Source organism: Chaetodon trifascialis, chromosome 11 (genome assembly GCF_039877785.1).
Source record: "Chaetodon trifascialis isolate fChaTrf1 chromosome 11, fChaTrf1.hap1, whole genome shotgun sequence".
Lineage (NCBI taxonomy): Eukaryota > Metazoa > Chordata > Actinopteri > Chaetodontiformes > Chaetodontidae > Chaetodon > Chaetodon trifascialis.
This window is the reverse complement of record NC_092066.1, coordinates 17,833,813-17,894,760: the sequence shown is the minus strand read 5'-3', so window position 1 is coordinate 17,894,760 and position 60,948 is coordinate 17,833,813. Positions and strand designations below refer to the sequence as shown.

Below are 60,948 nucleotides of genomic sequence, written 5' to 3'. Positions count from 1 at the left end.
TAGTCATTTCTGGGGTTCAGGAAGAGAGAATCTGATTGCATCCCCTGACACTTAGTCTCCCATTAGAGAATGAATAGCCTGAGTAGTGCTTTTCTGTATGAGTGTACAAGATCCACACCCACATCAGTCATTGCTAATGTAGTACTTTGTTAATACAATAAGTTTCAGCTGGATACCTGAACAAAAACTAGACTTGCAAACTCTTGAATCAGTCAACATACAAGTTTGTACTCACAAGGCAACACACAGGAGATAGTGGCTTTACCTCTGGTTGGAATAACTTTTATTTGATCTGTCTGTAAACAACAGGTCTCATCAATTCATGGCATTTGAAATAGCAGATTTTGTGGCAGAAGGAATTTCCAACTAAAAGAAAGAAAGAAAGAAAGAAAGAAAGAAAGAAAGAAAGAAAGAAAGAAAGAAAGAAAGAAAACATTGCAAACTTATTTTTCTGTCATTTAATTCTGTACATATTCCACAAAGTCTGGAGATTACTGATGCCAAAATATCCCTTAGGAAAGTGCCATTAAAAGTTACTTCTTGCTGGGGCAGCAGTTAAAAATCCAACTCGTAGTAGCAACAGATCAGATCGATTTTATGGCACAGAACACACAGTTATTCTCAGAAAATTTTCACAAGACAACTTACAAATGTTCTTATTCCAACCAACACCATTTTCAGTATGTTTAGTGTACACAGCATCTTTTTTTTCTTTTAAATATACTTCTAAGTACCGTACTATGACAATTTGTGAATACACCTTTGATGACTAAAGCACAAGGCAAATAATTCCAAGGTGTTGGAGCCCAACAGCCTGGGTTTACAGTCAAAATGCATTCATACTGTAGTAAAATGACATTTCCATTTCATCGGTTAATGGATATGAAGTTAGCAACAAATCAATTAGTGATGAAAAGTTTAGTGTTGAAGCCTAAGGAAGCAGTTAAATGTTTTACAGTCATCTGAAGTAGTCTTTAATGTATTACAGTCCACAGGTGATGCCAACAATCATCATTCAGAATAAGGTGAAGTAATTCTGAGAATCCTCTTATACTGACAATTGGTCCATCGGGGAGGGAGAAAAGTAAATCTTCACATACATGAGCAGGTAGTGATTTACAGAAAAATTTGCACATAGCAGAAGCTGACTGACAAATGATTGAGCTGTCACAGAGGTGGAATGTCCACTGAGACTCCTGGATGGGGTGAAATATCATGACAATATCTTGAGACCTCAGCAATGCTGACCGTACATTACACTCAAACAACAGCCCAACACCACATCATTAACTTCTAAGACCACATTCAGGTACAACAGCAAAAGCATGTGATGGAGGGGAAAAGAAGCTGTGCTCGATGGTGACGAGTTGATACATACAGGACTCTGTCAGAGGGAACTGTCGTTTCTTTAATGGAGGCTTGAAGACTCAAAGATGGAGGCAGATGAGAAGATGATTTTGGCTGGAATATTACGCTGGGAGAGGGAGGGGGTGGGGCTGGGATCTGTATGCTAAAGAGGGTATGCATGCAACTTTTAAATGCCCACATGCTGATGAAAAGACGAAGAAACAAAACAAAACTGGCATCTTTTAGTAATGCTCACAAAGCATAACAATGCAAACTGTCGGCACCATTACATGTGTACTTCCCCTTGGAATATCAGCCAGTTTCTATGTAAATGTTACACAAAGCGAGTCCAGATTCGTGTTACTTTTATGACAATTTACAATCATTTTTTCCCCACTCTTTTGGTTAATAAACATTTCAATGAACATGCTGTTACTGTAGTGCCACAAACATGAGAGTATGATGTTTAAGTGGGGAAGGTCAAAAAAAAAAGGGGGGGGGGTGTAGGGGGAGTTGGGAAAACAAAAGGCTGCGTATAAAAAGGAGACCAGGGAGGAAGCAACATTGTATGCCATCTAATCCTGGAAGTAGTGTCAACACAATGCGGTGAGTGGGAGTGAGCTGATGGATGGGTGGAGAGGTTGCTCAATATCCAGACTTCCTCAGGTATTCAGCCATTACATGTGCTTTCTTGTTAAGATTTCCACCATGGACCGCCTCCTTTCCCATGACTAAAACCAATACTGGAGCACACAAGGAAAAAAAGAGAAATGAACAAAATTGAAGAGTCTCCCCCCCTACAGGATGAAGGGGGGAACAAAGGTGACACAGTATCTTACCACTCTTCATTGCTATTAAAAGTTTCCAAGACATTTGACTGCTTGCAGGAGAAATCTTAACAGCAATATTTCTTTTCTCTTCTTTTTGTCCCTCAATTTTATCTAAGTGAGCTTGAAAACATTAAAACCCTGAATCCCTCAAGTATTTTGCCATTGAGTAAGCCTTCTTATTCAGTCCGCCTCCATGGACCCCTTCTTTGCCCATTACAAGAACCAAAACTGAAAGAGAAGAGATAGAAAAAAAAGGGACAGTTAAGAAAAGGAAAAGGAAAAGCATTCCAGGTAAGAAGTATTGTCACCAGAAGTGTGTTGTCCAGGGATATTCAACTGCGTGTCATACAGGGCTAAGTGTCTGCAGGGTTTCTGTGTTACTATACACTCCAGTAGGCGATTTCACCACTTGACACAATGTGGTGTCAATTGGTAGAATTCATTCATGTCCAAAAAATGCAATTTATCACCCACTTGTGTTTCTTAAATAGGGAATTATCAATGAATGAACAAATGAGCAGTTTGTGGGCCCCACACAGCCCTGACCATAACATGTGGTTGAATATGACCACTGCAGCCTTTTTTTAATGCAACAATTATAAACTGCAGTGAGATCAGTGCACTGATTGGTCAGGACAGCTCCTGCTGGCCTCTGCATTTAACAGCAAACCAGATGGAAAACACAAATAAGCCAATGGAAACTAAAGAAAACATTTATTGTAAGAGGGTATGGCACTGAAGGAGGGACAGGCTCCTTCTGCCAAATACACAAGTCAGGGGCTAATTAAGGTGCACGTCTTCTATACAGTTATGTGTAAAGACTGTAGCATCTCACTGCACTTGTCAGTGCAAATTAAATATGCGTAACACTTCTTTTGTGCTCTTTTGACTATTCTTCAGTATGTCCAACATGCAAAGCAGGAAGATGACAGGTGGAAGTCTCAATAGAAAAGAAGGCAGTGTTGGGAAAACAAAAGAAAACAGATCTTGGTCTGGATTGCAAATCAGTGTTTCCCACACAAAAATGTGGTGGCGCACTCAGGTTTTTTGTTTGTTTGTTTTAAATACAATGCAATTTGTAGCCAATTACCAAAAGTCTTAAGACTAAAAACCTGAGAAAATTCTCAACCACTGGAGCAATATCAGACAATGAGGACCACAAAGGCAAACAGACTGCAGTAGGCAAACCCTGGTTTAGATGAGGTTTACAGTTCAGGCTATTAACTAAACGCATGTAATATTTTATCTTTACAAGTCTGCATTTAAAAGTTTTGCCTGAGAACATAATTTTTGTGACTCTGGGCCCTGACTCACAAAAGCCATTTGTGAGCACCTCTTACATGCACATTGTAAATTGTAGCAAGTCAATAGAAAATGCTCTGGCAATAAGGCTGCAACTAACAATTATCATCATCTATTACATTGCAGATTTATTTTCTGAATCCTGTTAATATAATGTTATAAAATGGTGAAAAATGCCTTGCATAATTTACAACAACTCAGAGTGATGTCTTCAAATGTCAAATGTCTAAAGTTAGTCATGCATGGAACCAGCAAATGTTTCGTCAGGATGGGCCCCTGATTTTCAGTGTCCATGAATCATAAAACTCATGTGAGATAGCTCTCATGACAGAAACATGATGGTGTATTAACCCACTAAGGCAGCATTTTAATATTTGCAATCAAGTGAAACTACACTTTTACCTTTTCCGGCTCTCCCCACAGAGATATTGTATGTAGGCTCTCCTCCTTGGCTCTTTGTCCTGATGTCCATTGTCCAGTCCCCATCATCCTGGAGGCTGTCTCTGAGAACTGAGCACTTCTTTGAGCCCAGAGTGAGACCGCTGGTGTAAAAGGTCTCCCTGTCCTTACCGATAAGGACATCAATTTCTTGAGACTGAAAAACACACACAAGCACAGGATTGGGGCAGAGTCAGTCAGATCATCAGACAGATTACCAGTTACAATGAGTAGCTTAATTCTTCCAAGTATGAAAATGTTAAGTCACATATTAAATCTAACAGTGTTAAGTGTTAATTTTGTGAAAAAATGTGTGGATCTAATGTAACAGGTGCAGGTGCTCCAGATGCACAGGTAGGCAACGTGGCATTAAACTGTAGCCATTAAAACAAAGGCTTTTTTTTTTTTTTTTTTTTTTTTTTTTTTACTTTTATACTGTAACAAATCAGTGCCTTTTGACTTTGTGTGGAATTAATTTCCTTTCTGACTTGATTACTCAATCAAATGACAGAAAATTTACAATCAATTTCAGTTATACATCAACCAATAATTCAAGCCATTTGTTGATTCTCTTTGTCATACTATTAAAAAGAACAGCCAAGTGAATATGTTGAGCTTTAACCAGTGTAATACACAACCTCAGTCTGTGAGGAGTCCTACTGACACTGTTTCACTCTTTTCTGACATACTATAGAGAACAATCGATAATGAAATTTATGTTAGTTGCAGCCCTATTCGAAACATTAATGGATACTGAACTGTAACACTAGGAATCCAAGCCTCATATGAAGAGAGAGGAAGCTTGTGGACAGAAGTTGCAAAGCTGGAAATGTATTGATATTTGTACCAGTTTCCCGTCCCTTGCCTGCAGTGAGTGGCGGAAGTAAAGTGACGTATATTCACCGAACTGGCTCTCATGCCGTCCCTCTCAATGAATTAAGAAAGAAAAACCACATTGTCATTCCCATCAAAAAATATGAATATGCAGCAACATTGGCCGCGTCCGCAATGAGGAGGGTTCATAGCAGGCTGACCGAGCGTTCGCCAATTTGCCTTTTTACCCACAGGTCGCCGGTAAAGCAGCAGCTTAACGTTAGCTAATCAAAGCGGCCGTGCACACAAAAGCATGCACGCTTTCTGAAGTCAGACACCCGTCTACTCGCTGGTTTCAAATCAGCGTTGGGCTGATTTAAGCTGCGTCTTGATATTTTGATCAGCGCTCGTTCGTGGCAATTAATCACTTCATGACTTCATGGTACGTGCGAGCCACAATGAGTGAAGTCTTATCTGATCCACACGAGGTCTAATCCCACAGCGTTTCCTTAGCAGGAAATAGCCGAGACAGGCCACTGATGAACTAGCTAGCCCGCTGAGCTAGCACGATACTGTTAGCTTGCTAGTCATTTAGACCCTGCGAGGGGAACGGTTTTAGCGCTATTCAGTCTGCTGAGCGTCTGCGTGGGTGATACATAACAACAATGTCCAACTGAACCACGCTTTCACTCTAATTACACCATTTTGACTTCTTACCGTGATATTGTTGAAAGTACCACCGGCATGTGCTGCCCAAACATATTTGGCGTCCGTATACCCAACAATGGCGCTATCCTGACAGCTGCCATCGGCCATCAGGTTTTCCACGTAGCTTTGCCAAGACATATTCAAGAAATTGATGCTATGTTAAAAATCCCTACAGCTTTGGTGGTGAGCTTATCAAACAACAGACAGCCAAATCGGAAGAAATCCTACAGACGAATTTAGAGTCTCCAATCTAACCCACACTTCGACGTTAACCAACGTCAAGGCTGGGGCAGCAAAGAAAGCCAGGGCACTGAGGCAGCGGCTGGGTGTAGTCCGTATCAGATCACTCCGCACAATGAGCTCCCGGCGCTTTTATGGCAGCAGGCGGCGGAATAAAGAGGGACTTAACAGCTCAGCCAAGAGTCAACTGTCTGAGGGAATGCCGGGGTGCACAGACCGGCGAATGCGGCTTTGCTGACTGAATCGTTTAGTTTTTCATACTTTCATTCATTGAATGCGTTTTCATGTTGAGACAGTTGAGTTTGAGGAGGGATAGCAGTCACCATCAGCGCATACAGGAAGCAAAGTGCCCCGAGGTGCATGTGGATGATGAACTCAACCCAAATCATCTTCTCACTCTCATAAAAATACAACCTGAACAGTGTTTTTTAAATGGGAGGAGTTCCCCACTCACTAAAAAGCCAATTTCTCCCGCTAAATTTGAATTCTCATGAGTATTTGGGATACACTACATGTCACTCATGTAATCATGTAATGTAATGTAACTCATGTAATGACTCTGTTGTTCTGTTTGTGATTCAAACAGCAAATGCTCACTCAGCATTGTGTTATTAGCTTAATACTTTCCCTTATAGGAGAACTGCAGACAAACAGGATGTTTCAGCAGTCGGCTACAGAAAATTACACATCAGTTCTGTTTGAGGTCCGACTGACCCAAAGCTCCACACTGTAGTGTAATAACAACGCTGTCTGCTCATTCATCTAAAACAAATGTGCAGACCAGATTGTTGCAAATGGTTACCACTTAGTGCTTTCTAGATATTCTAACAAAATACAAGGGTTAAATAAAAGTTTGTCTTGTTCCAGTTCATCTTGTGCAACAGTGGAGTGTTGCAGTGCTGGTGGCTTGTTCAAGAGCACTCTCTGAGCCTATCCTGTCAAAACCAGGGATCAAACCAATGATTTCCATTATCTCACACACAAGTGTGTAGGATCCCTCCAATTACTTAAAAAGACAAGTGGTTGCATCATGTCTTCTGTTCAGTTCAGATTAAGTCATAAAAACAAATGGTCATTTTCCTATAATCCCAAACCAAAGAGATTCTGCCATTAGTGTAGATCTGTCATTGTGCTTGGACTTAGTGAAGTATCTTGCAAGCTAGAGCTAATGCACACAAAGTCCTGCAGTTATTATTATTAATGCTACTTGTATATGTTAGATGGCTCAATAATACCAGAAACACCCCTACTAGCTGGATTTGTGTGGCTAAGTATATGTTTAAAATTATTAAACCGAGAAACAAATACTCCCCTCATGCACATATTGAGAGAAAACTACTTGAGAAAACTCTTAATTTAACATCTGCTACATTAAGTGTTCAAGCTTTCCCAATGTGTAATGTCTCAAGTACAGTAAATAATCAGTGCAAATAACATTATAATCATGTAAAGAAAACATGTTTCATTGTTTCAGGCTATGCAACTTACATCGATTTAAAAATTCGAATTGTAGAAGAGATTTGAAGCACAAGGTAAATGACGCAGATGGTGTAAGCAATGCATCTGCAGAAGTAAATCATTCAGGTCTAATCAGTCAGTCAATAACGTGATGGAATTATATGACATAAGTTGATGTATATAAAATGCATGATGTTATTTCTAATAAGAATACATTATGGTACTTTTTGACCACATTGTTGGGTCAGTCATTTTGTTTCTTCATATCTAGATTGGCTCTCTGCTTGAATTTGCATTTGCTGTTAATATACTGGAATAAAACAACAGCATTAAGGTATACAAAGCAGTTTAGATGGCGGAGAGTTCAATGTTCATCCATAATAACCAAAAAAGGAAAACCAAGTATTCACTCTCGGCCACCAGGGGCAGTGTTCGCTATGGTTTGTGGATACTCCTACTGCTCCATTGAGTACTGTATTTCTCTGGTGCAGAGGTATGAAAAACATGTCTTGAAAACAGGTACTTAACCCTTTGTTGATTTACAGAGACATGTTGTACATTTGCTTTTAAAATAAAAGCACAAAGCTGACGCCAACATTCTGGCTGACTGATTGCTACAGCATTTAAAATTTTATGTACATCTACTCATATACTTGCTTAAGTTCCTCACATTGTAAATAGGCCTAAGTATTGATTTGGTTTTCCTTTGACTATTAGATAACAACAAAAAAATGCATACAAAGTTGACTTTTTCAGCTCACCAAATGCTGCAGCTGTAGTGCAGTGCTACGACTTATTCATGCATGATGCATGCTGTTCCTCCAACCACAAGCTTGGTAAATCAATTCCCTCAGAACATGCTGCTTTCTGTGACATGCTTCAAACAATTTTATTCAGCTTGACCAACTGGTAAACATTGCAATAGTGTGGTGTTCACAGGAGGTACTTGAGGACCTCTGTCATATACTGGCTGTAATAATACCCAGTATAAATTAATCAGAAATTCCAATTTAAATAATAAAAAGGTTACAGTAACCTGTGTTGAAGGTCAATACATAAACTGACCTATGCTTCATTGTGACTAATAGCTTTGCATCAACAATCTTGAAACTCTAAATAAAAGAGAACTATAAATCAGTTTCCCTGCAGTATGCATGTTGAATCATCTTCAATATTACACTGCTTTACACATACTCTGCTATACATGGCTACCTGACGGATACTCTTTTAGACAAATTGTTGGCATATTGAGCAATGTTCATGACTTAAAAAGTGCATATCAGAATGCATTGTACATATTATATGTGCACCTGGTCAATAGTCTTATGATTCATTCCATGATCCTATAGAGGTGCAGGTAGTATGCGCACAATTTTTAAACAAATCACCCTCACAAAACAAGAACTATAGGACCCTGTGATATTTTTATGAGACAGTCCAAGAAATGCTTCTGTAGGAATGCTCTGATAATATCAGCTGGTATATGCTGTAGTAACACTGCAGCAAATACCTGGAGAGAGAGAGAGGGAGGGTGAGAGAGATGATGCCTTCAGGTACCCTCCAATAAAGTCTGCCCTTCACTAGAAAAAAGAATTTAGTAATAGATAGGTTACAGAAACAAGAGAATAGCCAAATTAAATGGATGCTGTGCACTAAACCTAGTATTCTGACAGTTGTTGTTTTATAATTAAAGCAACCCAGAGCTTCTTTGAGCTGTAGTACAGAGAAAATATGCAGTGTCTTGTAAAAAATATATGACAACTCAACATCAAAGAACTGGGAAAATTTCTCTGTTCAATGGCCCTGTCTTGAATAGGGTCCCTGGAAAAAAAATCGGTTTTAAGACCGTCATTATGTTGGTTACATGCTTCTCTGTTGCATATTACTAAATTAATATTCTTAATCAAATCACCACACAGCAAATCTGGTGTTATGTAGAGTGGAGAGTAACAGTGAGGTGACAGAGGCCAGCAGTTATGGCTGCTACAAGCATACACACAACTATACATACCTTGATTAATCAATGAATTATTTGACCTATAGAATGTCAGATACTTATGAGATCATAGTCAGATAATGTCTGTTACAATTTCCCTGAATCCAAGGTCAATTTGCTTATTTTGTGTGACATACAGCACAAAACTCACATTGGAGAAGCTGGAACCAGATAATATAAAAGTGACATCAATGATTAACGATCATCATCATAAAATTCTGATTAAAACAATCAAAATTACTGATGATTCATTTTTTGTTGTCCACTCACTGAATTTATTTTATTTTATGTTTTTCGGCAATTCCAGCACTTCTCTTTTTTTTGGCCCCAGAGCCCCAGACACTAAACCACCATTATAAATAAAGACTTCATTGAGACTGAGTAGGGTGAAAACTTGTATACTAGTGGTGGTGGTGGTGTCAAAGAACTGACACCCACTGTCTCAGAAAATTTCATTTTAGTGGGCGCGTCGCAGTTTAAATTTTTCCGACGGTACCATGAAGGCAGCATGAGGGGGGATTCTCAAACGTCTCGTACGTAAACATCCTTGCGCACACAACCTACCCACGATGCAGCGCGGTTGCATACAACATAGCCATCTTGTCAAGAGTGACTGAGTGAGGGAGGTAACTGTGGGCGCTGTTTAGATTCTCGTTTGTTTTAAAGCGTTGAATTTAAGAGCGTTTTCCTCCCTCGACCGTTCAGTAAGCGTCGCCACCGAATGACTTTAAGCTGGTGAAGTGAGCGGGTACAAAGGACTGCTTTCGGGAAGATGTCTCACATACTTGTTCCGACGTAGGGGGAGTGTGCAGCAGCCAGTTGGCTTGACTTGCTAGCTAGCTCGGTGAGTGGAGGGCTGCGGGCCCTCCTCAGCCTAAAGTAGCTCCTGCTGCTGGGCAACACACCCTGCGACAACGGCCGCTTGACAACTGCACAAGCGGGACATTAGCAGGCCGGTCCGGACTGACCGAAAGCTCTGGAGCAACCACCGTAAAGTCTGTTGGTATCAGGGTCTAAAGCCGCATTGCTGGACAAGACAAGACGAAGTGTGGCGTTGCGTTAGGAGCCCATGACACGCAACAGGAGACCGAGAGAGGAAGAGAGATGGCGTAGATTCATCTTGATCACAGATAGCTAGGCTAAGTTAAATAGATTCAAGTGTGCTGTTAAATATGATCTGAGCTTTTGGGAGCTGCAACCAGCTCGTCTCTTTCTGACGGAGGATAAACATAGCCATACGGGACTTGGAATCAGGCTGTCAATATGTCGAAAATGCCGGCCAAGAAAAAGAGCTGTTTCCAGATCACAAGTGTGACTCAGGCCCAGGTGGCGGCTATAGGTGCCACCGACGACACGGAGAGTCTGGAGGACCCAGACGAGTCACGGACTGAAGATGTGTCGTCCGAAATATACGACATGTCGCGGGCTGAGTACGAGCCTGTGTGCGACAGAAGTTCATCTGAAGAGGCCCTGAATAACGTTGGAGAGTCAGAGGCAATCAGTGTTATGGCACCATCACACATACCTCAACCCGGTCAGTTGTCTGCGCTGTCAAGCAGTTCCACTGGGGAGTTTCGAAAAGTGTCGGGCTCCACTCAAGGTGGTCAGCAGCCACCGGGGATCGGCATGACACCTGGTTTAACCCCGATCACCCAGCCCGGGGCAATGCAGCAACAGTCTGCGCCAGCAGCCAGCGCTGGGCCAGCCGGGGTGTCAGTAAGTACATCCCAATCTGCAGGAGTGACTGGTTCTGCTCCTCCTCCTGCCACCTCCACGGTGAGTTGCACTTCACGCTTCAGGGTCATTAAACTCGATCATGGTACTGGAGAACCCTTTCGACGAGGCAGGTGGATGTGTACAGAATTTTATGAGAAGGACTCTGAGGGCTCTGCTGTTAGTAGGACTTTAGATAGCATAAGGCATGCCAGTGCAACACTGGACCCTGCTGCAGACAGAGACAGTGGGCTCGGGCAGACGGGAGGATCTGTGGTGGCCCCGGCAGCGCACTCAGCTCAGGGCTTGGGCTCCGTGGCGGATGCTTCTCTCTTGTCGTCCCGCATGCATTCAGTGGAGACACTACCGCAGCAGCAACAAATCCACCTTCAAAACTACAGCGCCCGGCAGCAGGGTGTCAGTGGGTCGACTGCACAGAGTGCTTTCTCCGGCAGCAAGCCCACAGCTGTCCCGGCTCAGACACCAGTGGGAGGTCCCCAGCCTTCTGCTGCCCAGAGCACGCTGCCTGTTGGACAAAATGGCCTGCCTCAGTCTGGTCTCCACATACAGAAGTCCCCCATCATGCCTCCCTTGGCCCAGCCCATTGCATACCCTCCCCAGCATCAGCAACAGCAGCTTCCCGTGGGCCACCACCTGACCAGTCAGCCGGAATACTATCAGCAGCAACAGCCCACTTCCATGCAGCCAGGGCTCGCCACTGGCCAGTCCCTTCCAGTGTCCAGCCTCTCTGCAGGGCCACAGCCCGTGGGACAGGGACCCGCGTCAGTTTTGCCGGCAACCTCTGGAGGGGCTTCTGGGCCAAGTCAGGTTGGAGATGTTACAGGAACAGGAGGGGGATCTGTACCGACCGGACAGCCAGCCCCTGGCCTCTTGCAGCAGCCAACTGGAGGAATGGGAGGTGTCGGAGGCTCCGGACTGACTGGTGGACCCACTTTGCAGCAGCAGGCTGTGAGTCAGTATGCAGCTGCTGGACAGCCTCAACCCCACGGCCTCCACCCTGCATCCTCTGGTGTACAAAATGTGCCTGCCATCGCAGTGAGCTCCAGTGTGCCCGCCACTGTGCCCACTGCTGTGCTCAGTGCCTCCAGTGCAGCCATGCCAAATGTGACAACCTCCAGTTTGCCTACAGGTCAGATACCCCACAGCAAGACTCCAGTGGCTTTGGGTGTGCAGGGCCTCCCAGCAACTGGATTTGGACACGTGGAAGGTGGTGGTGGAGGGAAGTCAGAGGGCCTTGTCAACACACAGTCTCCTGTCGCCTCTGGGAAGGAACCGGTGAAGCCCCTCATGCCTGAGAGCCTGCAGCTTGCCACTCCCACCGTCAACAGCCTGTTTGGAATCCACATACCTGTCGACGGGGATGTGGACAGGTAACTGTTCTAAAATCTTAATGTTATGCGTTAGGAAATTCTCATCCTTGTTGAGCATCATCAGCATGCCTGTGCAACATTACCTGCACAATTTGAACACATACAGATAGTGTAAGGCTTAAGTGTGCCTGTTTGAGTGGGAGATGCTTGTTATAGCAGGCATGTTTGGCCCTTTGCTGTGATCACAGGAAGGTCGACGGCCATAGCAAAGGCACAGTGTGCTGTAGTGTTGGGTATTAAGTTTGTCAGATGAACAAACAAGGCTTTCCGATTAGTTTCAGGGAGGGATGGAGGGAGGGGAGTGTGGAGAAAGAAGAGAGAAGTGGCACACAGGAAGGAAATGTAAAATTAGTTGTTTCTCATTAGGCCCTAAGGAGTGGAGTGGTGGAGTGTAGCAAACATAAGGAGGACACCCTGGCTTACACTGCACAGGCAGGAACACGTTAAACATACACAGCTCCTGTAATGCTCTGAGTGTGGGTGTGTATTTGAGTAATTGGTGTGGAAGCATTTTATTCCAGATCTAGTGTCTCTAACCTGCTGTCCTCACCGGGTATTGGCCTTTCTTGCAAACACCAAAGATGTGTTGCTAGTTGCTACTGTGCATAGTTAGTTCAGCTCTCTATCACTGCTGGCCACTTTGTAAATGTGCTGCATGCCTGACCTTTTAATAAAAGTCAGTTCTGTCTCCGGAAAAGCCTTTCCAGTACAAACATAGTGAAGAGTGTTTGATTTTGTGTTGCCACATTTATGATATCATCGTTTCCACTCTCAGCCCCATCAAACTCCCCTCAGCGGGTGTTCACAGAGGAGCATTGGCTGAAATAACTCTTTACCTTTTTACTGCAGATACTTTGTTGCAGAATGAGTCTTGAGGTTGTGCAGACTCGAGTGCAAGACGCAAAACCGCAATGATCCTCAGGCAATTTCTGGAGTTAGAATAAGCGTCTTTTTCTCTCTGATTTCTAAGCAGATTTATGGATGTTTATTTGCGATGGACATTGGAAGTAATGAGATTCACCAAAACTCACACTGAATCTGAAAAAATCATACAGATAAATATAACCCACAGCAGCTTTCACAGTAGAAGTTTAAGAACTGGCTTATTCTTTAAGGATAATGAAGTGTATCAGATTGTTGTTTCATTTTGTCTGTTAACAGTAAAATATGACTAAATTTGTGTACATGTAGAAATAATGTTATCATTCTTATTATGAGTTATTATGGGCCATGGCATTTGCCTCCTTTCCAAAAGTAAACTTTTTCTCAGTTCCTGAGTTCAGCACTTTGTTTCGCTTGTAGTAAATGGCACACATGAGCGGAAATGATACAGTGCCTGAAATCTCTCCGTGGTTTCCATTTACAGTGTTACAGATATAGCAGAATGTAGACCAGACAGGGTGTGCAGACTGCAGAGCACTGGCACTACTTTTTGTCTTCACATGTGGGTGGACGACCTCTTAAACAATGTTTTGAATATGTAATGCACTTTAGGGAAGCGTACACTTATCAGTCTCTGATCTCAACTTCTTTGTTTTTTTCTTTTCTGTGCCATCAACCCACAAACCTCAATTGTTAAGTGACTTTACGTACATCTAGTATGCTGTGATAGTGGTGTGAGGACCAAGGTATTTGTTTATGTAGTTGTGTATATTTTGGCAAATTGGCACCATTGCAGGTCTGCTGAATTAGCCGTTAGCAGGTCTTGTTTGCAGTGTACCAATGGATGTACGGGCAATTTTCACTGGAAAAATAGTCTTTTCTGATTTCCAAGTGGATTTATGTATGCTATTCCATGTGTTCAGATTTGATTGATTCAGTTATGGCTTTGAGAGGGAGTGTGATTTTTTTTTTTTTTTTTTTTTTTTTTGTTACGCAAATTGTGGCAATCGAGTGCCGAGGGGTTTTAAGTACCTTAATTGCCTACATGAGATGTGCGTCACAGCCACTGCTGTAGCTCCAGCTGTTGAATTAATGGCCCAAATACAATAACTAAAATCCACATCCACCTTTCCTTTTTACCTCACACGGTATCTTTGCCTCACCTCCTCCCCTCTTTGCCCACCCTTAAACTCTCACAAGCCTCCCTCACAGTATGAATATCTCTGATTAAGACTGAGAGTCTATTTTATTCTTTTAAAACCGCCGAAGTTGTTCTTCAGGCTGTATTTACATAAATAACTGTTCAAGCACTTCATTCAGACAACTGAAACCTTTTTAAATTCACATGATTGCTCACATGATCTCAGTCGATTTGTAATAGCAACATGCCAAATTAGGATAGATATACTTCTGTGATAGCTGTGCCATTTTAAACAGTTTGGTTTGTGACAATGCAGCTGACCTCCCGCAGTGTGTTTTGGAGTACCTATGTATTGCTTGTGAGACGGCCCAGCTCCCAGGCTGATAAGAGCTGGGGTGTCTTATGACAGCTGAGTCCTATCAGACATTGAGCAGTAGTCTTTCTGCTGTGCCCCTATTCTGCCGATAAGAGACCTGACAGTGGGGTGTGTCAACCAACTGTGCTTGTTGTCACGTCGTGCCGTTTTTCTTTTGCAACACATGGGCTAAATTACTGTATATTCTGCTCAGGGCCTTTGGACGTGGTTAAACACACATCCCAATGTGTTGGAGGCATGCACACCCTTCCTGTATGAGCTGTGGCCATGTCACAGCCGTGTTTTTACAGCATCAGAGCATTCGGTGCTTTGTACCTACCACCCTGCCGACTCACTGACAGACATGGCATGACAGTTGTCGTTGTGCAGATGAAGTGCTGAATGACATTCTTTTGCAGCAGCAACTGTAGTACGCTCAGGAAACTGCAGAGCGAAACTTGTGTCTCACGTCAGCAGGCATTTTAGCTATGCTCAATACACCCCCACCCCTCCCTCCCCCAGCTTTTTTTGTCTCTTGCTTAATTTCTACATTTCCACTGCAGTGTTTGTTTTGCCTCTCACTGCCCCACACAACAAAACCACTTCTCCTCAAATGGACTGCTTCAGCAGCTAATATCTATAATCTCTACTGCACAGAGATATTGTATGTACATGCACGCACACAGCTTGTATAACATGGAAAACCTCTCCTGGCCATTTGATAATGTTCGTCCCCATCTTCCTTCACCCTGTACTTTACCCTGCAAGCAAAGCAGTGGAGATATAGACTTCAGGATGAAGATGTTGTTCTCATACTTAGAATATGATTCGCTCTGCTTAATGTTTCCCAGATGGCTTCAACAACTGAAGGCGTAAAATAACATTGGTTGATTGTCATAATGTCTTTGTTGCACTCGCAGAGGAGTTGCTTCTATTTTGCGGGGTCATTTGCATAAATGTATTGCGTCTGTAGTCTGTGTAATTGAGCCCATGCTGGGGAGGTATGGTTTATTGTCCTCCATAATGGGAGCTTATGTAAAATCGGACTCCTTAGGAGGCAGGAGAGGGGAGGGGAGTCCTGGCCTGCGACGTAGTGGAGCAGTTACTGCCACAGTGAATCGAGAGACTGTGCCTGTGTGGGTGGATGAGGGGTGTGTCTTTTAAGAGGGGATGGATTGACTCAGTCCATGTTGGGGGTGGGGGCCACTCGCTGAGGAACTGAGCCATTTCTTTTGGACAAATTCACCATAGACATGAACACTGCGTAGTCATTTTTAGTCATGGTGGATGTGTGGGTGAATGTGTGAGAGAGTGACACAAGGAGACAACATGTACCACGGGGTCTTTCCCTTCCCCCTGTGACCTCTGGTTTACTGCTGTATCCTGTTTTCAGTCAGAGTCCCTCACTGCTCTCCACCTTCTATTCATTTAATATTCCTTAGCTCTCTCCCTGCTTCCGCACTGGGGCTCTCTGCTCATATCATATGACATTTGGTGGGCACATTTTATCCAGAGTGCCTCACAGAGGTAGAAGTACACACTTTTTTTCCTTTTTTTGTCTTTGGCCTCAGACCTCTAAACCTGGCTGCCACCATTCATGCTGTGATACTTTTTGAGTCGTACAGCACCACATCTAGTATCTGCAAAGGATCAATGCAGCTACCTGTAACAGTACAAATTTCTCTCTTCTCTGTATAATACAGTGTAATTTACCAGTTACACAACCTACAGCTTCAAAAATGAAAGGTTGGATTTAGTGTTGTTGTATTAGACTGCATTAGTCTTAGTTCAGTGTACCTAATGAAGTGGCAACAGAGTATGTTTCGCAATAGTGTTATAATTAATGTTCAGCTAGCGCTGCAAACTCTTAAACCATTGCCCATGTGTGTGTGTGTATACTTGTCAAGTTGTTCATCTTGTGTGTCCGCTGCCTCCTCTCAGCCTTCGAGCTGTTTTCTAACAGAAAGATGTATTGTTCAGGCTCGGCCGGCGCTACTCGTCTGTATGTCTGTAGGCTTTGCTTCAGTCGTCACCTCCACCCCAGGTATGGAGGCCCTCCATTGTTCTGACAAGCAAACGTCACCAGCTCAGTCCAAGGTTTTAATGGCTCGTTTAACTGAGGATGTGTTGTCCTGTGCTGTAGATAAGCTTAGCTGAGGTTATGCTTGTTATCTTGTTTTTGGAAAGTGGTACTTAAGTGACTTGAAACATTACCAAGTCTCTCTTCAGCTGTTTTCTTCTTCTGGCTTTTCACCAGCCGAGCAGAAACTAATAATTACCTTAAATGATATGTTGTTTTAAATTATTTATTGTATATAACTTTTCATTAGATAACTATTTTCCTATAAAGAAATAAGTACACATTTGTGCAGGGGGCAAAATTAGCATCAGCCACCTGCCAAATGCTGGTAAAATACACAGGTGGCTGATAGATTTGTTTCACTCACCAGCCAAAAAAACAGTTGTAATCTACTGAGTGGCTGGTAAAATCTGAACAATAGTCATTTGTCCAGTGAACAACAAAGTTGATTTTGCAGTCTTCATGTGTGTCTTCAGATTCCTCTGTCACATTTGGAGACCAATAAGGCTTTGGAAAAAATATTCTCAGTAACAAAACTCAGGAGCTAAAAGTTTCTTTGACACAGTGGTGCATTTTACTCGCAACTTGTGAAAAATTAGGCAAATTAGGCAAAAAAAAAAGATCAAATTAAACTGCAAATTTTTGCATGTGATGAGACAACACAACCAACACAGTCATTGTGTTTTTCTTTATAACTTGAAGGTGCTGTGCGACTGTAATGTTTGAATCAATGGATGCATCCCAAGTGTCTTAAATTGCATCAAAGCTTCCGCGCTTATGTCTTTTCTGTGCATCTTAGTCCCACAGAGGATGCATGGAGAGCCGTAGGGAACCATATGAGGAGAGAAGAGACGAGGAAATATGTTTCTAGAGCAGGGAGACGTCATTTCTGCTCACTGTGTCCCAGCTGCATCAGGTGCCAGTCAGCTTTAACAGCTGTAGAGACTTTTGATGAATTTGTACCATCATCAGTGCCAGAGCAGCAGCGCTCTCTCTCTGTAGCCTGTTACCTGTTTTTGCTTATTATAGACATATTCTGAACGTCAAACCCAGAATATGACTATGGTGTCTCTTGAACACCGCAAATCAATATTTCAGGCAAATTGAAATGATGTAACTCATATCAAACCCGATGCTCATCAATCTCACGCATGAATGAAAATGCAGTAAATGGTGTAAAAAGTGTTCCTTGCTGACTGACAGACTCTTCTACTCGCTGACTTTAATCGTATCCAAATTGAAAGTTAATGGATCATGAAAAGAAAACTGTTTCTCATAAATGAAGTTGTTTTTTGTCCTTTAGTTGTTCAGAACGACAATTAACACAGATTTGTGACCAGATGGTGAATCAGACAACTAATAACATGTCAAACTCGGGGTGATTCACTTGAGTTTAATCTGTTATCTGTTTTCACTCTGGTGTGAAACTCCATATGCATCAGAACTGTCCGATCAGCTGCGGCGTCCAATCAGTAACTGATATCCAATAAGGGGGCTCGTCGACCGGTAAGACTTTCGTGAAGGCTGTTCTTGCTTGCCAATGTTGCAAAGGAGGCATGCAGTGCAAAAAATGCAAGATGCCCGTCTCCAAACTAACAAATATATACTGTCTCCTTCAAAAGAGTCCTCCACTGATTCAGCATTACGCTCTGACTACAAACACTGTCAGAGTCATGACGGACAGTTTGAAACGCAGCATGAAAATCAATGCTGCGGCCGTGATAAGCCAGGATCAGTTAACATAGCCTCGAGTTGTTCACCTCAAGCAGAGACCAAACTTAAATCTAAAGTCTTCTTTTAGTTTCGTGCACCCTCTGCCCTGTTCACCCAGTTCCTCTCATTATCTAGTTTGTACGTTCTGGGAAGTTGGCTGCATAACTGTTATTCATTTATAAGTTCAGAAACTTTCCCGGCTTTGATATTTTGATACTACAGACAGTGCTGGCTTGTACCTTGAGCACGCTCTGTACGTTAGAGTGGTCCTTGTGTTTGACTAGTATCCCCACCCCACCCCCGATGGTTCTTGGAAGTGCTTTGTAAGTACAAGCATTTCAGCAGTGTGAGATTTTTTTTGGTACAATAATCATCTCAGAAAATATCATGGTTTCATGGTTTATGATATTACACAGTTATTATTTCTATCATCAGTTACAGTGACAGTAAAACACAAGGGTTTCTAATGCTTTGTCATGATTTATGTCCTGGCAGACATGAAACCTGAAATATTTTTAACAGCACTAGTACGATATAATTAAATACTGTGGATAAGCAAATGTACATGGTATGTCGATCATCAGTTTTCACTGCTACCACGGAAGAAGAGACTCTCTGGGGAATTATGGCCCTCAAACAAAAAGCTGAACTTGGTTTTTGTGGGAATCAAGGGCATAAAGTTTCTTTGTGTCCTGTCACTAATCTATGCTTGTGGGATGTTAGCATCCAAGCTCCCACTCTCCTTTGGTGGCCGTTCTGTAATCGTACAGTGGCTCTGGATCCTCCCCGTGTTCCATCTCCCTCGCCTACAACCCAGAACCCGCTGAAAGAAACTCCCATAGGGCAGCTGAAATCTAAGTAGTTTTGACCTACTTCTCCTGTGTGGCAGATGGATGGATGTTACAGAGAACCTGAAGCCTCGTGAGCACCAGCAGTGAGAGCTTTCAGCACCCTCCTTTTAACCTCCCCCTTTGCACCCCAAGACTCCTGATACACTACCTTGTCAGGCTACTGCTGCTGTGACTTTGCCCCAACACACTAAAGCAATCACTTTGTTGAATCGAGTAGAATGCTAGGGTTTGCACTGGTAGTGGCTCTACTAGCTCACTATCAAGTGCTCCACTGTCACTGGAATCATAGGAGAAAACAAAAGCAGCCCACGTTGACCAATCGCAGCACTGGTATCTCTGTAGCGTGCATATCCCAAACCTGTAGTTTTGGTTGGAGCTCTGGTGGAGCCAATGCATGAAGCCTCCACGACACCTGAATGCAGAAGTCTGTTCTAACACTTTTTTCCTCTTGCTCTTTGCTCTCTCTTTCTCTCTCCCATTTTCTCTTGCACTTTCACTCGCACTTCCTTCCTCATCACTTAAGGCTGCTCTGGGTCTTTTTGTGCGCAGTGAGCGGGCGAGGTTATTAAGAGGTTCAACACCGTGAAAACGAACCTTTGACGCTGCTGCACACACTGAAGGAAAAACCCTATGTCATGCTCCAGTTACATGTATGACATCAACCAGCAAGAATGCAGCAAAAGGTTATTTCCATCTGCTGCCAGGTCATACGTTTGCTTTGGGCAGCGTCGGGCAGAGCCTGAGCATGTGCAGCTGTCATTTTTGTGTCCAGTTAGCTCACATGCTTTTAGAGAGAGGGGAAGAAAAGTAAAAGGGGATTTTGCTCCTGTGTGCACATATCTGGTGAGTTACTCCATTGTCCTTTCTGTCCTCCTCGGACACCACACTCTGGATTTATGAGGAAGACGGCACTTTCACCACTGCCGAACACATCGACTACATGGTTTACAAAGAGGGGCTTTCAGAAATGGATATTGACATGTTACATTTTAGAGTTACAAAGACAGCCATTGAGAGGCGAGTGTTTGCTACTCGAAAACAGGGAGTGATGACTCCTCCAGTTTTTACCTCATTCATGAAGAGGTTGCTGGACTCCAAGTCATCTGACCTCGATGATTTCAGCCCGTGGCTGGCTTGGACAGAGCTCTGAGTTTTAACTGTGAAAAAGAGAGCTTTTTATGTGGAGGTGTGCGCCTGCCACACTTGTGTGTATGTGTTTTTCTCGCGCCATACACTGCAAAGTAAAATCAAGCAGAGGCATAGGAGGAGGTTTGTGAGAGTGTTTAGTCATGAGGTAATGTGACAAAGGGAGTTTGTGCCAGTGATTTCTAGGAAAAGAGACTTGGCTGCTATGATATTCACACACATGCTGTAAATCAACTCCTCATTCCTCTCTGCTGTGTATGCGTGCGCGTGTGCGTGTGCATAACTCTGCCTGCATTAGCTTGCTCCTCTGTGTGTGCTTTTGTGAATGTGTGCATATACTCATGTCATTTTAAAAGATACGCTTTTTCTGCATTTCTGCTTTATTATTATGAGAGTGATAGCTGGAGAGAGACAGGACAGAGAGCGAGAGAGCTGTGGTAGGGACTCAGACTTAATACATGGGACACACGCTGCCAGGTGAGCTGCTGGGTCGCCCCATGAGCATTCGATTTGACAGAGAAGCAGTCCGTTTTGAAAGGCAGGCGCCCATAATAAATTAAGTGTGTGTGTGTGTGTGTGTGTGTGTGTGTGTGTGTGTGTGTGTGTGTGTGTGTGTGTGTGTGTGTGTGTGTGTGTGTGTGTGTGTGTGTGTGTGTGTGTGTGTGCAGGGGTCAGTCTGGGGATTTCCTTTCCCCTTCCCGTATATACCTCCCTTGGCACAGAACACTGTGTACTTGTACTTCACCGGGAACATAGGAGGTAATGTTAGATTCCATAACATGACAGTTTTTGAACCAAAAAAACTCAAATTTAACCTTTAACACTGTGACTGAAGCAGTACTTCCTCAGGTGAGAAGAATTCCAGTTTCTGAGCTGAAATCCAGAGGTCATGGCTGGTTTTCGTCACCCGATTTTCAGGCCTTGTGGAAAACAACCTAAGCATGAGTGATGGCCAACATACTGTTAGGTGAATGACCTGAGGGAGGCCCTTGAAGTTTATGAAGCTGTCCCCACCTTTGAACATACCACTCCTGTGCTGAGGTCAAGACTCTTTCCTCGGCCTCTTCGCTTTACTGTGTTTGAATGTCTCATGTTTTATTGAAAAAGCCGTCTCTCCACCAAAGTTAACTGCACAATCAGAGCGAAGGAGTTTTTCTGAGGGGAAATGAAGTTGTGTAAGGAAACATTTCTAGGAAACTTTAGTCTGTTTTCACTGTTTCACCTCTTCTGTATCTGTGTCTCCTCTCTCTTTCCTTGAATGTGGTTGACGCAGGAACCCCTCCAAGGCTTTCTACCAGGCCTTCCAGTCTGGCAGCAGATTAAGGGACTCAAAGGCCCACAGTGATAGGTACAGTACTATACTGGATTGGACTGGACAGGCCTGCAGGAGTGTAACAACATGTGTGCAGTGTTCAGTAGCAGTGAGCTTTGCTTTTCTCCACGTGCATGGATTGAGTTTGGAAACAAAGCCTGGCAGCAAGCGCAGGATTGGCCAATAGACTTCTGAACAACATCCCTGTCTCTCTGCAATTTTTTCTCAGCTTCTGCGTCTGGTGCATTCTTTGACACTCTCTAGCTCAACGTGTATATATTGTCTGTGCCATTTAAAAATTGTGGTTTGTTTACTGCTGGAGTGTTATTTTCAGAAGTTTGGCCACCGTCTCTATTGTCTTATGTGCCAGCTTAATTGCTGAGATCTTTGGCCAAAGAGACAAACAATAGAACAGATTCAAACAGGGAAAGCAACGCGAGCAGTCAGACCGTTCAGCGGATTATAAACAACTTAAACACAAAGACAGCTGCAACTCGGTCAGATATTTTCTCAATTACTCAATTAATCATTCAGTCCATAAAATGTTTATTGAAATGTCTATAAAAAGTTAGAAATGTCTTGTTTTTTTTGTTTTTTTTCCGACCAACAGTCCAAAACCAAAAGGTACTCAGTTTCTGATCATTTAAAGGAGAGCTAGACAGATAAATTGCACAATCAGTGTTGGCCTCTAAAACCCAGTATTGTTCGAGGTATTATATAAAACAGAACCAGAGAATGGCTGTTACTATTTGACTCGAGCAGTCACTATCAAAATAGCTGCCGATTAATTTTCTGTTGTTCAACTGGTCAATAAGTGGACTCGTTTCAGCTCTAAATCTGATGTGCAGTTATTTGGAAGTGAAAACAGAACATACCCAAAATATCCCTCTGAATTGTTCATTGCCTTGTACAACTTCAGGCTCTTTAAGTCCAGACGAAGCAGGAATAGCACTACAGGCTAATAGACACTTTGAACAGGGACATTTGGCGCTGATTTAATCATTCATGTGAATTTTCACCTCCCAGTCAGTAATCTGGTTTGTTTACCACCTGTCTGCCTGTCTGACTGCTCATGTTGCCTTCAGGATTAGACTCCATTAAAGTCTCAAAGTCATAACATCTCAGAGGCTAATTTCTTTCAGAAAACGCGTTCTTGCTTTATAGAAAATGGCCCAAACTACGAAAATAATACTGTTGTTTGAAATGAAAAAATTTAACATCCTCCAAACTTGTTGCTGTCTGCTTTCAAGTGACTCCGGCAGGGCTGAAGAGTGTGTGCATGCTGCCTAACACAGGATTTAACAACCTGGTTTCTAGTGCAACACTCTGCACTGTTTCTGTCAAATGACTTTTATTCGCGGCCACAGATGAAAATCGCCATTGCGCTTTTAAACTGATAAATGCCGCTGTAGTCTGTGGACTCTGGCCTCGCGCTCATGGTGGCATGCAAAAATGGTCACCCTGCCACCACAGAGTGAGAGAGTGCCTTCAGCGTTTTTATGATGCCTTTTACAAAAATGAAAAAGGGAAGCGTGTGAAACCATATCTGAGTGACAGGAAATGAAACTGTTTTTAGAGAAATATGCAGCTGACACACCATCACCAGCCAGCGAGGGAATGCACACACACACACACACACACACACACACACACACACACACACACACACACACACACACACACACACACACACACACACACACACACAATATAATTTCAGTCCATTTGCTACCTTAGCCTCCTTTTTTTCATAGATGCAAACAGGTAAATCAACATTTCATGATGCTGGATACCTCCTTTACTTCTGGTCGCGCTCAGTGTTTTTCTAGCTCCATTTGCCCATTTTAAGGTGATTTCCACTCTCAACAGAGGGCAGCAAAATAGCAAGATGGCACAAATAGTCCTGTTATGAACCCCATGCTTCACTTCTTTTTTTAAAGTGGTGCTGTTGTGGATACACGGTTCTGCCAAGGGCTGTTTATGTTTCCAAGCAAGCCAAGATAACCAGGGCTTTGTTTGAGGCTGTGTTTGGTAGACCAACCCTTAATCAGTCTGTTTTATTCAGGTTTATTTGGGGTCATGTCGGAGGCATCGATATGAAGTGATAGAAGAGGCTGTGAGAGTAAAAATATGCTCAAATCTATGTGCATTTTACATGTACATTTTAGCAAGAGAAGACTGACTTTGAATCCATAATTTGCTTGTTTATATTAGTCCCTGTATGGACATCTTGTCAGACCACGTGGTCAGCTGTATGACATATACAGAGAAGTATGTATGTGAAGAAAGCCTACATTGAACGTACTCGTGTTTGTTGACAGAAATGTTTCTGTCTCAGCCACATGTTCCTGAGTTCAATGACTCCACTGTGACTTTACTGTAATATGTATTTGGAGCCTCACCAGCTGCACAGTAGAACTATGTCAGATGCATTGCAGAAGACTGCGCTGTCAAAGTAAAAGTCCCCCACATGGGCGTCCTCTTGGCTCACTTGGAACATGTTTCTGGCAAAGACCTGTCGTAGTAACATCCTCGTCTGTGTTTTTCTCCAACAGAAAATCAAACAGTGTAGAAAATGCTTGAATCACCCAGTCAACAGCATTTTTGAACTTTTAGCAAAACGTATATATGTGCTGATATTTAGACATTCAATGACTCAAGTTACTACAGCCTCACAGACATTGATTTGTTACTTTTCTTATCCGGATTCATCATCTACTCAAGCATCTTCGGCTCCATAGTCCATAGTAAGTCCAGGCACGGCACTGACAGCTCGCCTGCCAGTCACTTTGGTCCAGACTGAACTAAGCACCTGTTGGATGGATTGCTCAGAAATCTGGTACCATGAGGTTGACGTTGTTAATTTGTAAAATTTCCTCACAGTTGTGCAGGTATAATGTTTACCATCAGCATGTTAGCATTGTGATTATTAGCACATCAGGCTGTAGACTCTTCGTCTTGTTTAAAGATGCGCAGAATTACTCAGCTCCACATAAGTCTTCTCTGTTGCTCTCTCTGTAATTGGACCTGAGTCCTGCTATGGCAACAGTTTTGATGCTTTCTTGGTTGTTGCTTGAGCACTTCCTCATTTCTTCTCTGCTGGCTCACTGCCGATGCCCCACTACATGCACAGCTGTGTAAAGCAATGTAACATAAGTGGAAGTTCCTGTCAGGTCCTGGATATAATGACACTCAACATAATCATCACATCTGATATGAGTGTGAAAAAAGCATGCTGTGTGTGCTGTTGATTTCACTGTGAGCAGGTCCTGTGCGTCTGCCTTAAAGCTACATACACAGACAGAAAAATGAGGTCCAGATTAATAAAGACCTGAGTTTACTCTTGAAGATTAGAGGTGTTTGTGCGTCACATGTTTCTAGGTAAGATTGGCTTGTGCACCTGTTGTCCTTGGGCATTTGATCAGGCCTCACCTCTTAAGCTCTGAACTTGCCTTATCATGTCTCAACCGAGATACATAAACTCTGTTTTTACTGTGAAGGAAACCTATCCCACTCCTACAAATGCGGGCAGTTCTGCCAGAGGCGAGGAATGACAACTATTCGATGTTCAGATGAGTTATTCACCCTCACTGCTCCACTTGCCCACGCTCCATGTGAGTGTAAACTTTCCTGCCTCTAATGGACTTTTTATTGACATCCTTATCTTACAGCTGACACTATACGGGAAACGGCAAACTGTACACGGAGCTTTTAAACGTCAGTCATGTGAATGAAGAAGGTGAAGTTTACAGAGGTGTTGAGTGCAAAATCAGTGGCGGAGTCAGTTCAGACTGTCATGAGCATTCTGTATCATCTCAGCCCAGCCCTTCACCTGCAGGGCTGGTATATAGTGCTTACCGAGGAGGAGGCTTCAGCATGCATTTAGCATGTTTTATATTGAAGTCAGGTGCTCAAACAAGCTCTTGGCTTTGACATGAGATCCAGAGGCTTAAGCAAGATCATGTGTATGTCAGGAGCGCTGCTTTAACAAACCACACTCGCTCATGAGCCCCAAAGCACGATTCACTCGCTGTGGTTTTCAGAAATCTCTCCCCAGTGCCAGTTTATCTTGGAGGTTCAACTTTGGGGCACCAGATGGTGTCCTAATATGGTGTTGATTTGATTTGATTTGCTTCCTTCAGTGTAAGTAGTGCATTTGTAGCTGAAGTAAAGAGTAGCTGCCCAAACCATTATGACTTAAGATCATCTTTACCCACTTTGACTCCCTGAAGCAGAGCTAGAGTCTGTATCCAAGCCTTAGCTCGTGGCTCTGTGAAAATCTGTCTCCGACCTTTTGACAAGTATAATGTGTTGTTGACATTTTCCGGTCACCATAGTTACAAACCCATCACTAGCATGTCACATTTAGAGTTTTCCTCTCCTTTTAGTTTCTGGTTTAATCTCAGGAGTGTCAGCCCATCTCATTGTTGCCTTCACTGAAGCCAGCTGGAAGAAAATGCTGCTTCACTGTTAGTGAGCTAATTCACCGTCATCAGGACATGAAAACATAGCATCACTGTCTCGCTTTGATAACATTAGCTAGATGTCGACCGGCAGAAAATTCAAGTTGGACAAAATAAGTCATTTGAAATGAATACATCCAGTTGCATTCTGGGAAATGATAATGAGGATTTTTCATTGTTCACATGAGGTTTGGGCCCAAAGTTTCCTTCCTGGAATGACTCTTTTGGCCCCTTTCTGCTTGAATCCAGGGAGCATCTGCCCTTTGTCAGCGTCTAGAAACACTTTTGCATGAATCTGCTTTTATGACATTTTAACATCTGCACTCATTCTTAATTTGTCCCATGTCTCATGTCTGTCCTGCGTTACTGTGTTTGTCTTTCCTGCTTGCATTAGTTAAATTATGTAACCTCGTCAGTCGTCGCTGAATATCCCCGGCATGTGAATGTGGATCTTTGGTGGGACAGTCCCTGATGTTCAGCTGCCCAGCCAGATATTCAGCTCACACAATGTGCTGCATTGTACTTCTTCATATAAGTATCTACATAGGTGCATTTACCTTCTGTACTATTTGAGGTAAAAATCAGTTTTCCTGCATTTTGCATGAAGGCAATGCAGCCAAAGTGCATCTTCATTTCCTCATTTGTTGTGAATGCGCAGCAGCTTACAAACTGTGAATTCCCGTCTCTCGCTTCTTCTGCTTGGTTGGATATCAGAAAAGGAGTTGGTGCACTTCAGTTTCTTAAAAAAAGAAAAAAAGCTGGCACATGGCCATTTTCACACTGTCTGAACAGAAGGGTATGCCCTCTGCTTACCTTAAAGTTAAAAAAAACCCAACAAACAACAGTTTGGGAAAGGGTTTAGAAGAGCGAATTGACCTTTAAAAACCGGTTTGAACAAGTTCAGCAGGCTAATATTGGCCATAACTGAATCATCACACAGGCCTGTACTGAATATACAACGTGTGTGAAACACTGTGTGCAATTTGTTGCACCGCCAAAGTGTGATTCTATTATGGTAGAGCGTGTTTTTGTCTGGACTCTCTGAAGTCACTGGTGAAGCAACAAGGGTGTAGCCCAGAGAGTCCATTCAGGGTCTGTGCTTTATAGAGTGTGAGATTCCTCTGGGCACAGAGCACTCCTGTTAGGGAGGAAAACTATAAATTAAACACACATTTTGTACAGGGTGAAGATGAGGTTGATGTTGATGGGTTTTGTTTTGTTTTTTTTTTTCCTTTGGACAACCTTTGGCTATGTAACCAGTCATGTGGGGTCACAAAATGTGGTCTTTGAGGGGGAGACAGAGATACTATAATGAGTGAACGCTGACAGCTGAAATGTGCAGTCTTGTTTGTAATTTATTTCTTGAAGTTGTGTGTGTGTGTGTGTGTGTGTGTGTGTGTGTGTGTGTGTGTGTGTGTGTGTGTGTGTGTGTGTGTGTGTGTGTGTGTGTGTGTGTGTGTGTGTGTGTGTGTGTGTGTGTGTGTGTGTGTGTCTTAGTCATCACATCCACTTTGCTCATTGTGTGATGCACTTGCATGTCGCTCATGTGAGCCCTTGTCTGACAGATCAAAGGCAGGAGTGCAGGACAGGGGATGTGAGTGACAGTGTTTGGTAGCTGGCCTCACGCATATAAATCGCATGGTGTTGAGAAACAGAACATCTTTTCCTCAGAGGGAGTCCATAGTCAGTCTGATGTCCACTTGCAGGCATCTTGACTGCACCAGCGAGACATTTTCCAGTTGGTAAAATAAGCTTAGCGGTGCCCTCTGGTGGAGGGAAACTATTCAATGGCGTCACTGTTTCTAAACCTGAAACATATCTTTAACGTTGCTGCGCTGCACTTTCTTATATGCCAATATGGATCTGTGTCATAAGTGGAAATGGTCCACACTGAAATATCTTGATTTTGAATGTGTTGTTTTTGTTTTTTTACTGGCATTCATGGTTCCCAAAGGATGAACACGGATTTTCTTGATCCCTGACCGATCATGCTGCACCACCTTGAAGTTTTGTCTAAAATGTCTTGGATTCCCATGAAATATAGCAAAGACGTTTAAAAGGTCTGCAAGATCATCAACATTTCTAAATGTCCAGTACTTTGATTTATGAGCAAATATCTGCAAAACTAACGACGTCTCAGCCTCAGCTGTACTTAATGTCTTCGGGCTGTTAGTCTTGTGACCAGTGCTCTCCAGAGCCTGAATCAGCCTGACTGCAGTTTGAACTGATGTGACCATCAATCACTTCACTGTTACTGTGACTTCAGTTAGTGTCTGTTAATTGAAATGTTAGCGAGCTTCCCGTTGCGAATGGATTCATATAAGGTAACTTAATTATCGATTTGCACCAGTCGGCCTCCGTACAGTAAGTATACTGAGTGCTGTTACCAGCCTCTGTGAAGCGGGCGGAGCAGACGTGTCTCTCCGCCTCCTATCAGTCGCTCTGACTTCTGCACCCGCCGGTTCATGTTGCACAATTCTAAATGTGGTCACAGTCACCCCGCTGATCCGCCTCCGGTGCGCTCCGGTTCACTCCTTTTTTCCGCCGCTCCAGCAGCAGCCAGCGCCATGCCCTGCACGTTCTCCTACAAACCGCCGTGCTGCCCCGGAGACCCGGCCCGGCACGCGGCCTACGGGCCGCTGCTCACCTGTCGGACGCGCCGCAGGTAACGCGAGGCCGCCGCGTGCTCTGCCCGTAGAGGACCGCGTGCCTCTCGCGGGAGCGCGCGCAGCTAAAGCAAAGACTTGCAGATATTGTAATAATTTCTAAGGCCAAGTAAACCAAAGAGATCATTGCTATATATTCACAGATGTTCGGAGAATGTGTGGATATTTACCGTGTAATTGTGTGTGAGTGTTGCCTGTTCTGATTGCTGTCAGTCACTGGAGTCACGACTGTGGCTGCACTATGCCACTACTGCCCTATGGCAGTTTCACAAAATGTTGCATTATTCACACTGACTCATCTTGGCTGTGCTGCCTGCGGCCGAGCTCCTCCTGCACCCTGAGCGACCTGACCTACATTACAGCTCCAACATACATAATATGACCAAGGGGGGTGACAGGTTATTTTATATGATCTGCCCTAGATCTGTGGAGAGCCGACGCCAGGTGCTTTGATTCATTAACAGAGTCTGTTTTGGGTTTTTATTCCACTCAGTATGTATTTCCAGTTGAAATGCTGGTTCTTTTGCGTGTTTCCCCAGAGAAAGACAAGCCAGCAGAACAAAGGGTGCTGAGAGTAGAAACATGTATGAACCTTATCTCTCTTTTCTTTCTCTCAGGGCCTCGGGAACCAATGTTGCTGCCATTGATAATAAAATTGAACAGGCAATGGTGAGTAATCCATTTACCATTGATCATACACTTTTGAGTAAATTGTTGTCTCACTTTTTAATTAAAAATGTATAAAATAGGTGTTCAGTCACATGTAAAGACAGCAAGATCAGAGACCAGAATCTGCACACATGCACATTACTGTATTATGTCTGTCGTGACATACTTTTAACAGCTATAGGGTCTTTCATATTTCAGTTTGTGTTTGCCTTTAAGCATCAACACAAACTGGATATACAGCCAGAATGAATATATATATATGAACAAATGCAGCCTGTAGCCTTGAGCTTCACTCTGATGTCCTTGTCTGATCATGATAAATCTGCTTCCTTGTGACTCCGCTGCCTCTGGTCAGGTCCTATATATTGTTTCATGTCACGCTCTCTCTCTCCTGCAGGACCTGGTGAAAAGCCATCTGATGTATGCAGTGCGCGAAGAGGTGGAGGTCTTAAAGGAGCAGATCAAGGAGCTGTACGAGAGGAACTCTGTGCTGGAGAGGGAGAACGCCGTGTTGAAATCGCTGGCCAACAGCGAGCAGCTGTCTCAGCTGTCCGCCCAGTCGGCCACCGGCTCTGGCACCACGCCTCCCCAGCAAGGACTCAGCCAGCCTCAGCAGCAGGTCCAGCCTCAGCCTCAGCCGCAGTCACACCCCCAGCTCCAGCACCACCCCAAACCCCAGCAGCTCCAGACTCAGCCTCAGCTCGATCCTGGCCAACAACAGCAACAACAACAACAACTGCAACCCAACGTCACCTCTGCTTGAAGTGCATCTGCCCTGCCTCGCATGGGGCAGAAAAAAAGAAGAGCATCTTCTCTACAACTTATTACAATTAGTGTATGTGAAATTAAAAAGAAGAAAAAAAAACTTTGTCTTCTTAGCCACCAGCTTGACCACAAAGTACAGTGCTTGTGTGTGTGTGTGTGTGTGTGTGTGTGTGTGTGTGTGTGTGTGTGTGTGTGTGTGTGTGTGTGTGTGTGTGTGTGTGTGTGTGTGTGTGTGTGTGTGTGTGTGTGTGTGTGTGTGTGTGTGTGTGTGTGTGTGTGTGTGTGAGTGAGTGAGTGAGTTAGCAAGTGTGACTGTGAAATGTAGTGTGTGTGTGTGTGTGTGTGTGTGCGCGCGCGCATCTGTACTGTGGGCCTTTCCAGTGTTAATGCAATCATCGAGAGAGAGAGCGACTTAGTCAGAGAAAGAGTGTGTAGAGACAGAGTGTCAGGGAAGGTCGGGGTGTGTTTTCTTTCTTTTTTTTCCCATCTTGGCTGTGTTCCCGGATCGGTTGACTGCTGGGTCCAAGCTCATGGACAGGATGTCTTTTCTTGGACGGGGCCTGAGTCAGACTGGCTTACGACCTGACCTGAGACCTGCTCAAACCGTTTGTGTGGAAAGGGAGGGGTTCACCTCGCATAAGGGACAAACGGGAGCGATTGTCAAAAAGAGAGCGATTATTTTTGTAAATGAGAGATAATTGAGTGGGTAACGGGGTATTTTTAGCCTTGCTGTTTCATGTTGTAAAGTAAGAAGTGGGAGAGAGGCTGTTTTTCAGAGCGCCACACCGCTGCCGTTACTTTCACATCAAGTCCAACCCTTGCATCAGTCTTTTGAGTTCTACTGTTAAGTGTTTTATTTATTACAGGGCTGCTATTTCCATAAATGAACAATTTCATGAAACCTGTTTAACAGTAGCCCAGTGACTCGTTTCCTTTTCTTTTACAGTGTTTCAACAGATTGGCCATTCTTTCCAGGGGCAATGCTTTATATTTGGTCAAAATGTAGGCAAAAAAAGAGAAAAGAAGAAAGTCTGACAAATGTAACACTAACTCGACATTTACTCTGCAGTGGCTAATTCATAGCTCAAGTCAAGATCCAGTATGAATGTACATTTTTGTATAGTATAAGGTATTAAGAGCCTCGATGGGTGACGCTCGCCTGTTGACATCAAATCTTAACATGAGCCCGCAGAAGGTGTTAGATGAAGATCCAATTCTGTTGGTAGTTTCCTCTAAAAATGAATAAGTATTGCCACACCCTCTACCTTCATGTTTTTTTTTCCCAATGTATTTCCTGAGGGGGGGCCAGGGGGGAAAGCTGTGAAATCATTCAACCTACTTTGTAACCAAAGATGCAAAGCTGTGTAAATTGATTATTTTTAAAATGCACACATGTATTTTTTTTTTGTTACTTCCTCCTTCACAAAATATTTTGTTGCTGTTCAGCATGTTCTGCATGATCTGTAATCTTCAAACCACTTTCTTACCTCATTTTTATTCAGCACTCTTATTGTAAGATAGTCTGTGAACAGTGTAAATGGGGAAAAATGATGCAGAGCAGGCGGCAGAGCGAAAAATAACCTAGTGTTACTGACACTAGTCACAGAAAAATGAAGTGAGCCATGTTTTGTTCATTTAAATGGTGTTTGAATTTCATATGCCAATAGTTTTGTTACATTGCAAATTTTAATGTATTTAAATAAAAGCAATATTCAGATTCCAAAATATGTAAGTTTCTTTTGTTACAAAGACCCAGAAAGTTAAATATGAATACACGACATTCTAAATATCCTCTGGTTCTGACATTTGAAACCTTTTTTACTGTTCACTGGTAAAACTACCTGAAATATGAAGCTCAAATTGCTCGATATGGAGCTGAACTGAAATGGATCCTTTTTGTACCATTTAGCAGCCCAACACCCAACTCTGGATACAGGAAATACTTCCAAAACCTGACTGCTTTTTGAGTCACAGCCAGGTGGCGCTGTTTGATTACAACATTTTCAGAGTCACTGAGCTCCACACTGATCTGAAGCTATACCAATCCTTTAAAGAGAAACTCGTTTATTTGAAGAAACATTACAAAACAATTCTCAAAAATGTCAAAAAGGGGTATTGAGAACATACATGCCACCCTAACAAATACATAGCAGTCCTCTCTGTAAAGAAATATTTTAAAGCAGTCTCTAAACAGTGTCAACAGTTACAAGTCCAAAGAGGGTAAAAAGCTCTTCCCTTCCCAGTACGGAGCATCCACAATACAAACAGTGGAGGACAATGATATGGACAATGAATGGACACTTATTTGAAACACTCTCTTCCTTTGACACTTGTGCACTGTGGTTCTCAGTTGAGCCGTTGTGTACATTGCACTCATTTGTCCCTAGGTTGCCCTCGCTCCTTTTAGTGAAGTCATTCAGTCTGTCAGCACGTCCCATCCATCAGAAAGGTGGGGTTCACTGTGTGGGTCTGAGCGGAATAAAAAGGGCCTCCGAGTGTTAACAGTCACCCTCTCTTTGCCGGCTAAACCACGGTAACAAATCGGCTGCCTTTAGTGTTTTGTGCCGTGGCGGTGCGTTTGTCTTTTAGGATGCGGAATCGCTCATTCAAGGTCATCGATGTTTGCTGTGGAGAGAAACATACACCAGACACACGTTAACACATGAGGAATATGAGCAGTTGCATTTCACAGAGGCCTGTCTAAGTAGCGTGCTCTCACCGGCTTCCCAACACTGTTGATGTCGAATTGAAGAGGCACTCCTTTTGGGATTTTCTTCTCCACTGGTTCCACCTTGACAGGAGCAGAGGTGGCAGCTGGGGGATGCAGAGTCCAAGCAGTGGGAGGTCTACGAAGCAGCCACAGAGTCAGCGACTGAGGTGTGAAGGTCATAACGGACATGTATACTCCCAAATATCATACTATGAATAAAACATGTGCTTATGGAAATGATCTGCAGGGTTTGTGATATTTACTCAGGCTGAGTTCTGGCTGTGGGGTTGTCAATTGAAACAGTCAAGATCCCACTGTTGGTAGCTGATGTGCGCCACCTGGTGGACAAACAGAAAAGGTGTACTGTGTCACACAAACACAAAACACTGACCCTAAAATGGCAAACAATGGTCTTCTTTCCCCTCCAAGTGATTCATATCCTCAGTGTGATTTCCTCCTCTTTGCACATGCGCACAGGAACTTTAAAAGCTACAGCTAAAAGATACTCACTGGCGAGTTCTGACTGGAGGACTGCGAGGGTTTGGTTTTTGCACCTGGGCCTGTACCTGTAATATGCAGCAATGGACATGAAGAGTCAACACAGTGGTGCATTGACATATGGATTTAATACAATGTCATATTTACATCTTAAAAGGTGAAAAAGTACAATACAGTACATTTAACAACTCAATGCTCTATGCAGCCATTGTGTACCTTGAGTCCTCTGCGAAAAAGAAACGTGGCCTGGCGTGCTTCCCTCTGAGCCTGATGGACGGGCGGCAGTGGTCTGCGTGAGTGCATCACAAAAACTGTGTTGACTCACAGCTGTGTACTCAGGTAGGCTGATGACAGTCTATTGTGTGTGATGCTGTATATGCTGCACAGGTCATTTAGATCTTTCTGCTTTCTAGATCACACCACTCCCACAACTGGCACAAGTGCGCTGTAGGACTGCACACGGATTGTCAGAAAGGCGTTCTCACCGTCGCTGCAGCTGAAACGGTCTCCTGATTGCTGCTGCATTCGGGCCTCTCTGTGGATCAGGCTGCCTGTATGGTCTCCTCTGTACCTCTGGCTTCCTGTATTGGGCTTCAGGGTGTTGAATGAAGGGCTTTGTCTTCTGTCTTATTTTCTGAAAAAGGGGAAAGTGCAGTGAGCGACAGATACAGTGTAACCAAATGCAAACCAAGCACTATTTCACCATAGAGGATTAGTTCTTAGTTCTTTTTTCATGTTTCAGAACCAGCACTGATATAAAGGCACGTTGTAAATGCACAGAAAACAAAAGCACCTTTCACATGTGAATGAATAAATAATGATACTACGCAGAATCTATGAATAACTGTTTGAAATTAAGCATGGTGCAGCTTGATACTTCAAAACCTGAAAGGCACAGAACAGACAGAAGAGATCATTCACTTCATCTTAACCTCTTCAAAGAACAGCTACGCGCTTCGGAAACAATTTGAATTCAAAGATGACTTTGATAAGAATGAGAAAAATTCAATCAATCGCCAAGCGGGATGACAGAGCTGGATATTCAATGTGTAAAACACAGTTTTCAGGTTAGCTTACTGATGTCTGATAGAAAGAGAGAAAGCGATGACGGATGCTGTCATGGAAGCTCAAAGCTCCAATCGCAATGAATAGATCTTATTCTGGGGTGATGGGAAACAAAATGGAAAAGTCCCTAAGGTCATCTGGAGCAGACAACATCAGGGGCAGCTAACGAAGTCGGTTAGCGCTTCCTGGATACTAGACGGCGACCGCTGATGTCTGTTGCCAGGCGACGGGATGTGGAGAAAACTCTGCCTCTGGGCGTGATGAAGGTCAGGCAGATCCAGGTCATTAAAGGAGGAGGAGTACGGTCTTCTGGGGTGCCGGCTCATCAACTAAGCAAACAAGACTGACTTTGGTAACCAAGGTAACAGATAATAATGCACAAGATTTTTGAAAAGTACTTGCGCTTTGTCTTTCAAGAGTCAGACACAGGGTCTTACAAAAGTTGATCAAGTTTCAGGGCAACACCAGCTCCACATGGATAACGTTTCTCTGTGCGCTCAATATTAATTACTACAAAAGTCTCCTCTTCTTTCTTTTATGTATCCAATATATTTTATACCTCTAATTTCAGCAGGACCCAGCCCACATCTCAGACTGACTGTCAGCTGGCAGCCTGCGGGCCACGTCCAGCCCACAGAATATTCATGAAGTCAGAAAACGGGCACATCTAACATCACTCGCCGGTGGAAGAAGCCCAGTCTGTCCTGAGAGTGATCGGCGATTAGCCTGCCAAGCCCTGGCAACAAGCCAAAGTGTCTGTAATTCATAGTTCACTCACTCTACAGAATCTGATTATTCTCCAGCTCCATCCTCCCTCCTCCACAGACCCACCATCAAACCGCTCGGCTCCCAGGCCGGCCAAGCACTGGAGCCGACAGCAGCACACTATATACAGGAGGAACTCTGCAGCTGTCTGAGAATCACTAAGATTCAGAGATCAGACACAAGAGGCGTCACTTGGGTTTATTGTCATTGGCCAACTGTTGCATTGAGTCTCAACGGAGTATTTTTTCTTGTTTCCTGGAATCCTGAAGAGAAGATTTTAGTTAAGATAAGGACTCATTCACAAGCAGCTGAACTGTGGGTTTTGTATTGAGCTACTGAGTACTGACTGCTTCCTTAGAGCATTTGTTAGTTCAGTATCTACTTATCATTGTGGATTTTCCATATTTTTTTAAGGAGCCTTTCCACACTCATAGAGACTCTAAGAAATAACTTTGTAGGAAATGTGAAAATACTAAATAACAGGGAATTAGCATATATTCTCCATTTTGAAATACATTTTCTGTTGATGAATAAATTGTTGGTGGCAGTTGAATGTACAGTATTGCTGCAGATCCTTCACAGCAGTCATGTCACCAGATGAAAGCAGCTTTAATATGGCTGATTTCCTTATCACAGACATCATTGCCATGGTAACCGCCGGAGAGAGTGTTGTAAATTGTTGCTGCAGAGTTCACACATTCATCTTACACCGATCGGCTCCTAAATCACAGATACAGAATGTGTCTCCTTCTCTCAATAGTGGTGCAAATGTAACTGTTGTAAGAACGTGTTGGAGTCAAACACTGGCCCAGTGACAAGAGATGTGATGTTAACTGATGAAATGTTTTTTGTTTTTCGTCAATCACTAACAACCTCTGACCTTGAATGAAGATCAGACGTGGACCTTTGAGTGATGCGTTTGAGGACCCCTGCCCTGCACCCTTCCATAAACAGTGTAAAAGGAAGGATTTACAGTGATGATTCCTACCTACTGAGCAATTGTTCTCTTATTTTGATTCAAGCAATGTCATGGACTCCCAGTGTGATCTGCCACTGATGCCAGCAGGTTTCAGGCTAATAACAGAGGCTACTATCAGTGCCCAGACACACGCCTGTCATGGGGTGCTCTGCAGTATGTCGTCCATTACCTGGTTGATTGCTGCTCTGTTAAACGTGCCCAGTCGTTTCAGGAGAGGAGCTGGCCTCCTGGCTGCCAGGCCTGTGATAACCCCTTGACCCCGTCGTCGACCCGGTGGAGGGACCCTCCTGTTTCTTAATTTAGGCGTTCCTCCTCGGGACACGCCACCTCCTGGTAAAGATAATATTAGCGGCATTACACGCGTACAGATCTGTTCCATTGAGAGAGAAAGGGTTTGCATAGCGTACACACCTCTCTGGACTGCTCCAGCAGCCCTGGACGAAACTCCCTTTCCCTGCGTTAAACGGCCTTTCTTCTTGACAGGTCGGCGGTTCACTGTGGCCTGTCTCCTTTTTAACTGTTGCTCTTTTTTGTTCAACCGAATGATGTCATCTGTTAAATTCACCACAGGAACATTGATGAACAAGGGCGTCTAAATGCTCACATTTGATCTGTTTGGCTAGCGAGCTACTGACCACCTCCCACCAGTTAGTAGCTAACATGAGCTAGTAACGTTACTCTATTTTAGTAATGTTTACGTTGACGTTAGCCATCGAGGACCTTACCTAGTGACATGTCGACTTTATCGGGAACCGCTGGTCTCCTTCCTCGCCCTGTTGTAAAATCATCTTTGTTCATACTTTAAAACCACTACAACCAATCCCGAATGCAAAGACAAACACAATACTCGCTGGCAACCGCACCAGCACTTCGTCCCTTTTGAGGCTAGCTACGCTACAACTGGCACGACCCTCCTCCGAACGTAAACGGCGCTGCGCATGCCCCGTGAAGACCTTCCATATGCATTGTGGGAAATGCAGTTCAATTCAGCAAAAACATTGCGTTACGAAACCTAAACACCAGCGTGCTCATGTAACTGGTTGCATAAATAGAAATGCAACACATGCGTTTCCTTTACGCGGAGTGCTGTTAAGTCAGTTAACGCTACTTCGTCTGCCATTTCTGTCGGTTATCTTCAAACTACCTTTGCCAGACTGCCTTCAAGTTTCTTCCATTGTATGTTTCACTGCATTTGGAGGAGGTAAGTTATATATTCGACGCGACGGTCATTCAAACAAGACGCCTCTCCAACGCTAGCGTCGCCGGGTTTTTCAACTAATCAGTACTTAGCTCGTGTTTCTTGATGCGTACTTTCTTCATAATTTTGTCAAACATATGCTTTCTCTCGTAACTTTCGCCTTCTGTGGTGATTTGCAAACGCATACAGTGTTATCTTGAGTTTTACACCATCTTCGTTGTGGTTCTCTTGCAGCTCATCTTCTTCCGCTGCACCAGGACCTTTAGTGAGGTTTCTTGCTCTCAGTAAACACAGGCCCACTTCAGTATTCTGCTGCCCGACTAAGGCATTCACCTGGCAAGCCATAATGTCACACAACAAACGCAAAGCATCATCTTCTGCTGCTAAAGAGCCCAGCGCCAAGCAGCTGAAGTTGGCTCCCATGAAGGAGGAGAAGAAGGAGAGAGCAGAGGGCCGGCTACAGGAGCATGTGAGGCAGCAGAGGAAAGAGGAGAAGGAGATGAAATTCAACAAAAAGCGCCTCCGCTTTATATCTGACACTGAAGAGATAAAGCAGGGCTCAGAGGGTGTGCTGTACTGGATGTCAAGAGACCACAGAGTACAAGGTAAACCCCTCAAACAATCACCTGCCTACTTGAATCTTCTCCATGTCTCCATTGGCAACATGTTTTGTGTGTTTCTACTCTGTGTTAAGATAATTGGGCGATGATCCATGCCCAGAGGCTTGCTGTGAAGGCGAACCTTCCTCTGCATGTCTGTGTCTGCCTACTCGTCCCCAAATCAGAGCTGTCCACCCTGAGACATTACGGCTTTATGCTGAAAGGCCTGAAAGAAGTTGCAAAGGTGTGTATAATCATCTGATTGATGAAAAAGTCAGACGTTACAGTACATTAATTCCATTAGTAAATCAACCAGGTCGAGTAATATCGCCAAATACTTCATCACATTCTTTTTTTATTTTAGTGTAATCACTTGCAGCTGGTTAGAATCTGGTAACTTCCAGACAATTGTCTTTTTTTACAGTCTGTAACATTGGATGTGTACTGGCTGAAGGTTGGATTGCATTTAAAAGGCACACAAGTCTGATCAGAGGTTCATGATCCAGGTTCTTGAATTCACAACCGAGTTTACGAGGCGTAACTTTGCTGCTTTGCTTCTACCAAACAGAAATGCAGCTCCTTAAACATCCAGTTCCACTTCCTGCGTGGTTCAGCGGGGGACGTTCTTCCTGGCTTTGTGTCAGACCGCAGCCTGGGGGCTGTGGTGACCGACTTCTCCCCCCTCAGAGAGCCACTGCAGTGGTTGGAGGACGTCAAAAAGAAGCTTCCAAAGGACGTTCCCCTCATTCAGGTACAAACTCTCTGCCAGAGAGGGACGGTGCTGATGAGATGCCCTACATGTGCTGATGGATAATATTGTTTAATTTCTCTTAATTTTTCTTTGAAACAAATGTTTGTGTTGTCAGTATTTCTTCATTATCCGTATCATGAGTTAAACACTTTATTTTCCTTCATATAGGTTGATGCCCACAATATTGTCCCCTGCTGGATTGCATCACCTAAACTTGAGTACTCTGCCAGGACCATCAGAGGAAAGATCACCAAACTTTTGCCAGAGTTCCTCACCCAGTTTCCTCCGGTAGAGAAACACCCCTACACAGCTAGCAGAGCCGCCAAAGTAAGTGCTGCAGTAACAGTGAAGGGCACATTCAGACGGATGTGAATAAAAGTTAATATGCTATTGTAAGGAGAAGCCGTGCGTTTACATTTTTATGTCACATTCAAGAACTTTTGAATCAGTTAAGACGACACAATCATTCTTCTTTTTGTTCAACGCTTTGGAAGTGTTTTCTAAGATGAGTACGAGGGGAAAGTGGGCCGTCATCGAGCTCATGCATGGAGCGTTTGGAAGTCACTCTGCTGCAATAAAGCACTTCCTTTCAACCTTCAGCTGCTCCTCTCTCCAGCACATTATTTATTGATGAATGAATATAAACAGTAGACTTTTTGACTGTCCAAAAGTTTAAATTTACTTCCCAGCACTAGATATTAAAACTGCAGGAGTGTGTACTTTCACTGCTGTGTGGTGATTGATATGCTATTCACTGCTTTGAGCCTCCTGATAACGTAAGCTGGGCGAAGGGCTCAGAACTTCCTTCACCTCCTTTTGAAGTCTGCACTTCTCTGTAAAACCGGAGTGCATATTTTAGCTCATCACTGTCAGCTGTGGCCTCTGCTGAATTTTCCTCTTTTCTCCCACTTCACCTTGCAGCCAGTAGACTGGGACAAAACCTTAGCCTCCCTGCAGATTGACAGAACAGTAGGAGAGCCGGAGTGGGCTACACCAGGCACCAAGGCAGGGATGGCCATGTTGGAGTCCTTCATTGATGTACGCCTTAAACAGTTTGACACCAAACGCAACGACCCAAACGCTGCCGCCCTCAGCCAGCTCTCCCCCTGGATCCGTTTCGGTCAGTAGTGCTATGAAGAAGATAGTTGGTGTGAACTGTTTGCATGCCTAAATTTAGTTTTTTAAAACCTCTTTCTCACATTTCCTTCCATGTCTAAGATTTGCTGTCTGTACGAGATCCTAGAATCAGTGGTTAAGTCACATCCGTGTCTTCCTGCAGAAAAATATAGTCCTTCAGTCATGATACCCAAACTTTAGACCTGCTCATAGTGAAGTAACTGCTACAGCCGACCTGTACGCTCATACTGCCAACACTGCCATTAAACCACTGGATGCCATTTTCTCACAGTGCCATTTGATTCATCACTCAAGACAGCTAACACACTCATCACTGTGACTGCTATGACAAACTTGGATGGTCGTCCCTGACGTCCAGAAGGCGCTGATGTCCTGTGTTTTCATTTCTAATTTAAGTTGTGGAGCAATTTAACATCTTCAAGTTCAAAGTGAATTACTGTGGCACCAGGTCACAGAGTGGATTGGCTTTAACAGCTCCTCATACATGCTCTGAAGTGGGAAAAACATGCTTTTATCTCCCTCTCTCCTCTCCCTCCATCAGGCCACCTGTCAGCCCAGCGTGTGGTGCTGCAGGTTGAGCGCAGCGGGAAGAGCGCAGGTCACTCCATCTCCTCCTTCATCGAGGAGCTGGTGGTGCGCAGGGAGCTGACAGACAACTTCTGTTTCTACAACAAGAAATACGACAGCGTGGAGGGTCAGTCGAGATCTCGTTAAACTGCATCGTGCTCGCTGAGTTGTCAGAAGCGTCCCATCAGACTGGTCATCTGCTCAATTCATTTGTGTAGATTGATGGACTACATTTGAAAGGATTTAGCTCTGAAAGCTGTCTCTGTGTTTTGATTGTTTCTTTTAAATGCTGTTGTGCCGTTCGTGTGTGTGGTGCTCAGGTGCGTATGAGTGGGCTCAGAAGACCTTGAAAGATCACGCCAAAGACGAGAGGCCGTATCTGTACACACGTGAGCAGCTGGAGAAAGCAAAAACCCACGACAAACTCTGGAACGGTGCTCAGGTACAGGATGTAGTCTGAAACATAACACGTCTCGCTGTGTCTCTCTCATTCAAGTGTTTTTGATTTTTTTAAACATATTTGCTCACTCGTCCGTGCTCATTAGTACCAGATGGTCACTGAGGGGAAGATGCATGGATTCTTGAGGATGTACTGGGCCAAAAAGATTCTGGAGTGGACTTCTTCCCCCGAGGAGGCGCTCTCAATCGCTCTGTACCTGAACGATCGCTACGAGCTGGATGGCCAGGACCCCAATGGGTTTGTCGGTGAGGACATAAATTCAGTTTTCATTTGTGCAAATGATCAAAGTAACTCTACTGAGGTACTTGTCTCACACATTCATGCCCTCCCCACTGTGTTTCCCTCCTGCAGGTTGTATGTGGTCTATTTGTGGCATCCACGACCAGGGCTGGGCAGAGAGACCCATTTTCGGAAAGATCCGCTACATGAACTACAAAGGCTGTCTTCGGAAGTTTGACGTCGCCCAGTTTGAGAAAAAGTACACTCCTAAAAACCTCTGAAGCATAAAATGTCTTTGAAGGACAGGGATAAGATGCCTGACAGGCTACATCTCTGTCACCTTCACCTCAGGGAGCATCTGTGCAGCCTCTCTAGCCGAGGATCCTCGTCTTTGTTCTTCACTGTTTCGTGGGCTGTTTCTTTTGCTGAATATTCAGAGGTGTTTATGTTTATCATGACTGTTTTCGCCACTTAGCATTAGATTATGATCTGCTTAGTAAGCAGCTTTTTACTTTGAGGTTTGTGTCATTCTGCTTTTATTTTACTTTTTTATAGTGTGAGTGTGAAGAGTGTCGGGGGGGTTCCGGGCCTTGTTAATAAGGCTGACAGCAGACGGGAAAAAACTGTTCTTGTGGCGTGAGGTTTCGGTCCTGATGGACCGCAGCCTCCTGCCAGAGGGAAGTGTCTCAAAGAGTTTATGACCAGAACTGAGCTTTCAAACATGAATTATCTTCCTTGAGAAAGTAAGACTGTGTTGCATGAACCCACAAAGCAGTACATAGAATAACAATCAATCAAGTTTCAACAGTAGATCAATTATATTGTAATCGTGTCCTCTGCAAGGGCAAATGCAGCATTTCTTAAATTGATTTGAAAGTGATTTGTTGTTTAATTCCATGCTATTGTTGGGATAACTGCATCTTCTTGCATGTGCAAACCAGTCTAACAATAAATCATCCTTATAATGGAGAACATTACAGTCAGCCTGATTCAATCGTTGGCCCTTCCACTGCCCCTGTGCCAGTATCAGTCTATGTGCATCTGATAATCAGTAACAGTAAAATAAGAGAGCAAAGTATATCAGCGTGTGATTCCTCAACTCTCATACTGACATTGTTTTCAGCTAGTCTTTGAACTTCAGCAGCAGAACAGAATTCTTTTGGCTTGTGTGCCAGAGCAAGATTTTAAGTGACCCAACTGGCTGCCGCCATGAGACATTTCCACACTGACAAAGATGTCCTTATTTAGATGTTCTTCCTCTGCCTCAACTGCAAACAGATGAGCCATGTTTTATGTATGAGAATTGTTTTATCCAGTGCTGAAACAGAGGGTTTGTTGGAATACCCATATTTCAGATTAACACAGTGCACCACATCAGTACTGACTCAGAAAGGATGTTGGTGGTAATCTTCAATCTTTTCTGTTGGGGGAGCTTCTGCTTCTCTCTTTCTTTCTTTATTAAATGGGTCATAGAGTGAAAGAAAACTACTTTAAGTAACAACATTTTAAGAACAGTCACAGTTCACAGCTCCTTCTCGCACAGAGAAATGTGCAGCAGACTCTTCTCTGGTTTCACAAAATTACAAGAGTGAATTAACAATACAGACTAAAATTAGCTCAGCCGTGTAATTTTATCAATCACATGGCCCCGGCCGCCTGGAGCTGCGTCTCACTTGAAAGCTGGCTGAAAGCTCTGCCTCTGAACTTTGTATCATGCTCCCATTATCACTTCAGTAGTCCTGTTGCTACCTCAGGCGAATATCAAACGAAGACTAATTGTCTTGCTTAAAACTACAGTCCCTGTTGGTTTAGGAAATTCCATACATCACCTTTTTTTTTAACAAGACTAAGACTGCACAGCCACACTCATGAGGCAGCACTCCTGCACAGCAGGGCTTTGAGCTAAGAGCTAACACCACAATGACAATGCTAACATACTGATGTTTAGAAGGTCTAATATGTTTACAGTGTTCACCATAGTATATTAGTTTAGCATATTAGTATGCGAACATTTTCTAATTAGCACTAAACACCAAGGTGATGCAGATGGATGTCATTAGATTAGCAAGTTTTCAAACAGCAGAGTAGTGGCTTGAATCTTCAGGAGGAATACCGACAAGGACCAGGGTGTAGCAGACAAATCAGGAAGGCAGAAGATAATGGACCTGAAGCACAGGTAAAAAAGGATTAGGCAGGTTTAAAGACAGCAAGAGAAAATTGCAGAGAATTAGCCAAAAATAACAGTACTATAACACACAGAACAATGTGGTGCAGAGTGGGGTGAAGGACGGGGTCTACATGGCTGCAGCTGTAGTTGATGGGTGGATTGGCAGCAGGTGAGTAGGTGGGAGGGGGAAACTAGGGCTTGATTGATAGAGAGACCCACAGGATGCACCTGAGAGGGGAAAACTGCAGAAACATTCAACACACACAAATGGATGACAAAAAATAACTTGATTAAAGACACTTATATGTTCCTTAATCCAAAATAGGCGACAAAAAAAGAAAATATTTACAATATCATTGCTCTCATTTGCAGGGACTAGGTTATATCACAGTTGCAAATGTGGTTTTACTGAGCACCAATGCCATTAAGCACAGAAACAAAACCACGTCTACCCAACGTAATTAACTGCTGCCTCGGAGGAGGATAAAAACATTCCCTTCAGGTAACAACACTTTACAATACGGAACCTCCTCCATGCAATGGGCTCTTTGTTCTGTTGGTTTATTTCAGGGAACAGACATATACCGTATGTCTCCCAAGATTGTGCATTCTTGTGCTAATTGGCTGAAACCAGGACAGGGAGCAGGGAGCACTGTTGTCTTGAATGTAATGCATCAACCTCGACCAAAGCCGTGGACAGACCGACATTGTTCTGCAGCGTGGCTAAAAACACAAAAAGATCATGTGTTGGACCACAGGAACTGTGACTTTCTCCTGCTCTCCTGGGTTGTTTCTACCTCTTGACTTTGCAGGAGTATGAGTCATTTCAACACAAAAGCATCAGACTTATAAACACAAGGAAAATGCAATCACAGCAGAACTCCTGTGTCCTGGGATTTACCTGTCTTCTGTGAAACAGCTTGCGTATAGATTGAGTAGAGAGCTAATCTCACCCACTAAATCTGGTATAACAAGGAGAAAATGAAAACAGTGGAGTGGTGCCAGAGTTTAATCAATGTGCTGTTGATATCCCGTTTCCCTTTTATCTACCAATATTTACAGTCTCTGAATTACTTTTTGCTTACACTGACATTGGCTGTAATGTAGTAAGTGCATTTTCCTGCAAGTACGTGAGCTTATTGCACCAGGTACCCAGCGGAATAATGTTGTGGCACAACCTTGACACTCCAATACTGGTCTGTACAAGCAATTTACAGGAGCCAGGGAGATAAAATACCTTCAAATGATGTTTCTTACATTATCATTCAGTGGCCACGTTTCTTTAGAAGAAAATTCATTCTTCACATGTCCACATTTGCTCTGAGATCTGTGGCCATGCATTTTTACTCAGACTTTCTCCCCTTATCTTTTTCCATCCATTCACTCTCTCCATCCTTTCATCCTATTCAGGATCACAGGATAGTGCTGGGTCAATGCACAGTACACTTTATGTGCTCTCTCTCTCTCTCTCTCTCTCTCTCTCTCTCTCTCTCTCTCTCTCTCTCACACACACACACGCACGCACGCACGCACGCACGCACGCACGCACGCACGCACGCACGCACGCACGCACACTGAGAGAACATGCAAACCTCACAGGAATAACTTCAGTTATGGTAAGATTATTCCCAGTGAGGCAGGAGTTCCAAACACTGCACAACATAATACAGCCACCAAAATATATACTCACAATTGTGACTCTGGTCATCACATCACCATATTATTATATATTATTATATATTCTATATACTTTATATACTTAGCTATATTTTAAGAATTGCTGCTATTCTGTGTTTATATACTTAGTTGTATTTTTTAAGAACAATCTTTTTTCTTAGTTTTATTCTCATCCTTATTCTTCTTTATTGTATATATTTTATATCTATCTGTATGTTCAATCTGCTGCTGCAACAAAAGAATTTCCTAAATTGGGATCAATAAAGTCTAAGTCTATATTCATATAATATAATAATTGCACAAGTGTTGTACTCCTTAAGATTTCAGTCCTGATTGATTTGGCAGCACCCGTAGCTCCTAGTCATAACAGCAAATGCAGTTCAAGAAGTCAGGCAATAAATGGCCTTTTTCCATAATTCTGTGAGCAACTGTAATCTGATTTTGTGCTGCACACAGTATGGGTCTGTGGACAGCAGGGCACAGTGAAAGGAGCTGGTCATCTCACTGAGAAGTTTGAGGTTTGCAGCCTGTCGCCTGCAGCGCTTCATCTATCTGCTGTGACTGCTCCTTCATGCTCCATTACTCACTGCAATAATTCAAAATGATCTGCTATCAGAAAAAGATGAAAATGACTGTTGTCTTGTTTTGTTTTGTTTTGTTTTGTTTTGTTGACACATTTTTGATGAATGACAGTGGACACCCAGTTCGCATCATTGTCTTAACTCATCCTAAACAAGTGTTTTTGGAGCTTTCCATAACTTTTCCAGTCTTGCTGCTAATAAATAAAGCTAAAAAAAAAAGAGTAAAGGGTGTCAGTGTTGCCCAGTGTCCCTGTATATGTAAATCATATACAATATATGGGCAATCTAAAGAATTGGGGTTTAGAAAGTTCAAGAGAAAATACAATATTAAATACAGCTATGATCAAGGCTTTGTAAGTCTGTACTTACATAGCTGTGTTTTAAGCTAAATGCTAACATCAGCATGGCAGCATGCTCACAGTGCTAACATGCTTCACCATCTTAATTTAGCATGTGAGCAAGCTAACATTTGCTAATTAGCAGTGATCGCAAGATCATATCAGCTGAGGCTGATAAGAATGTTATTAATTTTGCAGATATTTAGCCATTAACCAACGTAATGGACAAAACATAGTTTTGACTTGATGACGTGAGAGTAAAGGTTGTCGAATCACTGAAGTGATTCCGTTTCATTATGAGGGGGATGGATGTATGCACCAAATATCATGGCAATCCATTTGATTGTTGTCAAGACATTTCACTTAATAGCACAAATGTCAACCTCAAGGTGGCAGTAGAGCACAATCAGGGGATCACCAAAGACAAGGGGAGACATCCCCTGGGAACCACTAATGCCAAATTTTCATGGAAATCCATCAAATAGTTGTTGAGATATTTCTATCTAGACCATAGTGGTGGACCAACTAACTATCCATCCCCAGTATGGCTATAAATATTGATTAGTGCAGCTTCAAGTTTAGTTTCTGAATTTAGTTTCTGGGTAGTTTATGAAATTGATGGAATGCATGCAACTAAATTTGTACCTTAAATTTCCCAGTTTTGTTTGCTTCACCTCATTGCTGTACGGCAGGTTTTGGCTGCACAACACAGGCAGCCTGTGGTGCTGGTACTGAATCCCAAACCACATTGCTGGTGTGCAGGGCTGCTAATGGAGCCACAGCCAGGCCCCCGAGCTCCGGTCTCTGCTCAACACATCAGGTCAAGGACATACCAGTCTCACATCTTCTCTGTCTTTTTTCATAACTGATGTTCTTGTTAGAACGACCTTGGAGCTCCAGTCAGACCAACAGTGTCGGTCCCCATCTTCACAATACACTTAAACTTATCTCATTATGAAACACCTCACGCCATCCTGCCTGCGGAAAATCCTGTCTCCTCCTCCACATCCTTCTTCACTGATATCCTTTTGTGCTTCTACATGACCTCCTGTCCCAGAATTTCTCTCATACTAGATCATTTTGGTGTCATAAGAATATAATAAGAGTGCTGTAGCTCTTACAGTAGGTTTCCATCATCTATCATCTGCCGCTTTAATAGAGGTGGCCATATGATTACTGATGCATTAAGCTGCATTAAAAATTGTAACTCCCTTCTTACAATATGTTGTGAGTCAAAACATGTCAGGGTGGCTATATATATATATATATATATATATATATATATATATATATATATATATATATATGACTCCATATGAACTTGAAACTCAGTGTTGTGATGCCAAAAACTTTGCAATTCATCCCACGTATAACTCCTACTGAGCATCACATTGACTTTTTATTGTTTCCAATTCTGGGATTTTATGGCTTTCAGCATGGGGAATTTCCACATCTCTCATTTCTGTGAGTGAAAGTCAAAATGAAACACATCATATTTCTCATTTGGGTTGATTTGTGCTTTAATTTCACAGCGCCCACACTCTGCTCACATATTCTTTAAAGCTGTGAATAAAATGATACAGTCTGCTTCATGTTGTTATATCAAAGTGCCACGGGTGGTAATAATAACCTTTCTCTTGAATGAATACCATTGCTTGGGCGGTACTGTGAAGTGGCCTTTTAAACAAGTCTATTTACGGAGCCGGTGGGTAAACAGCATGTTCTCTTATGGTGATGGAAGCTGTGGGTAGATTGGTGCAGCACATTGATGACACTGTGTCATTACAAAGTGATTTGCTACTATCCATCAGTTGTCTTTTCCATATTATTGACCCAGTGACATCATCTTTCCCCTTTGCCTCTACCCCTCATAACCATCATCTCCATTTGCACAAATTAGTTTTTCCCTGGCACTGTGTGTCACCCAGCGTTGAGATGAGACAGCCTAGTGGAAAGCTTCTCCTGGCAGACCTCATTAGTCATAAATAACTTCAATTGTTTGGGCAGCACTTTAACAGTGATGTTTACACAGAAGACATTTCTATCCTGGAGATGGTTGCTTGATAGGGCTCTGAACATGAAAACATGTGCAGGGACTCATTACACTCATTTGTTTCTGAGTCAAACCATCTTACCAACAGCACAGAATTACATATACTACAAAAACAAACAACAAAAAAACGTGCTTTTATAAATAGCACAGAATACTGCATCAGATCCTGTACATTGATAATACTTGCATGTCCTGTTTACAGGTACTGTCTTCAATACAAAAATGCATACAAGACATAAAACAATGACAACACAAGTTTTGCTACCAGGAAAACAGCAGTGATTTCTAAAATGATAATGTATTTTGTTGATGAAACTAGTAGTATTTAGTAATAACACAGCTACACAGTTATCAAAAATATGTGTGGAAATGTTGCAGTTGGCATAAATGTCTCAACTTTCTTCAGGATATAATTTGAATGCTTGTGAGGCAAATCAGCTTCGTCAGTGGCTACAAATACTATAGAGAAACCATCTTGTGTTTATTCCCCCGCTTCACTCAATTGACTTAATTTTCACCTGCGATTCATTCCCAGACAAATGCTCTTGCTTTTAAACAGGAGCCATTGTGCATTCATTCTCTGCTCTGAAAACACGTTCGTGTTGGCACTCGGAGCTGTGCAGCAGTCAATAGGCAGACGGAAAATGCAGTGCATCACATTATACAATGCATGCACTATATATACAGTAAATGACTTCACCTAGTACACAAATAGAGGTGATTCACTTTTGAGAGAGTTGATGAGTGACATAAAAATGCTGTTGTATAATTTGTATGATAATTTCATTGTTGATCCAAACATTTACCTCAGAGATTTATGTTGCTCCATCTCATTTTTTGCTTCATTCAGCTTGTTGTCCTGTTGGTCCTCTCTTTAAATCAGATTTGAGTTGCTGTAGATCTTCCTGTAGGACATCTAGATACTATAGGATAGTGTGCAGCATGCCAGTGTGCTTACTTTTACTAAGTGCATCTCTGTCACATAGCCTTTTTTGTCACATGGTTCCGTTCATTCGGGGTGAAGTCTGATCATTTTCATCTGACATCTCCTACCACTGTGGGAGTGATATGTTTCCATTTGGGGCTAAGACTTTACCATTTAAAGGCCTATGTGTTACTGATATGTACAGAGTGGGGACAAATAAAGAAAAAAAAAACAAAATACACGTCCAAGTAAGGTGCTGGGACATAACAGCTTCAGTACTCCTTGGTATAGATTCTTCAAGTCTCTGAGCTCCACTGGAGGGATGAATATCATTCTTCCAAAAGCCATTGCCTCAGAATCTTCCATAAGATTTGCCAAATGTGTAGGCCATAGGACAGGGGTAGGGAAGCTCCGCTGTGAGTAGCATCATTATCATCACTTCCATGTGACAACAGGCGCCTCACCGAAGAGAAGCAGTTCCAGCCATCACAGAGGTTAATGTGAGACGTGTTCAAATTGAACCGGCCCTTGACAGGAAAAAGGTTCCCCACCCCTGCCACTGGATATGATTCACATAATTTCCAGGCTCATCAAACCATGCAATAACCCTTAGTTTCCTGTATTAGTTGCCCTTTTCCTCTAATTTATTCAGTGTTGCCTTGAATTTGGAAATCTGTAAATAATGTTCTTGGACTTTGTTTGGTCCAGACTGGCTCAGTAGAGCCTAAGTCCTTTTTGTACTGTTCGGCATTTTCTCGCTCAGAGTGCTACGTTGGGTCATTTGTAAACTGGAGCGTCTTTGCCAGCTGTTAGAGTAACAGGTGACGTGACTGAACATTTCTCTGAACCTTGTGGACATGAGGTTGTACAGGATGGGGTTGATGGCAGAGCTCAAGTAGAAGAAGACGCCAGAGACGATGTGGACGCTCTCGAAGACCCGCTGGTGCTGCTCAGAAGAGGTGTCAATGTAGCTCCACATCAAGCGGTCCACGTGGAAAGGAGCCCAGCAAAGGCCGAAGACAACCACCAGCACGCCTGGACAGGCCAGATGGACAGCTTACGTGAATGACAGACTGACAATAGGCAAAGGAAAGCACACACACACACACACACACACACACACAAACATGCGCGCGCACACACACACACAAACGTGCGCACACACACACACACACACTGCATAAACCCATGATATTCCTAGACCTGCTGAGATTCATGATGTCAATCCATTCACCAGATGTCAATCTATTCAACGAGACAAAGCCGAGCCAGTAAAACAGAAAAATTGTGTGAAAAACAACAGATGCATATGGAACAATGAACAACTGAAATGACACCTACAGAGCATTTTGTTGACTTGCATGTTGCGTTTGCTCATCTTCTCCTTGTGGGACCTGGAGAGACTTTCCGGTCCAAAGCTACAACTGCTGTCTGCCACGGTCATTACCCTGTCCCTGTGCAGCTGCATGCCAATGAGCAGGTAGAGAATGCTAATTATCAGCATGGGGAGCAGGAAAAAGACCACCGTGGAAATCAGGATTATCAGGTTGTACATCCAGGTGGGCTTGACCATATCTGAGGATAGAGATGTAGCAAAGGAGGGAAGGTGAACCACGGGTGTCATAGCTTCATATACTACTGCAGAACCTTTTAGCTGTTGTAAGCCATGCTAACAATGATGCTCCGGGGATGTTGATTGGTCTGTAGCATTTTGTACAGACATCTGTGGTCCTGAGAGATTAATTCTACCGACATTCCCTGAAAACAGGATCACATTAGCAGGCTGACATTTTTGTTTTTTAGAAAATTTCTTGACAGCTATTGGATGGATTACCATGACATTTTGGTATTGATATTCATGCCACCTAGAGGACGAATGTTAGCAAGTCGACGTAGCCTTTAGCCTCAAAGAGCTGATAGTTTGGCAGCAAAAATCCAATTAAAATTCTATACGTACAGCAGATAGCAGATCGGGGAAACTGACGTCCAAACCTTGGAGGCAGCACCTCAATCCCATGCAGACTGGTGTTTGGCACAGCACACAGCATGGACAGCACCCATAGCATTAGGATGACCCTCTTGACGTGAGCACGTGTGGTCATGTGTTTGACTTTGAGGGGGTTCACTACTGCCACGTAGCGCTCCACGCTGAGCGCTGTGACATTGAGGATGGAGGCGAAGCAGACGGTCTCAAACAGGAAGGTTTTGAAGTAGCAGCCTCCTTCCCCGAGCAGGAAGGGGTAGTTCTCCCACATGTCGCACAGCTCTAACGGCATACCCAGAAGCAGCACCAGCAGGTCAGACACAGCCAGGCTCAGTAGATAGTAGTTGGTGGGAGTCTGCATCACCCTGTACTGCAAAATGACCACGCAGGTCAAGGAATTGCCCAGAACGCCCACCAAGAAGATGATAAGGTAGGTGACACAAACAGGAAGGAACACCGGGGACCTCCGAGGCCCCAGAAACCTGGCCAGGTACTCATCCTCGCTCAAACACATGTCATCCAGATCTTGTGCAGTAGCGCTGGCCAACACCCAGGAGATATTCATCCCACACACCACAGCAGCCTCAGGGCAGCCGACGTCATTGAAAATTGTGGCACCGGGTTTGAAAAGAGCTGCAAGAGAGCAGTTCAGCTCCAACATGTTGTTGACTGGCATGAAGGTTACTCGGTATCTAAACACAAACGATATAATGCAGAGGAGAAAATGGAATTTAAAGGTGCATCACTTTTACAAATGAAGTAAACTCATCACAAGGTACTCGTTAGGCATGTTGAGAGACTTCTGTAATGTCGTCTAAGGTCGTGGAGGGAGCTCATTTTGTTTTTTCTTCACACACTAAATCATATGGTTTGTTGGACTATGAAAGGGAGGAAAACAATGGCCTCTCACTATTATGATTATTAATTGCAACAAAAAAATCTCCTAAAGGCATGACATAATGAAGTTATTGCAAAATTTTAATTGACCAGCTCTCATAGTCGTCATTTTTATTATTATAGCCCAACATCCCAAATCACAATCCCCATCAGTGGGCTTCACGATCTGTACATTGTACGACACCCTCTGTCCTAAACCCTCAGCTCAGATAAGGAAAAACTCCATCCCCTTCAATGGGAAAAAAATGGAAGATCACAGGAACATTGGATTGCTCCCACATACACCAGACTGTAGCAACATGCAGACAAAAAGCAGCCTGCCAGTTTGAGGAATAAACGTATATATATGTTAACACCATGCCAGCAATAATTAACATGTTCGACACAAATTCTCCCAAACTTAGACATGTTATTATGCTGGAAAAAATATTTCTATAATTTTCTTAAATATGCTTGAGAGCCAGTTCTTGATTATTCTCTTGCCTTCCCACAAAAAAGTAGTTTAATATGCTGCCACAATGTTGTCTTCTTAGGAATTCATGTTCAGTAGAATGCTGACTCCGTTAGAGGCTTCTGTTTAGATTTCCACACTGGATTTGTTTATCAATTCAACATGCGACAGAGTTATTAAGATAACTTCATGTCAAGAACAAAAAGCTGAAGGAAGAAAAGAAAAAGCATACCTGTACTTTGTGGGCTCCTTGAGGCCTTTGTCCTCTTCTTCTTTACAAGATGAACCGGATTTGAAGAAATGTGAGAAGAGGTGTGATCATCATATTTCTCTGCAGCCTGTATTTAGTTTTTCTGGCACTTTATCTTGCCTGCTTTGGTATTTTAGTGCACCACAGCTGCCTTGACTTCCCGTATTTGAGTCACCCCACCTCTCTCTGTCTCTCTTTCTCTCTCTTTCTCTCTCTGTCTTTCTCTCTTTCTCTCTCTGTCTTTCTCTCTTTTTCGCTCTCCATCACCACAGCATCTTGCTTGCAGCCTCGATCATTAACCACCTCCTCCATCTCTCCCTCTTCTTCAGTTGAGCTTCTTTTTATTTTTTTTCTCTCTCAGTCTCTTTCACACGCTCACATGCTCTCTCTCTCTCTCTCTCACACACACACACACACACACACACACACACACACACACACACACACACACACACACACACACACACACACACACACACACACCTCCAGTATCTTCACGTTTTAACCTACAGAGACTCTGTACCTTGTCATCCTCCTCTCCATTACTTTTCCCATTCAGAGACCACCTATTGCATCAATGTGGAATTAAGGTCGAGATTGCTTCGACCCTGGACGTGGTGGCCTGTGTGTTCTTGTGCAGTGGGTGAATATAGGGAAAGAAATGTGACTTTTCCCATTTACTGCAAGTCAAAGACAACACAAACACCCTAATCAATAATCAAATGAGAATTTGAAGTAAGACACAAAGAGGTCTTGTTAGATAGGAGATAACTCTGCCACTCATTCATGGCATGAATGTTCAGAAACTGTAGAACATTAAATCCTGTTTTGCTGCCCAGAGACAAGGCGGTGACAATAACCAAGGATGCAACAAGCACAGCATCATAAATCTGTAACTAAGACATTCATGGTTCTTAGTGGATGAAGCCCCACTTTTGTGATGGCCTGACTTTTCCTGTACTACCACCAGCAGGTTGACATTTTTGGTTTTAGATTACATGTCTTGAACAACTAACGGACAGATTGTCATTAAATTTGAGGATGAATCCTAATCACTTTGGGGATCCCCTGACTGAAACTACTGGATAGGTTGCCATGAAACCTGATTCAGACCATGAGGGCCCATTGAGTGATGTCCTCCTCAGGATTAATTGTGATAACTTTGGTGGTTCCCTCAACTTTCTACTCCATCATTGAATCTAAATTTTAATTTGTTTGGATTATAACCAAATACCTGCAAAACTAATGACCTTCTGATCAGGGTCAGCTACACTTATTCTAATTGCTTCAGCCAAGGATATTATGTTTTCAGTTCTCAGATTCACTGCTGCACTTGCATTGTGTTTTCTCATAGCAGTTCTAAAGTAAACAGTAGAAATAAAGCATCTACCTTTCAGTCTGAATGCAGCCTTACTGAACTGACAACACCTCATAAGTTGATATATATGCTGCAAAGAGTGGCCAGTAATCACACCAGCACCCCTGCAGACCCTTGGCAACCTCTTTTCTCCTTCTGCTAAACTGAAGATAAAATGGGTCAAACTACAAGTATTCCTTACTATGGCAACAGACTTGTACATGTTTCCCTGTATGTTTTATTCTCATATTTTAAATTCTAATTAGATGCAGCCTGATCTAAGCTGCACTGCATGATCAGCACAGTCTCATTACATGTCGTTGCATCAGAGATGCAGTCACTCACCAGATAATGAAAATCAGCATAAAAATACCTCAGTGTGAAGAGATGCTTTGATTTTAAGTGACTCATGCTCTTCAGTACCTTCCTGCATTAAACGTACAGCATGACTCTTCAGGTGTGTCATCGTGCTTGATCATAAGCACCAGCCAGGTATATTGCCTTAAAACATTTTAATCTCTTAGGCTCAGATGAGTATTTTCCTGACTGCAAACCAAAAGCCTAATTAATAGAAAAACACTTTTTAGATTTATGCATGTGAGCAGCAGAGAGCTGAGGAAATATATGGCATGCTGAGGATCGCTTGGCTAATAGAGCAGCCCAGTGAGAAACATCCTACGCAGTACATTTACCGACAAGCAGGGACGGGAATTCTTCGTGCAATAAATCATCAGCAGAGCTTCTGTCAGAGGGCAGAAAATTCACAGTTTTGGCCAGCTGCACAAGCCTGTTTGACTGTGTCTTGAACCCCCACCTCTTCATTTCCCTGCCTCCCTCTGCAGTGGTGTCTAATTCAATCACGGCTTTTAATCCCTGTGCAGGGGTCCAGTACTTCCTCGGCAGGAAACAGACATGTTCCCATTGGTGCCTCCATTTAGTCAAGCATTAATTAGACTTCTGTGTCAGACTGACTGAGACAAAAAGCTTTGACTGTGACGAGACCCCATCAACAACACTGCCTTTTTTTAACTTGTGCTCATGGTGAGAGCATATTATTCCACTGAGGCATGTGATTATTGCAGTTTAAGCAAACCAATCTCCAGAATAAACGTTAACATTGTACCTTTCTGAAAAGTAGGATATGTTGAAACTATGTTTTTTAACATTCAAACAATTTCATGTTGTGACGACCTTTTGGTTAAGGTCTGGTTAGGTTTAAGCATGAAAACCACTTGGTTAGGATTAGAAAAAGATCATGTTCTTCATTAAAATGGCAGGGGGTGCTGCCACAAACACAGCTGGAAAATGTTGCCACCTCTCATACATCAGTGGTATCAGCCTTTAATTGGAAACACAGTTGACTGTGGGGTCATGAGCCAAAAAATGGCTGCTACATATATCGACAAAAGCACTGCTGCACTGACAATACAAATGCACCGTATACTGTGTTATCTTTTTTGGATTTTGATGAGGCATCCCTTTGAATTAAACTAAAATTCAGCTGGATACCAAAAACATTTGTGAGATCAGTCAAAATTTCTTTAACCTAATGTACAAAACAGGAATTAGGTGAAAAAGTAAGTGCTGTGGCAAAAACAATGGATGGTTAATATGAAGTAAATATGGGTCGTAAAAATGTGCTGCCCAGATGATCAGTACAGCTGTTTTCTGATGAGGTTGGAGCGTTCGTATCTTATATAAGGAGTACGACTGCTAACACGGGGTTGGTTGAGAAGGAGGGGGTATGATAGGTAGGCATATGGTAACATGATGTTTGTTTTCTTTATATTCCTACATGAGTAAAGACAAAACAAAGAATGAAAAATCATCTCATTCATAGCTGTTCTGCCTCAGCTTCTGGCCAGGTCAGGCCACAGGTTTTCATCTGTATCAGCTGCAATGTTGTCCCGGTGCAGGAAACACACGTGCAGCGTAGACACGTTTCTCCTGCTCATATCAGATTCTGTCATACAGCTTCCACTGCCTAGAAACTCCTCCTCCGTGTGGCGGAGGAACAGCAAATCTGAAAGAAACCTGTGGTGTAAAACTGCAGCGTGGTGTTAAAAAGGTGTCCAAAAAAACAATGAAGAATGACTGCTCCTGTTCAGACATGTTATCCTGAGGAGCATTAAGGCAGACCATCACATGTGAGGCGGCTGGGCTGTGGAGGGGCCCACAGCAGCTGACAGCGGCTCACAGTGTGACATTTCCTCCATGCCAACACTGGTTTGTTTGCAGCATCTTCTATTGTATAAGAATGGCTTTCCGGAGGATTTAGTTTAATTGTGAACAGCTCTTCTCGGGCTCCACCTGCGGAGGCTACATGAAGACATCATGTCTCCGCAGAGAAACCCAGTCTGGACTTAGTATATTATATTGTTTGTATCTGCTCTCTGTTATATTTTAATGGATGCACTCTCATAACTTGAACATTTAATTAACTAATTGTGGAGTCTTAAAAATGTGAACTCTGTTCAAAGTCAACAAAGTCAACTGCACAGGATTTGTGCAACAAACAGCCCCTGCAGGCTTTCCACTGTTCTTCTTGTGTATATTCATGGGATGCAATTACTTAAAATGCACGCAGATCCACCTCTCGTCCCCAAGTGCCACACGTTTGAGCCGGAAACCAACCCCCAGCTAATCCACTAATCTATAGTATTTTCATGCTTTATATCTGAATTTCATTAAAGGGGTAAGTAATTGTGCTGTTTCGCAATGAGATAATGGAATCCGTATTAAACCACCTTTTTGGGGGGAAAAAAGGGAAATATTAATGCTTGTATTCAAACTACCTTGGGGACACATCAAGTTGCCGGGTTCATTCTCATCACAAAAACGGCAGGATAAAAGAGTCTTTGTTTAGATGTAGTTACTGACAGCTTTAAATGAAGGGTCTTTATTTATTAACTGATAGCGAAGCAGCAGGATGCTTAGCCGCTGGCATTTTTACAGCAGTGAATGCAGCTACTTCCAAACAAATCTGACATTTAAAAGCACTCTCTCGACGTTTCTAATTGCATCTTTAACATACATTAACGCCCGTGAGTGTCTACTTTTTAATGAGCCAAAGTATTAAAAGGCCAATGGAGATATTCTCTGCGCCTCCCCTGTGAGTCTGTCCAGTCAGAGCAGCACGCCTCCATCACAGTGTCTATTATGGACAGACACACAGTTGGAGAGGCTGTTGGAAAGTGTCCTATCATGCTGCGACTAGTGGCTCCTCAGAGGTGCAGCTGCTGGGTGGACAGTGGAGAAATCTTACATACATAGATAGTAAAACCGTTCTGGTTTTCACTGGTTTCTCAGGGCTGCCTGTACAGACTGCTTCATGTTGATTTTAGAGAGTATGAATGTGTACATGAACTTGAATGTGACCAACTACGAATGCAACAACCTTTTTGTCTAAAGTAAAAACATGATAGATAGCATTTTATGTCTTTAAGGAGCAGTGTAAACACAGTGCATTAGCAAACTGGTCTGTTTAAAGTACTTCATTTCAGCTGGTCACTTAGTGGTTACAGTGTGTGGGTACACCAGCACATTAACACATCATACTGTGGCTCAGAACCAGATAACACCAGCAGATTTGTCGATGAAGTGATCATAAAAGTCAGTTAACAAGCAAACATCCCAAACATTCTCTAGTTGCAACTTCTCTGGTGTGAGGATTTGCTGCTTTATGCCATTGTGAATTCAGTATCTTAGAGTTTTAGGCTGTTGGTTGGACAAAGAAACAACCTGAACACGTCACCTTAGGCTTTAGGCATTTTTAAAAAATAATTTCCTGTTTCAGTGACTAAACGAGTAACTGAAAAATAATGAATCCATGAATTGATAATGAAAACAATCACTGGTTGCAGCTTTACTTTGATCAACACAGTGGAGTGAGAGGCATGTCTGCAGAGCCCAGTGTCTGGATGAATGTTGACTATCAAGGATTTGCAGCAGCATGAAACAGGCTGCACAGGCTGCCAGCAAGCGTTCTGTCCATTCATGAAGACGTCATGTGCAGGAACTATAAAGAACACTGAAGCTGTGGCCCAGAGCATGAATTCAGTCAATGGCTGGTGGAGATAAGTATGATAAGGTACATTCTGTATGCTTCACATAATCGTCCTCTCTTTCTTTCTGAGGTGCTTATTTCTGCTCCCTGTGAAGATGACTGTTACTAAGCAGACGGATTTACTCTGCAGGGGGCTTGAGTTAGTGGAAAGGATTTATTTTTTTAACCAACAACAACAACACGCAACAAACATGATTCATCGCACCTAACTGATTACTTGCACACTCAGTGATGCTGAGGAGAATCCACACAGCTGCCAGCAGAGCTGTATGGAGGACAACACAGAGAAAAGTCTTCTGCAGCGTGGCATGACAACACGTGTGTTTGGAGGGCAAGATGATGGATCTCCATTTGTCGTGCGTCTACATTGGAAACAGTCAGAAGAAAGGGTCAAGCTTCCAAAACACTGGATCCTACATTTCCCATTATGCACTTGTAGACAATGCTTCCCATAAACATGTTTAAAGCTCCTGAAGTAAACCTGCAACAATCACAATTAAAGCTTTGAAAGCAACATCAGCTCCACAGGGACTGTGTGTACGTGTGTGTGCATGTGTGTGTGTACTATTTTAGTGCATCAGTTTACTTGTGATAAGTAAACTGAACTTTTTGTGTAAACTCAGTGGAGTGTCCCTTGCCCCTAATTGTCCAAACACTCATTTTCATGTGTTTCTTTTACAGGCCATCAGTCGCTGCCACCAGAGAGTCAGCTAAGTGTCTGCACAATACAAATATCATTACACACGCTATGCAAATGCAGAATCTCAACAAAATACCTTCCTCCACAGCCGTTTGTGCTGCAAAACAAATTAGTTCTAGTAATGAAGAGGCCTCTCAGGATCTTGCATGAGCCCGCTGTGCTTTAAAATTCATTCAAGCCTGTTTTACTGAACATACCCACACAGCTTCCCCATGACACGACTGCCACATCTGAACCTGATAATTGTGACAAGAAACATCCTTGATATATTTATATGGGCCGTCACCATCACAAACAGCTCTATTTTTACTGCTCATGGGATCTTTCTACTTCTTGTGAGACCACTTCTGGTTCCATGACGAACATTATTGACCCCCGTGCTTAATTTGAACCCCTTTACCAAACAAATGTTAAAATCTTGCTGAAAAGAGACTGCTGCCTTGGTTTCTGAAAAACAACATGAACACAAGATTCCAACTCGACAGCGAGAACATGTATATTAAAGCATAAATTATACATTTCTGTCATGCTGATCTGACACTGCACAACACTGCTGGAGCAAAATAAATTCATGACAGGCTTATGGTTGCTTCATTAAGCAGAAAGATTGTGTCTGTATTCAAAACAGAAAATGCTGCATGACAGTGAACAGGACGATTTCAGCATGGCCTAACGTAACCCCAGAGTCATGTGGGATATATGCTGGAGGTAATAGCTGCAGCGCTGCGTGCTGGTGGTGCAGTTCAGCTATCTGTCCTCCGCGACAGCTCAAAACTGCGTAATCCATAATTATGTTTATCCCCTGTTTTGCAGAGGTTGTTAGACTTTCTGTCATTGCTACCGACTTTATGGAAAGGCCAGCAGTGACACTCTGTCGTACTATTGCTCCTCCAAACATGGGTACAGACTTTTTTTTTTTTTTTTCAGATGCAACCAGAGTTTAGGCAAGAATGCATGGCAGCCATATTTGCTCACTTCAAACACTGTGAGATTAGATGTGTCGCTGGCTTGGTTCTGCTCTTACAGATGCTCCCAGCTGTGGTGAAACAGCATCACAGCAGCATGAAATGCACAGCAACATGCAGGCAAATAATCCCTGCGATGAAGGATGTATAGAAACCAAACCAAGAGGTAGCAGTGAAGCACAAGTCAGCATTGCCATGTTCACCGTGTGAGCATGAAGCCCTTTGAATAGAGAAGATGTGACAGGTGCTATACACCTGCTACATGGCATGACTCAGAGAGCCAGAATGAATTCAATAGTTAACCTGAGACAGCAACAATATAATCCTGTCAAATTCTCTGTCTTTATAGTTTAGGCCACTATATTGTTTAGTTTAGCTTAGTTACTCTGCCATGCAGCAACGGTCCAGTTTTTGGCCTCAGAATGAGTCCTTGCCTCTGCTTCCAGCACTACAGGCTGAGCTCAGTGCACTAACTTCCTCCATGTGCTACAGTCATAACAATAACATGACAGCTTTGTTTACAAGGCCGCTTCTCATGGGACACTGGAAGTACTGAAGGCTTTATTCTGAGCCTTTGGCTGACATGATGCGGAAAAAGAAACAAAATCTCACATTTTAACACATCTGGTCTCCTCAATCCAGCCACATGTGGTCTGAAAACTGTTCTTTCATCCACAGTCAGACTGAAACTGCGTCCTGATTCCACACACACAGTCAATGGAACACCATATGTACTGTTTGCCACAGTATACTGTTTTGGCTGCCAGTATAAGAGACATGAATGTACTTTTTTTGGAGTACTGTCAAGAAATGATACAATATGTGGGTGTGGGTACACCTTCATTGTCCAAATCTGCTCAGAGTACATCTGTAGTGTGGCGTTTGCTTGTTGCACTTCACCTTTCTGACACTAGAAGGTGCTCACGTTCCATGAGTGAATGATCCTCCACTGAGGTCTTGAGGAATACACCTACTGAAACATACTGCAGGTTGCATCATGATGTAATATTCACGGAGTCCTCATGCAACATAAAATTACTGCATCCCCACCCCAAATCTCAGTCTGTGCAACGACCCGGCTTCTCCCTCTCCTCGCTCTGTGTCGCCACCAGGAGCAGGGATGAGGAGGAGAGGAGGGCTCGGAGGGGGCAGACAGTCACAAGTGCTCATCATCATCACCACTACCTTTAAATTTGGCTGTTGAGTCATTTCTGCTGCATGCAAGTTGTTGCATCCTGAAATCCTCCTGGAGGTCTGGTCCAGCTAATCCGCATGAAATAAACCTTTCTCAAGGCGTTAGACTCACACAC

The 60,948-nt window shown here is 43.2% G+C and overlaps 5 protein-coding genes across 7 annotated transcripts; 2 read left to right on the top strand and 3 right to left on the bottom strand.

Moving 5' to 3' along the window:
• Positions 1-266: 266 nt before the first annotated feature.
• Positions 267-5,792, bottom strand: LOC139338923 (profilin-2-like). 2 transcript variants are annotated; one of them, XM_070974276.1, is made up of 3 exons: positions 5,448-5,792; positions 3,882-4,074; positions 267-2,090 (listed from the first exon to the last, which is right to left on the bottom strand). In XM_070974276.1, exons 1-3 carry the CDS (start codon positions 5,574-5,576, stop codon positions 1,993-1,995), a joined length of 420 nt encoding a protein of 139 aa, XP_070830377.1. In that variant the 5' UTR covers positions 5,577-5,792; the 3' UTR covers positions 267-1,992. The 2 variants fall into 2 exon arrangements, with proteins under 2 accessions (XP_070830377.1, XP_070830375.1); XM_070974274.1 differs by having other exon boundaries at positions 267-2,405; positions 5,448-5,742.
• Positions 5,793-9,720: 3,928 nt separating this feature from the next.
• LOC139338414 (TSC22 domain family protein 2-like) lies at positions 9,721-31,995 on the top strand. Of its 2 annotated transcripts, XM_070973387.1 has the most exons (4): positions 10,247-12,236; positions 21,678-21,752; positions 29,463-29,514; positions 29,912-31,995. In XM_070973387.1, exons 1-4 carry the CDS (start codon positions 10,396-10,398, stop codon positions 30,275-30,277), a joined length of 2,334 nt encoding a protein of 777 aa, XP_070829488.1. In that variant the 5' UTR covers positions 10,247-10,395; the 3' UTR covers positions 30,278-31,995. The 2 variants fall into 2 exon arrangements, with proteins under 2 accessions (XP_070829487.1, XP_070829488.1); XM_070973386.1 differs by lacking the exon at positions 21,678-21,752 and having other exon boundaries at positions 9,721-12,236.
• A 314-nt stretch (positions 31,996-32,309) lies between these two features.
• On the bottom strand, positions 32,310-37,224 carry LOC139338416 (UAP56-interacting factor-like). Its single transcript, XM_070973389.1, has 9 exons — positions 37,022-37,224; positions 36,708-36,848; positions 36,466-36,626; positions 33,973-34,121; positions 33,704-33,776; positions 33,500-33,555; positions 33,253-33,327; positions 32,999-33,125; positions 32,310-32,904 (listed from the first exon to the last, which is right to left on the bottom strand). The coding sequence occupies exons 1-9, from the start codon at positions 37,092-37,094 to the stop codon at positions 32,803-32,805; spliced, it is 957 nt and encodes a 318-aa protein (XP_070829490.1). The 5' UTR covers positions 37,095-37,224; the 3' UTR covers positions 32,310-32,802.
• Positions 37,225-37,270: 46 nt separating this feature from the next.
• On the top strand, positions 37,271-42,304 carry cpdp (CPD photolyase). The gene is made up of 10 exons (XM_070974020.1): positions 37,271-37,497; positions 37,729-38,099; positions 38,189-38,337; positions 38,662-38,844; positions 39,013-39,171; positions 39,766-39,964; positions 40,523-40,675; positions 40,869-40,990; positions 41,094-41,253; positions 41,360-42,304. The coding sequence occupies exons 1-10, from the start codon at positions 37,475-37,477 to the stop codon at positions 41,506-41,508; spliced, it is 1,668 nt and encodes a 555-aa protein (XP_070830121.1). The 5' UTR covers positions 37,271-37,474; the 3' UTR covers positions 41,509-42,304.
• Positions 42,305-47,495: 5,191 nt separating this feature from the next.
• LOC139339252 (neuromedin-U receptor 1-like) lies at positions 47,496-52,718 on the bottom strand. Its single transcript, XM_070974786.1, has 4 exons — positions 52,533-52,718; positions 50,926-51,644; positions 50,310-50,543; positions 47,496-50,003 (listed from the first exon to the last, which is right to left on the bottom strand). The coding sequence occupies exons 2-4, from the start codon at positions 51,626-51,628 to the stop codon at positions 49,693-49,695; spliced, it is 1,248 nt and encodes a 415-aa protein (XP_070830887.1). The 5' UTR covers positions 51,629-51,644; positions 52,533-52,718; the 3' UTR covers positions 47,496-49,692.
• Between the last annotated feature and the right edge of the window lie 8,230 nt (positions 52,719-60,948).

Bases quoted from the DNA above. Each gene is read 5' to 3' on its own strand.
- LOC139338923 (XM_070974276.1), bottom strand. From the start codon at position 5,576: ATGTCTTGGCAAAGCTACGTGGAAAACCTGATGGCCGATGGCAGCTGT. The intron at 4,075-5,447 runs GTAAGAAGTCAA...TGTGTTTTTCAG, and splicing joins GTACTTTCAACAATATCACG to TCTCAAGAAATTGATGTCCT. The intron at 2,091-3,881 runs GTAAAAGTGTAG...TGTGTGCTCCAG, and splicing joins TGTGGGGAGAGCCGGAAAAG to TATTGGTTTTAGTCATGGGA.
- LOC139338414 (XM_070973387.1), top strand. From the start codon at position 10,396: ATGTCGAAAATGCCGGCCAAGAAAAAGAGCTGTTTCCAGATCACAAGT. The intron at 21,753-29,462 runs GTACAGTACTAT...TCTTTCTCTCAG, and splicing joins TCAAAGGCCCACAGTGATAG to GGCCTCGGGAACCAATGTTG. The intron at 29,515-29,911 runs GTGAGTAATCCA...TCTCTCCTGCAG, and splicing joins ATAAAATTGAACAGGCAATG to GACCTGGTGAAAAGCCATCT.
- LOC139338416 (XM_070973389.1), bottom strand. From the start codon at position 37,094: ATGAACAAAGATGATTTTACAACAGGGCGAGGAAGGAGACCAGCGGTT. The intron at 33,556-33,703 runs GTACACAATGGC...TGCATATTACAG, and splicing joins TTTTTCGCAGAGGACTCAAG to GTACAGGCCCAGGTGCAAAA. The intron at 33,328-33,499 runs GTGAGTATCTTT...TTTGTCCACCAG, and splicing joins CCTCCAGTCAGAACTCGCCA to GTGGCGCACATCAGCTACCA.
- cpdp (XM_070974020.1), top strand. From the start codon at position 37,475: ATGTTTCACTGCATTTGGAGGAG. The intron at 38,845-39,012 runs GTACAAACTCTC...TCCTTCATATAG, and splicing joins AGGACGTTCCCCTCATTCAG to GTTGATGCCCACAATATTGT. The intron at 40,991-41,093 runs GTACAGGATGTA...CGTGCTCATTAG, and splicing joins AACTCTGGAACGGTGCTCAG to TACCAGATGGTCACTGAGGG.
- LOC139339252 (XM_070974786.1), bottom strand. From the start codon at position 51,628: ATGCCAGTCAACAACATGTTGGAGCTGAACTGCTCTCTTGCAGCTCTT. The intron at 50,544-50,925 runs GTACGTATAGAA...CTCTATCCTCAG, and splicing joins TCCCCGATCTGCTATCTGCT to ATATGGTCAAGCCCACCTGG. The intron at 50,004-50,309 runs GTAGGTGTCATT...TGGCCTGTCCAG, and splicing joins GCAAGTCAACAAAATGCTCT to GCGTGCTGGTGGTTGTCTTC.